At 33.1% G+C, this 59,491-nt stretch overlaps 2 protein-coding genes, 2 long non-coding RNA genes and 1 pseudogene across 4 annotated transcripts; 2 read left to right on the forward strand and 3 right to left on the reverse strand.

Annotated features, from left to right (window-relative positions):
- The first annotated feature begins 1,700 nt into the window (after window positions 1-1,700).
- On the forward strand, window positions 1,701-22,492 carry LOC110684302. Its single transcript, XR_002503755.1, has 11 exons — window positions 1,701-1,874; window positions 2,108-2,152; window positions 7,708-7,774; window positions 8,358-8,534; window positions 8,768-8,812; window positions 14,374-14,440; window positions 15,024-15,200; window positions 15,434-15,478; window positions 21,026-21,092; window positions 21,676-21,852; window positions 22,086-22,492. It is a non-coding gene; the product is annotated as an uncharacterized LOC110684302 (long non-coding RNA).
- Window positions 22,493-26,551: 4,059 nt separating this feature from the next.
- LOC110684310 lies at window positions 26,552-29,162 on the reverse strand. The gene is made up of 3 exons (XR_002503756.1): window positions 27,587-29,162; window positions 26,827-27,003; window positions 26,552-26,593 (listed from the first exon to the last, which is right to left on the reverse strand). It is a non-coding gene; the product is annotated as an uncharacterized LOC110684310 (long non-coding RNA).
- Window positions 29,163-29,184: 22 nt separating this feature from the next.
- On the forward strand, window positions 29,185-35,121 carry LOC110684175 (annotated as a pseudogene).
- Window positions 35,122-36,933: 1,812 nt separating this feature from the next.
- LOC110684317 lies at window positions 36,934-41,067 on the reverse strand. The gene is made up of 2 exons (XM_021860759.1): window positions 40,521-41,067; window positions 36,934-37,133 (listed from the first exon to the last, which is right to left on the reverse strand). The coding sequence occupies exons 1-2, from the start codon at window positions 40,844-40,846 to the stop codon at window positions 37,076-37,078; spliced, it is 384 nt and encodes a 127-aa protein (XP_021716451.1). The 5' UTR covers window positions 40,847-41,067; the 3' UTR covers window positions 36,934-37,075.
- Window positions 41,068-49,286: 8,219 nt separating this feature from the next.
- LOC110684325 (organelle RRM domain-containing protein 2, mitochondrial-like) lies at window positions 49,287-57,334 on the reverse strand. Its single transcript, XM_021860770.1, has 4 exons — window positions 57,070-57,334; window positions 51,144-51,212; window positions 50,955-51,061; window positions 49,287-49,681 (listed from the first exon to the last, which is right to left on the reverse strand). Exons 1-4 carry the CDS (start codon window positions 57,212-57,214, stop codon window positions 49,577-49,579), a joined length of 426 nt encoding a protein of 141 aa, XP_021716462.1. The 5' UTR covers window positions 57,215-57,334; the 3' UTR covers window positions 49,287-49,576.
- Between the last annotated feature and the right edge of the window lie 2,157 nt (window positions 57,335-59,491).

Genomic DNA, 59,491 nt, shown 5'->3' on the forward strand with positions numbered 1-59,491 from the left:
GCCGTTTTGGGGAGTAGGAGTGTATCAAAGAGAAAAAGGGTTGGTTGATGGGAGGAGATCATAGGTGTTGGTATGGGGATGGGGATGGAGGGGGGTTTTACTTTTTCACTGAACACTAAGTTTTAGGTATTGAGCGATGTATAAGGAACCTCAATGCACACTAAGGTGATGGGGTCCTGTTGCGCTTAATTGCACCTCATTGAAGTGAGGTGCACTATGTAATAACTCAAATAAATTTTTTGATATGAATCTCAGAGTCGTGTGTGCCTCCTAATTTAAAAAACAAAAAAACGCTCTATCCCAATTGCCTAGAGCTTTGCAAGGAATCAGTATTTAGGGGAAGGGTATGCTAGTCATAGTCTATTAGTAGTAACTTGGGGAATAAGTTAGAGGTTTGTTAGGAGGGATTTTCTATAAATAGGTCTCATTAGGAGGGAAGAGGACATGCTGAATATTGTGTGCTTTGTCATTGGGAGAGAGTGAAACTCTTGAAAGCTCATACTCAGGAGAGATTCCATCTCTCGAAAGTAAAATTATCTGATTTGCTGTAATTCTCATCTTATCAATATAATCATCATTTTCTTTTTATTTTCTGCCGCTGTTAGTGCTGTAAGCTATGTCAGTTCCTAGCACGCCTCCATGCCTTAATCGTGCTTTTCCATACACTGGTATTGAGTTTAAAAATTGGATTTGTTTAGTGTAGAGAGTGTAGTTGATGTGAAAGGTTATTGAATCTAGAATCTGATGTTGTGTAAGTATGGTTGAGGAAAGGTAATTAATGACTAATAATTAAATTGATAACTATCACTCCATCCTTTTATGATTGATGGCATAGACCAATAACAATTCAACAAAGAAAAAAGTGGGGTTAGTGGACTACATGTAATTCTTGACTAATTGGAGAGAAAATTTGTCATTTAACATGCATTTATTCCATTGCTAATATTTATTTTCATTGATTGTTTGTAGAGTAACCTTGATTCTTTTGTTGTTCAAGGTTATACTTTAATTTTAAAGGGCAAAATTGTTCTTGTTGTTGTTGGACAGGTGATGATCTATTCACCTTTGATCACTCCAATTCACGTCATAGATACAGTAATGCACATATGCTAAGGTAAACGCTTCTTTATCAGAATTTTTTTTTAAGATACGATTTTGTAATTTCTGCATAATCCTTACATTTTTGTAATTTTTGCATGATCTTTACTTGTCTATTATATGATAAGCATATAATACCAAAGTTTAGAGGTTAGGATTGTTTGGGTCCTGCTATATTGGAAGTGTTATGGGCTGTTAGTTTTTTATGTTTTCAGCGGTGAATGTGATTTAAATAAGGCTGGGTTTTAATTTATAAGTGACTGAAGAGAAGTTTGCCGGTCTTTTCATCAACTATGGGCAGGTATTTGATTTCATTGACCAATACTATCAACAATTGGCCCTATTTGCTTTGGAATTTCTTGATTAATTCTAGGAGTAATAGTTTTTCTTAGTGTTTTTTTGTTGAGTTCTATGATTAGTTCTTAAAAGTGTTGTATTCTTTATAAGGTGGATGATTGCCGTGTTTGTGGTGACCCAAATTATGTGCTTCTTTCCGCTTTTGTTGAGTTCAAATATGAGGTTAAAGCATTGATCACAACCTTAATTAAGCTTAAAATCAAGACTTGTTTTACAAATCAACTTGTTTTGTGGTGTTGCAGATGGTGCACAAGTTGCATTGGGTCTGCCAGGTACTGTGCTTGGCTTTTATCCAATCAAAGTTCTTTCTTCTGAAGACTGCAATTGAGTGTTGAGAGAAAACTGGGTTTAGCTGGTAGAGATGAAAGTCTCTACACTCCACTACTGTCAGTTCTATCAAATTCAAGCTTCTCAGAAAGGTAATTTATAGGTTTTGTAGATTTGTAATGATTGATATGATTCAATTTCTTCTTTAAACAATAAGCGTTGATTAAATTTTATTAGTTTTATGGATTTGTTTCATATAATTTCATAAATATAATGATTGATGGTATTTTGATTTTTGGGTCATGTAAATTTTGATGAATTATTTGAGTTAATGTCATTTTTGGAAATTTGAGATTCTAATTTTTCTGTGTATTTTGTATTGTAGGTATTTAGTGATTCGAACACCTTTGTTCCAAGGAAGCTTGTTCGGGTAATTTTGTCTTTTTAATTTTTATGGTTTTTTTTTTTTTTTTTTTGGTGGAATGATAATTGAATATTTCTAAAAAATTTTAGTAAATGAATCAAGGGGTCTTTTTAAAAATAATATGAAACTTTAAATTTGGGGGTTATTTTAACAATTTTAATTTTAAACCTGGGATATTATGCATTTATGCTGTCAAATAATATTATGTTCTTCTATGATAATGAAAATAATAGCTCTGTCACCCCACAATTTCTATGTTACTGCTGGAGTTATGTTATTTTGATGTTAATTTCTCACTATTTTAATTTATGTATATGTTATTTTGAAATAAGTACATGTTATTATATACTTGCATGTTGTTTTTTTTTTATCATATAACTAATATATAAAGCTAAAATTTTAGCCAGACGACGAGATAGCGACACTTGGCGTTCTAATTTTTCGCCAAGTGTCGCGCCACGTAGGATAGAGTTATATAGAATTCAATTTGTAGGATAAAAAAATTAATTTAAAATTCTACTTTCAATCACATTTGGATAGAATTTTAGGATAAAATTGTTAATTTAGAGTTTTATTTTCGATAAAATACCAATATTTCATATGTACAAATTAAATTATAATTTTATTATAAAAAATTATAACACTCATAAATTATCATATAAATTTATTTTTTGTATCATAGTATTTTTTTTTTTTGAGCGAAGGATTTAGCTCAAAATGCACCACATCCATTATTTATAGTATATTATATAATCAATTAAAACATTATACTTTACAATCTAATATAATCTAATTACTGTGCGTAGACCTGTAAATCGGGTCGGGTCACGAGTCATTTCGGGCAGGGTCATTATTTTAGGTTACGGGTCAAGAAATGTTTTACACCAATGTTATTATTATTATTAGTCATTACATGCCTACTATATAGTTTAAATCATCACAAAAACACATCAATTCCTAACTAATTTTGTATCAATGATATATTTTAAAATTTGACATATAGATTAAAAATTTATCTTAAAATTCAATAAACAACCCGGGCATCGCACGGGCACAAAACTAGTTTTATTTTTATTTTTAATCTATTTCTGCTTATCATCACTGTTTTGAGGCAAGTGTAGAGTCTGTAGACTGATGCATGGTAATTTCATAGGATTTTTCTTGGTTTTCTTCGTGAATCAATGCTTATTTTGTGATACTAGGTTTATTTTTACATCATCTTGTTGTAATTGTACAGCTGATGTTGAAATAAAATAAAAAAAGAAAAAAAAAAACACACACACACATAATCATTACATATTTGTTGTAAATTAAGCAATTTACTCAATTGAATTTTCAGAGTGTTCTGCCATACTTCAATAATTTTCAATTAAATACTAGCCATTAAATACTCTAACAACAAAATAGGAAATGATTATGCTAAGTGGGTGAACATGGCCCACATAATACTCCATTAAAACTGCTGGTAACTTCTTAGACCTAGGATACTACTTTTATTTAGGAAAATAATCTTCCACTAAGGCACTAGATAATAACGACTAACAACTAAGTCCACTGATTTTGGGGCATTAAGAAACAATACTCATACATAAACTAATGAAATAAAGAATATTAGTATCTTATATCTACTAGCATACTAGATCGACAATAGGGACACTTGTGTTTTCCGGGAAGCCATCTGAAAATGCAGTCGCGATGAAATACGTGGTTGCAACGAGACAAGCTTATTGCATTTTCCGATGACAAGTTGTCAAGACAAATGGAGCAAATAGTATCATTACCGAAATCTTTTGTATGAATCCATTCAACGGTTTGTTTTTGCTTCCTAAACACCCACGGTAATATAATCTCGGAATATTGTACATTAGCGTGGCGCATAAGCTCGGGGTAAAGACATTTAAGGATCTCAACATCATCTTGTTCAAGGCTTTGATATTCAACATTTGTAAAAGGGATTTCATCAAAACTTACATTGTTGAGTTTGGATGGAAAATAAGCATATTCGTTGTCATCGAATATTTCATCAAAATCGTGTGTAGTAATATAGGAATCCTCTTTCTTATTAGCAGTAGTAGTATACACGAACAAAGACTGCTGATCCTCTTGTTGGCAATGCCTTCCATCGATGAGAATATCAAGCACAAACAAAAGTCCGGGATAAGCATCAATATTCCTATGATAACGGAAGCAAGACTTCAAATAGTCCGAAACGTTTCGAGAAATTAACTCTTTTGATTTAGGGCCAATATAATCTTGGATTTCCGAGATTACTTGTTTTGCCAATTCAGAAAAATCACCTCTGTGAATGGCGTAAACTTTGAAATAGACGAGTTTCCTAAGCAGATTTTGATCATATGATTTGAGATTTAGGAGGAATAGCCCTTGATTATACAAGAAAGATGGAGGGAACTCATGGGGAAGGAAGACTCGAAAGAGTTTAACATTATCTAGCTTTGCTTCATGCAGCATCATGTTTATGTTTATGGAGAACCTACTAAACCAAATACAAATATCAAATATTATGATCAAGTATGATTGTTTAAAGCTATGAATAGCTAGTATATTTAATTTATTCTAAGCTAAACCTTGGGCAGTACGCTAACAACTCCTATGTTTCAGAGGATAATAGTAATAGATAGATTTAGGAATTAAAAAATATTGCCAATAAAACTTTCCATAACTTTTACTAATAATTTGTACGTGTTTAATACGGAGTAGGATAATAATGGATAGATTTGGAAAATAGGCGGAAACGATATCCTAAAAGTTACTATATTAAAAAAATCAATATTTGGAAGATTACGCTTAGTATTTCCTACACTGTATAATAATAGCATAACCAAATTAGATAGATTTATAATTCTACCATATTTAAAAAATCAATATTCACAAAGCATTTTTTTTTTTTTTTTTTTTTTTTTGGGTTTTGGATAATATTGATTTATAAATTAAAGCTTCAAAACTTTTCACTCGGCCGACCCACCCCTATTACCGAAACCACCCCTCTCCCTTCCCTACCATTTGAATCACCCTCATGTATGAGGCATTTGAGAAGGATACAGTAAAGTATCTTCAGGTGAGACTTTGTTGTCATTGTTTACATTATAGCCTATAATCTACATGTATAAGCTTCCGTTACAGTTGATATGTTTGTTGCTGCATCAAAGCTGCCCATTTATTGATCGAGTAGTCGCTTCGCTTGATGACTATCATTCTTGCCAAGAAATAACTGCTATAATTGATAATACAATCATTTTGCACGTGATATGTGAGGAGTATCCAGTTTGGCAATATCATTCGCTCTGTACTTTGCTAATTTTTTTATTTGGGAACCCTTTGGCTGACTAGATTTAGAAACTTATATATTTTATTTTCAATTGGAGCCGTCAAAGGATTTTGTAGGGAATTTAGGCTTGTTTGGTTGAGTTTCTGGCTGGTATGTGTTAAGGTTGCCCAAATCAATATATGATGTTTGCTTAACAAACTTAGATGTTGGTACCAGTGAGTCCCAATATTAGAAAGCCCATTTGATTTATAAGATTAGGAAATTGATCCAGGGAAAACTTTTGTATACACCCGGTTTTCAGTAATTTACAGTACATCGGGTACACTTTTGTCAGATTTAGTGTCACTTTTGTCAAATTTAGTGTCACTTTTGTCAAATTTATCAATGAAGCATAAATAACTTTTATATATGTCAGGGTAACTTTTGTGTGTTTTAGGTGTAACTTTTGCACATTTTATTGTCACTTTATAACGAATGTTCAGTAATTTACTGAATATCCGTTTTATTTAAAAGTTTGTCTTGATCCAGTGAGACCCACTCCTAGAAAGCCCGAGAATTTTTCTAATTATACTTTATCAAGGATGATAACAATGACTATCTCATCACCCACAACCATCAGCATTGTCGCTATTGCCTCCTCTTCTCCCCTAGTTGCCGCTTCCTCTACCCAGCATTTCCATACTTGACCCTGCTTGCTCTCTTTCTCCTGCCAATAATCGCCACTATTCATTGCAATAAGCACTACCATGACTGATGGAAAGGTGCATCAACTTTTATTCATTTCAGTCTGTATCAATAATCGTTTTCACCACAAAATATCTAGGTCTGGAACTTACGTAGGAAAAAGCCAAAGAGCAACTTTCCAGTGGTTCATGATCAGGACAAAAAGGTGATGTTAAGAGGGGGGGGGGCTGAGGGGAGGGTGATTGATTTTAAAGGAGTATAGAAGAGAAAGAAGTATTATAGAAGGAGGGTGGAAAGATATATTAATGGGGGGAAGATTTTGAGGAGAAAGGTGAGAGCGATGAAAGGTGAATTGCCCCGGGGGGGGATGAGGAGAGTGAAGATTGCTTTGGAGGTGCAATAGGAGAGAAAGAAGTGTATGAAAAGAGGAAGGTGATGGAGGAGTTGGAGGAGAAAGAGGAGAGAGATGAATGGTAGATTCTGGTAGAGAAGAGAGTGAAAAAAGAGGAAGCTAAGAGGCCACGATGAAGGTGGGGAGAGATAGGCCGTTTTGGGGAGTAGGAGTGTATCAAAGAGAAAAAGGGTTGGTTGATGGGAGGAGATCATAGGTGTTGGTATGGGGATGGGGATGGAGGGGGGTTTTACTTTTTCACTGAACACTAAGTTTTAGGTATTGAGCGATGTATAAGGAACCTCAATGCACACTAAGGTGATGGGGTCCTGTTGCGCTTAATTGCACCTCATTGAAGTGAGGTGCACTATGTAATAACTCAAATAAATTTTTTGATATGAATCTCAGAGTCGTGTGTGCCTCCTAATTTAAAAAACAAAAAAGCGCTCTATCCCAATTGCCTAGAGCTTTGCAAGGAATCAGTATTTAGGGGAAGGGTATGCTAGTCATAGTCTATTAGTAGTAACTTGGGGAATAAGTTAGAGGTTTGTTAGGAGGGATTTTCTATAAATAGGTCTCATTAGGAGGGAAGAGGACATGCTGAATATTGTGTGCTTTGTCATTGGGAGAGAGTGAAACTCTTGAAAGCTCATACTCAGGAGAGATTCCATCTCTCGAAAGTAAAATTATCTGATTTGCTGTAATTCTCATCTTATCAATATAATCATCATTTTCTTTTTATTTGCTGCCGCTGTTAGTGCTGTAAGCTATGTCAGTTCCTAGCACGCCTCCATGCCTTAATCGTGCTTTTCCATACACTGGTATTGAGTTTAAAAATTGGATTTGTTTAGTGTAGAGAGTGTAGTTGATGTGAAAGGTTATTGAATCTAGAATCTGATGTTGTGTAAGTATGGTTGAGGAAAGGTAATTAATGACTAATAATTAAATTGATAACTATCACTCCATCCTTTTATGATTGATGGCATAGACCAATAACAATTCAACAAAGAAAAAAGTGGGGTTAGTGGACTACATGTAATTCTTGACTAATTGGAGAGAAAATTTGTCATTTAACATGCATTTATTCCATTGCTAATATTTATTTTCATTGATTGTTTGTAGAGTGACCTTGATTCTTTTGTTGTTCAAGGTTATACTTTAATTTTAAAGGGCAAAATTGTTCTTGTTGTTGTTGGACAGGTGATGATCTATTCACCTTTGATCACTCCAATTCACGTCATATATACAGTAATGCACATATGCTAAGGTAAACGCTTCTTTATCAGAATTTTTTTTTAAGATTCGATTTTGTAATTTCTGCATAATCCTTACATTTTTGTAATTTTTGCATGATCTTTACTTGTCTATTATATGATAAGCATATAATACCAAAGTTTAGAGGTTAGGATTGTTTGGGTCCTGCTATATTGGAAGTGTTATGGGCTGTTAGTTTTTTATGTTTTCAGCGGTGAATGTGATTTAAATAAGGCTGGGTTTTAATTTATAAGTGACTGAAGAGAAGTTTGCCGGTCTTTTCATCAACTATGGGCAGGTATTTGATTTCATTGACCAATACTATCAACAATTGGCCCTATTTGCTTTTGAATTTGTTGATTAATTCTAGGAGTAATAGTTTTTCTTAGTGTTTTTTTGTTGAGTTCTATGATTAGTTCTTAAAAGTGTTGTATTCTTTATAAGGTGGTTGATTGCCGTGTTTGTGGTGACCCAAATTATGTGCTTCTTTCCGCTTTTGTTGAGTTCAAATATGAGGTTAAAGCATTGATCACAACCTTAATTAAGCTTAAAATCAAGACTTGTTTTACAAATCAACTTGTTTTGTGGTGTTGCAGATGGTGCACAAGTTGCATTGAGTCTGCCAGGTACTGTGCTTGGCTTTTATCCAATCAAAGTTCTTTCTTCTGAAGACTGCAATTGAGTGTTGAGAGAAAACTGGGTTTAGCTGGTAGAGATGAAAGTCTCTACACTCCACTACTGTCAGTTCTATCAAATTCAAGCTTCTCAGAAAGGTAATTTATAGGTTTTGTAGATTTGTAATGATTGATATGATTCAATTTCTTCTTTAAACAATAAGCGTTGATTAAATTTTATTAGTTTTATGGATTTGTTTCATATAATTTCATAAATATAATGATTGATGGTATTTTGATTTTTGGGTCATGTAAATTTTGATGAATTATTTGAGTTAATGTCATTTTTGGAAATTTGAGATTCTAATTTTTCTGTGTATTTTGTATTGTAGGTATTTAGTGATTCGAACACCTTTGTTCCAAGGAAGCTTGTTCGGGTAATTTTGTCTTTTTAATTTTTATGGTTTTTTTTTTTTTTTTTTTTTTTGGTGGAATGATAATTGAATATTTCTAAAAAATTTTAGTAAATGAATCAAGGGGTCTTTTTAAAAATAATTTGAAACTTTAAATTTGGGGGTTATTTTAACAATTTTAATTTTAAACCTGGGATATTATGCATTTATGCTGTCAAATAATATTATGTTCTTCTATGATACTGGAAATAATAGCTCTGTCACCCCACAATTTCTATGTTACTGCTGGAGTTATGTTATTTTGATGTTAATTTCTCACTATTTTAATTTATGTATATGTTATTTTGAAATAAGTACATGTTATTGTATACTTGCATGTTGTTTTTTTTTTATCATATAACTAATATATAAAGCTAAAATTTTAGCCAGACGACGAGATAGCGACACTTGGCGTTCTAATTTTTCGCCAAGTGTCGCGCCACGTAGGATAGAGTTATATAGAATTCAATTTGTAGGATAAAAAAATTAATTTAGAATTCTACTTTCAATCAAATTTGGATAGAATTTTAGGATAAAATTGTTAATTTAGAGTTTTATTTTCGATAAAATACCAATATTTCATATGTACAAATTAAATTATAATTTTATTAAAAAAAATTATAACACTCATAAATTATCATATAAATTTATTTTTTGTATCATAGTATTTTTTTTTTTTGAGCGAAGGATTTAGCTCAAAATGCACCACATCCATTATTTATAGTATATTATATAATCAATTAAAACATTATACTTTACAATCTAATATAATCTAATTACTGTGCGTAGACCTGTAAATCGGGTCGGGTCACGAGTCATTTCGGGCAGGGTCATTATTTTAGGTTACGGGTCAAGAAATGTTTTACACCAATGTTATTATTATTATTAGTCATTACATGCCTACTATATAGTTTAAATCATCACAAAAACACATCAATTCCTAACTAATTTTGTATCAATGATATATTTTAAAATTTGACATATAGATTAAAAATTTATCTTAAAATTCAATAAACAACCCGGGCATCGCACGGGCACAAAACTAGTTTTATTTTTATTTTTAATCTATTTCTGCTTATCATCACTGTTTTGAGGCAAGTGTAGAGTCTGTAGACTGATGCATGGTAATTTCATAGGATTTTTCTTGTTATTCTTCGTGAATCAATGCTTATTTTGTGATACTAGGTTTATTTTTACATCATCTTGTTGTAATTGTACAGCTGATGTTGAAATAAAAAAAAAAAAGAAAAAAAAAACACACACACACACATAATCATTACATATTTGTTGTAAATTAAGCAATTTACTCAATTGAATTTTCAGAGTGTTCTGCCATACTTCAATAATTTTCAATTAAATACTAGCCATTAAATACTCTAACAACAAAATAGGAAATGATTATGCTAAGTGGGTGAACATGGCCCACATAATACTCCATTAAAACTGCTGGTAACTTCTTAGACCTAGGATACTACTTTTATTTAGGAAAATAATCTTCCACTAAGGCACTAGATAATAACGACTAACAACTAAGTCCACTGATTTTGGGGCATTAAGAAACAATACTCATACATAAACTAATGAAATAAAGAATATTAGTATCTTATATCTACTAGCATACTAGATCGACAATAGGGACACTTGTGTTTTCCGGGAAGCCATCTGAAAATGCAGTCGCGATGAAATACGTGGTTGCAACGAGACAAGCTTATTGCATTTTCCGATGACAAGTTGTCAAGACAAATGGAGCAAATAGTATCATTACCGAAATCTTTTGTATGAATCCATTCAACGGTTTGTTTTTGCTTCCTAAACACCCACGGTAATATAATCTCGGAATATTGTACATTAGCGTGGCGCATAAGCTCGGGGTAAAGACATTTAAGGATCTCAACATCATCTTGTTCAAGGCTTTGATATTCAACATTTGTAAAAGGGATTTCATCAAAACTTACATTGTTGAGTTTGGATGGAAAATAAGCATATTCGTTGTCATCGAATATTTCATCAAAATCGTGTGTAGTAATATAGGAATCCTCTTGCTTATTAGCAGTAGTAGTATACACGAACAAAGACTGCTGATCCTCTTGTTGGCAATGCCTTCCATCGATGAGAATATCAAGCACAAACAAAAGTCCGGGATAAGCATCAATATTCCTATGATAACGGAAGCAAGACTTCAAATAGTCCGAAACGTTTCGAGAAATTAACTCTTTTGATTTAGGGCCAATATAATCTTGGATTTCCGAGATTACTTGTTTTGCCAATTCAGAAAAATCACCTCTGTGAATGGCGTAAACTTTGAAATAGACGAGTTTCCTAAGCAGATTTTGATCATATGATTTGAGATTTAGGAGGAATAGCCCTTGATTATACAAGAAAGATGGAGGGAACTCATGGGGAAGGAAGACTCGAAAGAGTTTAACATTATCTAGCTTTGCTTCATGCAGCATCATGTTTATGTTTATGGAGAACCTACTAAACCAAATACAAATATCAAATATTATGATCAAGTATGATTGTTTAAAGCTATGAATAGCTAGTATATTTAATTTATTCTAAGCTAAACCTTGGGCAGTACGCTAACAACTCCTATGTTTCAGAGGATAATAGTAATAGATAGATTTAGGAATTAAAAAATATTGCCAATAAAACTTTCCATAACTTTTACTAATAATTTGTACGTGTTTAATACGGAGTAGGATAATAATGGATAGATTTGGAAAATAGGCGGAAACGATATCCTAAAAGTTACTATATTAAAAAAATCAATATTTGGAAGATTACGCTTAGTATTTCCTACACTGTATAATAATAGCATAACCAAATTAGATAGATTTATAATTCTACCATATTTAAAAAATCAATATTCACAAAGCATTTTTTTTTTTTTTTTTTGGTTTTGGATAATATTGATTTATAAATTAAAGCATGTTAGTTTGAAGGTAACTTTTCACTCGGCCGACCCACCCCTATTACCGAAACCACCCCTCTCCCTTCCCTACCATTTGAATCACCCTCATGTATGAGGCATTTGAGAAGGATACAGTAAAGTATCTTCAGGTGAGACTTTGTTGTCATTGTTTACATTATAGCCTATAATCTACATGTATAAGCTTCCGTTATAGTTGATATGTTTGTTGCTGCATCAAAGCTGCCCATTTATTGATCGAGTAGTCGCTTCGCTTGATGACTATCATTCTTGCCAAGAAATAACTGCTATAATTGATAATACAATCATTTTGCACGTGATATGTGAGGAGTATCCAGTTTGGCAATATCATTCGCTCTGTACTTTGCTAATTTTTTTATTTGGGAACCCTTTGGCTGACTAGATTTAGAAACTTATATATTTTATTTTCAATTGGAGCCGTCAAAGGATTTTGTAGGGAATTTAGGCTTGTTTGGTTGAGTTTCTGGCTGGTATGTGTTAAGGTTGCCCAAATCAATATATGATGTTTGCTTAACAAACTTAGATGTTGGTACCAGTGAGTCCCAATATTAGAAAGCCCATTTGATTTATAAGATTAGGAAATTGATCCAGGGAAAACTTTTGTATACACCCGGTTTTCAGTAATTTACTGTACATCGGGTACACTTTTGTCAGATTTAGTGTCACTTTTGTCAAATTTAGTGTCACTTTTGTCAAATTTATCAATGAAGCATAAATAACTTTTATATATGTCAGGGTAACTTTTGTGCGTTTTAGGTGTAACTTTTGCACATTTTATTGTCACTTTATAACGAATGTTCAGTAATTTACTGAATATCCGTTTTATTTAAAAGTTTGTCTTGATCCAGTGAGACCCACTCCTACAAAGCCCGGGAATTTTTCTAATTATACTTTATCAAGGATGATAACAATGACTATCTCATCACCCACAACCATCAGCATTGTCGCTATTGCCTCCTCTTCTCCCCTAGTTGCCGCTTCCTCTACCCAGCATTTCCATACTTGACCCTGCTTGCTCTCTTTCTCCCGCCAATAATCGCCACTGTTCATTGCAATAAGCACTACCATGACTGATGGAAAGGTGCATCAACTTTTATTCATTTCAGTCTGTATCAATAATCGTTTTCACCACAAAATATCTAGGTCTGGAACTTACGTAGGAAAAAGCCAAAGAGCAACTTTCCAGTGGTTCATGATCAGGACAAAAAGGTGATGTTAAGAGGGGGGGGCTGAGGGGAGGGTGATTGATTTTAAAGGAGTATAGAAGAGAAAGAAGTATTATAGAAGGAGGGTGGAAAGATATATTAATGGGGGGAAGATTTTGAGGAGAAAGGTGAGAGCGATGAAAGGTGAATTGCCTCGGGGGGGGATGAGGAGAGTGAAGATTGCTTTGGAGGTGCAATAGGAGAGAAAGAAGTGTATGAAAAGAGGAAGGTGATGGAGGAGTTGGAGGAGAAAGAGGAGAGAGATGAATGGTAGATTCTGGTAGAGAAGAGAGTGAAAAAAGAGGAAGCTAAGAGGCCACGATGAAGGTGGGGAGAGATAGGCCGTTTTGGGGAGTAGGAGTGTATCAAAGAGAAAAAGGGTTGGTTGATGGGAGGAGATCATAGGTGTTGGTATGGGGATGGGGATGGAGGGGGGTTTTACTTTTTCACTGAACACTAAGTTTTAGGTATTGAGCGATGTATAAGGAACCTCAATGCGCACTAAGGTGATGGGGTCCTGTTGCGCTTAATTGCACCTCATTGAAGTGAGGTGCACTATGTAATAACTCAAATAAATTTTTTGATATGAATCTCAGAGTCGTGTGTGCCTCCTAATTTAAAAAACAAAAAAGCGCTCTATCCCAATTGCCTAGAGCTTTGCAAGGAATCAGTATTTAGGGGAAGGGTATGCTAGTCATAGTCTATTAGTAGTAACTTGGGGAATAAGTTAGAGGTTTGTTAGGAGGGATTTTCTATAAATAGGTCTCATTAGGAGGGAAGAGGACATGCTGAATATTGTGTGCTTTGTCATTGGGAGAGAGTGAAACTCTTGAAAGCTCATACTCAGGAGAGATTCCATCTCTCGAAAGTAAAATTATCTGATTTGCTGTAATTCTCATCTTATCAATATAATCATCATTTTCTTTTTATTTGCTGCCGCTGTTAGTGCTGTAAGCTATGTCAGTTCCTAGCACGCCTCCATGCCTTAATCGTGCTTTTCCATACACTGGTATTGAGTTTAAAAATTGGATTTGTTTAGTGTAGAGAGTGTAGTTGATGTGAAAGGTTATTGAATCTAGAATCTGATGTTGTGTAAGTATGGTTGAGGAAAGGTAATTAATGACTAATAATTAAATTGATAACTATCACTCCATCCTTTTATGATTGATGGCATAGACCAATAACAATTCAACAAAGAAAAAAGTGGGGTTAGTGGACTACATGTAATTCTTGACTAATTGGAGAGAAAATTTGTCATTTAACATGCATTTATTCCATTGCTAATATTTATTTTCATTGATTGTTTGTAGAGTGACCTTGATTCTTTTGTTGTTCAAGGTTATACTTTAATTTTAAAGGGCAAAATTGTTCTTGTTGTTGTTGGACAGGTGATGATCTATTCACCTTTGATCACTCCAATTCACGTCATATATACAGTAATGCACATATGCTAAGGTAAACGCTTCTTTATCAGAATTTTTTTTTAAGATTCGATTTTGTAATTTCTGCATAATCCTTACATTTTTGTAATTTTTGCATGATCTTTACTTGTCTATTATATGATAAGCATATAATACCAAAGTTTAGAGGTTAGGATTGTTTGGGTCCTGCTATATTGGAAGTGTTATGGGCTGTTAGTTTTTTATGTTTTCAGCGGTGAATGTGATTTAAATAAGGCTGGGTTTTAATTTATAAGTGACTGAAGAGAAGTTTGCCGGTCTTTTCATCAACTATGGGCAGGTATTTGATTTCATTGACCAATACTATCAACAATTGGCCCTATTTGCTTTTGAATTTGTTGATTAATTCTAGGAGTAATAGTTTTTCTTAGTGTTTTTTTGTTGAGTTCTATGATTAGTTCTTAAAAGTGTTGTATTCTTTATAAGGTGGTTGATTGCCGTGTTTGTGGTGACCCAAATTATGTGCTTCTTTCCGCTTTTGTTGAGTTCAAATATGAGGTTAAAGCATTGATCACAACCTTAATTAAGCTTAAAATCAAGACTTGTTTTACAAATCAACTTGTTTTGTGGTGTTGCAGATGGTGCACAAGTTGCATTGAGTCTGCCAGGTACTGTGCTTGGCTTTTATCCAATCAAAGTTCTTTCTTCTGAAGACTGCAATTGAGTGTTGAGAGAAAACTGGGTTTAGCTGGTAGAGATGAAAGTCTCTACACTCCACTACTGTCAGTTCTATCAAATTCAAGCTTCTCAGAAAGGTAATTTATAGGTTTTGTAGATTTGTAATGATTGATATGATTCAATTTCTTCTTTAAACAATAAGCGTTGATTAAATTTTATTAGTTTTATGGATTTGTTTCATATAATTTCATAAATATAATGATTGATGGTATTTTGATTTTTGGGTCATGTAAATTTTGATGAATTATTTGAGTTAATGTCATTTTTGGAAATTTGAGATTCTAATTTTTCTGTGTATTTTGTATTGTAGGTATTTAGTGATTCGAACACCTTTGTTCCAAGGAAGCTTGTTCGGGTAATTTTGTCTTTTTAATTTTATGGTTTTTTTTTTTTTTTTTTTTGGTGGAATGATAATTGAATATTTCTAAAAAAATTTAGTAAATGAATCAAGGGGTCTTTTTAAAAATAATTTGAAACTTTAAATTTGGGGGTTATTTTAACAATTTTAATTTTAAACCTGGGATATTATGCATTTATGCTGTCAAATAATATTATGTTCTTCTATGATACTGGAAATAATAGCTCTGTCACCCCACAATTTCTATGTTACTGCTGGAGTTATGTTATTTTGATGTTAATTTCTCACTATTTTAATTTATGTATATGTTATTTTGAAATAAGTACATGTTATTGTATACTTGCATGTTGTTTTTTTTTTATCATATAACTAATATATAAAGCTAAAATTTTAGCCAGACGACGAGATAGCGACACTTGGCGTTCTAATTTTTCGCCAAGTGTCGCGCCACGTAGGATAGAGTTATATAGAATTCAATTTGTAGGATAAAAAAATTAATTTAGAATTCTACTTTCAATCAAATTTGGATAGAATTTTAGGATAAAATTGTTAATTTAGAGTTTTATTTTCGATAAAATACCAATATTTCATATGTACAAATTAAATTATAATTTTATTAAAAAAATTATAACACTCATAAATTATCATATAAATTTATTTTTTGTATCATAGTATTTTTTTTTTTGAGCGAAGGATTTAGCTCAAAATGCACCACATCCATTATTTATAGTATATTATATAATCAATTAAAACATTATACTTTACAATCTAATATAATCTAATTACTGTGCGTAGACCTGTAAATCGGGTCGGGTCACGAGTCATTTCGGGCAGGGTCATTATTTTAGGTTACGGGTCAAGAAATGTTTTACACCAATGTTATTATTATTATTAGTCATTACATGCCTACTATATAGTTTAAATCATCACAAAAACACATCAATTCCTAACTAATTTTGTATCAATGATATATTTTAAAATTTGACATATAGATTAAAAATTTATCTTAAAATTCAATAAACAACCCGGGCATCGCACGGGCACAAAACTAGTTTTATTTTTATTTTTAATCTATTTCTGCTTATCATCACTGTTTTGAGGCAAGTGTAGAGTCTGTAGACTGATGCATGGTAATTTCATAGGATTTTTCTTGTTATTCTTCGTGAATCAATGCTTATTTTGTGATACTAGGTTTATTTTTACATCATCTTGTTGTAATTGTACAGCTGATGTTGAAATAAAAAAAAAAAGAAAAAAAAAACACACACACACATAATCATTACATATTTGTTGTAAATTAAGCAATTTACTCAATTGAATTTTCAGAGTGTTCTGCCATACTTCAATAATTTTCAATTAAATACTAGCCATTAAATACTCTAACAACAAAATAGGAAATGATTATGCTAAGTGGGTGAACATGGCCCACATAATACTCCATTAAAACTGCTGGTAACTTCTTAGACCTAGGATACTACTTTTATTTAGGAAAATAATCTTCCACTAAGGCACTAGATAATAACGACTAACAACTAAGTCCACTGATTTTGGGGCATTAAGAAACAATACTCATACATAAACTAATGAAATAAAGAATATTAGTATCTTATATCTACTAGCATACTAGATCGACAATAGGGACACTTGTGTTTTCCGGGAAGCCATCTGAAAATGCAGTCGCGATGAAATACGTGGTTGCAACGAGACAAGCTTATTGCATTTTCCGATGACAAGTTGTCAAGACAAATGGAGCAAATAGTATCATTACCGAAATCTTTTGTATGAATCCATTCAACGGTTTGTTTTTGCTTCCTAAACACCCACGGTAATATAATCTCGGAATATTGTACATTAGCGTGGCGCATAAGCTCGGGGTAAAGACATTTAAGGATCTCAACATCATCTTGTTCAAGGCTTTGATATTCAACATTTGTAAAAGGGATTTCATCAAAACTTACATTGTTGAGTTTGGATGGAAAATAAGCATATTCGTTGTCATCGAATATTTCATCAAAATCGTGTGTAGTAATATAGGAATCCTCTTGCTTATTAGCAGTAGTAGTATACACGAACAAAGACTGCTGATCCTCTTGTTGGCAATGCCTTCCATCGATGAGAATATCAAGCACAAACAAAAGTCCGGGATAAGCATCAATATTCCTATGATAACGGAAGCAAGACTTCAAATAGTCCGAAACGTTTCGAGAAATTAACTCTTTTGATTTAGGGCCAATATAATCTTGGATTTCCGAGATTACTTGTTTTGCCAATTCAGAAAAATCACCTCTGTGAATGGCGTAAACTTTGAAATAGACGAGTTTCCTAAGCAGATTTTGATCATATGATTTGAGATTTAGGAGGAATAGCCCTTGATTATACAAGAAAGATGGAGGGAACTCATGGGGAAGGAAGACTCGAAAGAGTTTAACATTATCTAGCTTTGCTTCATGCAGCATCATGTTTATGTTTATGGAGAACCTACTAAACCAAATACAAATATCAAATATTATGATCAAGTATGATTGTTTAAAGCTATGAATAGCTAGTATATTTAATTTATTCTAAGCTAAACCTTGGGCAGTACGCTAACAACTCCTATGTTTCAGAGGATAATAGTAATAGATAGATTTAGGAATTAAAAAATATTGCCAATAAAACTTTCCATAACTTTTACTAATAATTTGTACGTGTTTAATACGGAGTAGGATAATAATGGATAGATTTGGAAAATAGGCGGAAACGATATCCTAAAAGTTACTATATTAAAAAAATCAATATTTGGAAGATTACGCTTAGTATTTCCTACGCTGTATAATAATAGCATAACCAAATTAGATAGATTAATAATTCTACCATATTTAAAAAATCAATATTCACAAAGCATTTTTTTTTTTTTTTTTGGATAATATTGATTTATAAATTAAAGCATGTTAGTTTGAAGGTAACTTTTCACTCGGCCGACCCACCCCTATTACCGAAACCACCCCTCTCCCTTCCCTACCATTTGAATCACCCTCATGTATGAGGCATTTGAGAAGGATACAGTAAAGTATCTTCAGGTGAGACTTTGTTGTCATTGTTTACATTATAGCCTATAATCTACATGTATAAGCTTCCGTTATAGTTGATATGTTTGTTGCTGCATCAAAGCTGCCCATTTATTGATCGAGTAGTCGCTTCGCTTGATGACTATCATTCTTGCCAAGAAATAACTGCTATAATTGATAATACAATCATTTTGCACGTGATATGTGAGGAGTATCCAGTTTGGCAATATCATTCGCTCTGTACTTTGCTAATTTTTTTATTTGGGAACCCTTTGGCTGACTAGATTTAGAAACTTATATATTTTATTTTCAATTGGAGCCGTCAAAGGATTTTGTAGGGAATTTAGGCTTGTTTGGTTGAGTTTCTGGCTGGTATGTGTTAAGGTTGCCCAAATCAATATATGATGTTTGCTTAACAAACTTAGATGTTGGTACCAGTGAGTCCCAATATTAGAAAGCCCATTTGATTTATAAGATTAGGAAATTGATCCAGGGAAAACTTTTGTATACACCCGGTTTTCAGTAATTTACTGTACATCGGGTACACTTTTGTCAGATTTAGTGTCACTTTTGTCAAATTTAGTGTCACTTTTGTCAAATTTATCAATGAAGCATAAATAACTTTTATATATGTCAGGGTAACTTTTGTGCGTTTTAGGTGTAACTTTTGCACATTTTATTGTCACTTTATAACGAATGTTCAGTAATTTACTGAATATCCGTTTTATTTAAAAGTTTGTCTTGATCCAGTGAGACCCACTCCTACAAAGCCCGGGAATTTTTCTAATTATACTTTATCAAGGATGATAACAATGACTATCTCATCACCCACAATCATCAGCATTGTCGCTATTGCCTCCTCTTCTCCCCTAGTTGCCGCTTCCTCTACCCAGCATTTCCATACTTGACCCTGCTTGCTCTCTTTCTCCCGCCAATAATCGCCACTGTGCATTGCAATAAGCACTACCATGACTGATGGAAAGGTGCATCAACTTTTATTCATTTCAGTCTGTATCAATAATCGTTTTCACCACAAAATATCTAGGTCTGGAACTTACGTAGGAAAAAGCCAAAGAGCAACTTTCCAGTGGTTCATGATCAGGACAAAAAGGTGATGTTAAGAGGGGGGGGGCTGAGGGGAGGGTGATTGATTTTAAAGGAGTATAGAAGAGAAAGAAGTATTATAGAAGGAGGGTGGAAAGATATATTAATGGGGGGAAGATTTTGAGGAGAAAGGTGAGAGCGATGAAAGGTGAATTGCCCCGGGGGGGGATGAGGAGAGTGAAGATTGCTTTGGAGGTGCAATAGGAGAGAAAGAAGTGTATGAAAAGAGGAAGGTGATGGAGGAGTTGGAGGAGAAAGAGGAGAGAGATGAATGGTAGATTCTGGTAGAGAAGAGAGTGAAAAAAGAGGAAGCTAAGAGGCCACGATGAAGGTGGGGAGAGATAGGCCGTTTTGGGGAGTAGGAGTGTATCAAAGAGAAAAAGGGTTGGTTGATGGGAGGAGATCATAGGTGTTGGTATGGGGATGGGGATGGAGGGGGGTTTTACTTTTTCACTGAACACTAAGTTTTAGGTATTGAGCGATGTATAAGGAACCTCAATGCGCACTAAGGTGATGGGGTCCTGTTGCGCTTAATTGCACCTCATTGAAGTGAGGTGCACTATGTAATAACTCAAATAAATTTTTTGATATGAATCTCAGAGTCGTGTGTGCCTCCTAATTTAAAAAAACAAAAAAGCGCTCTATCCCAATTGCCTAGAGCTTTGCAAGGAATCAGTATTTAGGGGAAGGGTATGCTAGTCATAGTCTATTAGTAGTAACTTGGGGAATAAGTTAGAGGTTTGTTAGGAGGGATTTTCTATAAATAGGTCTCATTAGGAGGGAAGAGGACATGCTGAATATTGTGTGCTTTGTCATTGGGAGAGAGTGAAACTCTTGAAAGCTCATACTCAGGAGAGATTCCATCTCTCGAAAGTAAAATTATCTGATTTGCTGTAATTCTCATCTTATCAATATAATCATCATTTTCTTTTTATTTGCTGCCGCTGTTAGTGCTGTAAGCTATGTCAGTTCCTAGCACGCCTCCATGCCTTAATCGTGCTTTTCCATACACTGGTATTGAGTTTAAAAATTGGATTTGTTTAGTGTAGAGAGTGTAGTTGATGTGAAAGGTTATTGAATCTAGAATCTGATGTTGTGTAAGTATGGTTGAGGAAAGGTAATTAATGACTAATAATTAAATTGATAACTATCACTCCATCCTTTTATGATTGATGGCATAGACCAATAACAATTCAACAAAGAAAAAAGTGGGGTTAGTGGACTACATGTAATTCTTGACTAATTGGAGAGAAAATTTGTCATTTAACATGCATTTATTCCATTGCTAATATTTATTTTCATTGATTGTTTGTAGAGTGACCTTGATTCTTTTGTTGTTCAAGGTTATACTTTAATTTTAAAGGGCAAAATTGTTCTTGTTGTTGTTGGACAGGTGATGATCTATTCACCTTTGATCACTCCAATTCACGTCATATATACAGTAATGCACATATGCTAAGGTAAACGCTTCTTTATCAGAATTTTTTTTTAAGATTCGATTTTGTAATTTCTGCATAATCCTTACATTTTTGTAATTTTTGCATGATCTTTACTTGTCTATTATATGATAAGCATATAATACCAAAGTTTAGAGGTTAGGATTGTTTGGGTCCTCCTATATTGGAAGTGTTATGGGCTGTTAGTTTTTTATGTTTTCAGCGGTGAATGTGATTTAAATAAGGCTGGGTTTTAATTTATAAGTGACTGAAGAGAAGTTTGCCGGTCTTTTCATCAACTATGGGCAGGTATTTGATTTCATTGACCAATACTATCAACAATTGGCCCTATTTGCTTTTGAATTTGTTGATTAATTCTAGGAGTAATAGTTTTTCTTAGTGTTTTTTTGTTGAGTTCTATGATTAGTTCTTAAAAGTGTTGTATTCTTTATAAGGTGGTTGATTGCCGTGTTTGTGGTGACCCAAATTATGTGCTTCTTTCCGCTTTTGTTGAGTTCAAATATGAGGTTAAAGCATTGATCACAACCTTAATTAAGCTTAAAATCAAGACTTGTTTTACAAATCAACTTGTTTTGTGGTGTTGCAGATGGTGCACAAGTTGCATTGAGTCTGCCAGGTACTGTGCTTGGCTTTTATCCAATCAAAGTTCTTTCTTCTGAAGACTGCAATTGAGTGTTGAGAGAAAACTGGGTTTAGCTGGTAGAGATGAAAGTCTCTACACTCCACTACTGTCAGTTCTATCAAATTCAAGCTTCTCAGAAAGGTAATTTATAGGTTTTGTAGATTTGTAATGATTGATATGATTCAATTTCTTCTTTAAACAATAAGCGTTGATTAAATTTTATTAGTTTTATGGATTTGTTTCATATAATTTCATAAATATAATGATTGATGGTATTTTGATTTTTGGGTCATGTAAATTTTGATGAATTATTTGAGTTAATGTCATTTTTGGAAATTTGAGATTCTAATTTTTCTGTGTATTTTGTATTGTAGGTATTTAGTGATTCGAACACCTTTGTTCCAAGGAAGCTTGTTCGGGTAATTTTGTCTTTTTTTTTTTTTTTTTTTTTTTTTTTTTTTGGTGGAATGATAATTGAATATTTCTAAAAAATTTTAGTAAATGAATCAAGGGGTCTTTTTAAAAATAATTTGAAACTTTAAATTTGGGGGTTATTTTAACAATTTTAATTTTAAACCTGGGATATTATGCATTTATGCTGTCAAATAATATTATGTTCTTCTATGATACTGAAAATAATAGCTCTGTCACCCCACAATTTCTATGTTACTGCTGGAGTTATGTTATTTTGATGTTAATTTCTCATTATTTTAATTTATGTATATGTTATTTTGAAATAAGTACATGTTATTGTATACTTGCATGTTGTTTTTTTTATCATATAACTAATATATAAAGCTAAACTTTTAGCCAGACGACGAGATAGCGACACTTGGCGTTCTAATTTTTCGCCAAGTGTCGCGCCACGTAGGATAGAGTTATATAGAATTCAATTTGTAGGATAAAAAAATTAATTTAGAATTCTACTTTCAATCAAATTTGGATAGATTTTAGGATAAAATTGTTAATTTAGAGTTTTATTTTCGATAAAATACCAATATTTCATATGTACAAATTAAATTATAATTTTATTAAAAAAAATTATAACACTCATAAATTATCATATAAATTTATTTTTTGTATCATAGTATTTTTTTTTTTTGAGCGAAGGATTTAGCTCAAAATGCACCACATCCATTATTTATAGTATATTATATAATCAATTAAAACATTATACTTTACAATCTAATATAATCTAATTACTGTGCGTAGACCTGTAAATCGGGTCGGGTCACGAGTCATTTCGGGCAGGGTCATTATTTTAGGTTACGGGTCAAGAAATGTTTTACACCAATGTTATTATTATTATTAGTCATTACATGCCTACTATATAGTTTAAATCATCACAAAAACACATCAATTCCTAACTAATTTTGTATCAATGATATATTTTAAAATTTGACATATAGATTAAAAATTTATCTAAAAATTCAATAAACAACCCGGGCATCGCACGGGCACAAAACTAGTTTTATTTTTATTTTTAATCTATTTCTGCTTATCATCACTGTTTTGAGGCAAGTGTAGAGTCTGTAGACTGATGCATGGTAATTTCATAGGATTTTTCTTGTTATTCTTCGTGAATCAATGCTTATTTTGTGATACTAGGTTTATTTTTACATCATCTTGTTGTAATTGTACAGCTGATGTTGAAATAAAAAAAAAAAAAAAAAAAAACACACACACACACATAATCATTACATATTTGTTGTAAATTAAGCAATTTACTCAATTGAATTTTCAGAGTGTTCTGCCATACTTCAATAATTTTCAATTAAATACTAGCCATTAAATACTATAACAACAAAATAGGAAATGATTATGCTAAGTGGGTGAACATGGCCCACATAATACTCCATTAAAACTGCTGGTAACTTCTTAGACCTAGGATACTACTTTTATTTAGGAAAATAATCTTCCACTAAGGCACTAGATAATAACGACTAACAACTAAGTCCACTGATTTTGGGGCATTAAGAAACAATACTCATACATAAACTAATGAAATAAAGAATATTAGTATCTTATATCTACTAGCATACTAGATCGACAATAGGGACACTTGTGTTTTCCGGGAAGCCATCTGAAAATGCAGTCGCGATGAAATACGTGGTTGCAACGAGACAAGCTTATTGCATTTTCCGATGACAAGTTGTCAAGACAAATGGAGCAAATAGTATCATTACCGAAATCTTTTGTATGAATCCATTCAACGGTTTGTTTTTGCTTCCTAAACACCCACGGTAATATAATCTCGGAATATTGTACATTAGCGTGGCGCATAAGCTCGGGGTAAAGACATTTAAGGATCTCAACATCATCTTGTTCAAGGCTTTGATATTCAACATTTGTAAAAGGGATTTCATCAAAACTTACATTGTTGAGTTTGGATGGAAAATAAGCATATTCGTTGTCATCGAATATTTCATCAAAATCGTGTGTAGTAATATAGGAATCCTCTTGCTTATTAGCAGTAGTAGTATACACGAACAAAGACTGCTGATCCTCTTGTTGGCAATGCCTTCCATCGATGAGAATATCAAGCACAAACAAAAGTCCGGGATAAGCATCAATATTCCTATGATAACGGAAGCAAGACTTCAAATAGTCCGAAACGTTTCGAGAAATTAACTCTTTTGATTTAGGGCCAATATAATCTTGGATTTCCGAGATTACTTGTTTTGCCAATTCAGAAAAATCACCTCTGTGAATGGCGTAAACTTTGAAATAGACGAGTTTCCTAAGCAGATTTTGATCATATGATTTGAGATTTAGGAGGAATAGCCCTTGATTATACAAGAAAGATGGAGGGAACTCATGGGGAAGGAAGACTCGAAAGAGTTTAACATTATCTAGCTTTGCTTCATGCAGCATCATGTTTATGTTTATGGAGAACCTACTAAACCAAATACAAATATCAAATATTATGATCAAGTATGATTGTTTAAAGCTATGAATAGCTAGTATATTTAATTTGTTCTAAGCTAAACCTTGGGCAGTACGCTAACAACTCCTATGTTTCAGAGGATAATAGTAATAGATAGATTTAGGAATTAAAAAATATTGCCAATAAAACTTTCCATAACTTTTACTAATAATTTGTACGTGTTTAATACGGAGTAGGATAATAATGGATAGATTTGGAAAATAGGCGAAAACGATATCCTAAAAGTTACTATATTAAAAAAATCAATATTTGGAAGATTACGCTTAGTATTTCCTACGCTGTATAATATTAGCATAACCAAATTAGATAGATTAATAATTCTACCATATTTAAAAAATCAATATTCACAAAGCATTTTTTTTTTTTTTTTTTGGATAATATTGATTTATAAATTAAAGCATGTTAGTTTGAAGGTAACTTTTCACTCGGCCGACCCACCCCTATTACCGAAACCACCCCTCTCCCTTCCCTACCATTTGAATCACCCTCATGTATGAGGCATTTGAGAAGGATACAGTAAAGTATCTTCAGGTGAGACTTTGTTGTCATTGTTTACATTATAGCCTATAATCTACATGTATAAGCTTCCGTTATAGTTGATATGTTTGTTGCTGCATCAAAGCTGCCCATTTATTGATCGAGTAGTCGCTTCGCTTGATGACTATCATTCTTGCCAAGAAATAACTGCTATAATTGATAATACAATCATTTTGCACGTGATATGTGAGGAGTATCCAGTTTGGCAATATCATTCGCTCTGTACTTTGCTAATTTTTTTATTTGGGAACCCTTTGGCTGACTAGATTTAGAAACTTATATATTTTATTTTCAATTGGAGCCGTCAAAGGATTTTGTAGGGAATTTAGGCTTGTTTGGTTGAGTTTCTGGCTGGTATGTGTTAAGGTTGCCCAAATCAATATATGATGTTTGCTTAACAAACTTAGATGTTGGTACCAGTGAGTCCCAATATTAGAAAGCCCATTTGATTTATAAGATTAGGAAATTGATCCAGGGAAAACTTTTGTATACACCCGGTTTTCAGTAATTTACTGTATATCGGGTACACTTTTGTCAGATTTAGTGTCACTTTTGTCAAATTTAGTGTCACTTTTGTCAAATTTATCAATGAAACATAAATAACTTTTATATATGTCAGGGTAACTTTTGTGCGTTTTAGGTGTAACTTTTGCACATTTTATTGTCACTTTATAACGAATGTTCAGTAGTTACTGAATATCCGTTTTATTTAAAAGTTTGTCTTGATCCAGTGAGACCCACTCCTACAAAGCCCGGGAATTTTTCTAATTATACTTTATCAAGGATGATAACAATGACTATCTCATCACCCACATTCATCAGCATTGTCGCTATTGCCTCCTCTTCTCCCCTAGTTGCCGCTTCCTGTACCCAGCATTTCCATACTTGACCCTGCTTGCTCTCTTTCTCCCGCCAATAATCGCCACTGTGCATTGCAATAAGAACTACCATGATTGATGGAAAGGTGCATAAACTTTTATTCATTTCAGTCTGTATCAATAATCGTTTTCACCACAAAATATCTAGGTCTGGAACTTACGTAGGAAAAAGCCAAAGAGCAACTTACCAGTGGTTCATGATCAGGACAAAAAGGTGATGTTAAGAGGGGGAGGGGGGCTGAGGGGAGGGTGATTGATTTTAAAGGAGTATAGAAGAGAAAGAAGTATTATAGAAGGAGGGTGGAAAGATATATTAATGGGGGGAAGATTTTGAGGAGAAAGGTGAGAGCGATGAAAGGTGAATTGCCCCGGGGGGGGGGATGAGGAGAGTGAAGATTGCTTTGGAGGTGCAATAGGAGAGAAAGAAGTGTATGAAAAGAGGAAGGTGATGGAGGAGTTGGAGGAGAAAGAGGAGAGAAACAAGCTTCCTTGGAACAAAGGTGTTCGAATCACTAAATACCTACAATACAAAATACACAGAAAAATTAGAATCTCAAATTTCCAAAAATGACATTAACTCAAATAATTCATCAAAATTTACATGACCCAAAAATCAAAATACCATCAATCATTATATTTATGAAATTATATGAAACAAATCCATAAAACTAATAAAATTTAATCAACGCTTATTGTTTAAAGAAGAAATTGAATCATATCAATCATTACAAATCTACAAAACCTATAAATTACCTTTCTGAGAAGCTTGAATTTGATAGAACTGACAGTAGTGGAGTGTAGAGACTTTCATCTCTACCAGCTAAACCCACTTTTCTCTCAACACTCAATTGCAGTCTTCAGAAGAAAGAACTTTGATTGGATAAAAGCCAAGCACAGTACCTGGCAGACTCAATGCAACTTGTGCACCATCTGCAACACCACAAAACAAGTTGATTTGTAAAACAAGTCTTGATTTTAAGCTTAATTAAGGTTGTGATCAATGCTTTAACCTCATATTTGAACTCAACAAAAGCGGAAAGAAGCACATAATTTGGGTCACCACAAACACGACAATCAACCACCTTATAAAGAATACAACACTTTTAAGAACTAATCATAGAACTCAACAAAAAAACACTAAGAAAAACTATTACTCCTAGAATTAATCAACAAATTCAAAAGCAAATAGGGCCAATTGTTGATAGTATTGGTCAATGAAATCAAATACCTGCCCATAGTTGATGAAAAGACCGGCAAACTTCTCTTCAGTCACTTATAAATTAAAACCCAGCCTTATTTAAATCACATTCACCGCTGAAAACATAAAAAACTAACAGCCCATAACACTTCCAATATAGCAGGACCCAAACAATCCTAACCTCTAAACTTTGGTATTATATGCTTATCATATAATAGACAAGTAAAGATCATGCAAAAATTACAAAAATGTAAGGATTATGCAGAAATTATAAAATCGAATCTTAAAAAAAAATTCTGATAAAGAAGCGTTTACCTTAGCATATGTGCATTACTGTATATATGACGTGAATTGGAGTGATCAAAGGTGAATAGATCATCACCTGTCCAACAACAACAAGAACAATTTTGCCCTTTAAAATTAAAGTATAACCTTGAACAACAAAAGAATCAAGGTCACTCTACAAACAATCAATGAAAATAAATATTAGCAATGGAATAAATGCATGTTAAATGACAAATTTTCTCTCCAATTAGTCAAGAATTACATGTAGTCCACTAACCCCACTTTTTTCTTTGTTGAATTGTTATTGGTCTATGCCATCAATCATAAAAGGATGGAGTGATAGTTATCAATTTAATTATTAGTCATTAATTACCTTTCCTCAACCATACTTACACAACATCAGATTCTAGATTCAATAACCTTTCACATCAACTACACTCTCTACACTAAACAAATCCAATTTTTAAACTCAATACCAGTGTATGGAAAAGCACGATTAAGGCATGGAGGCGTGCTAGGAACTGACATAGCTTACAGCACTAACAGCGGCAGCAAATAAAAAGAAAATGATGATTATATTGATAAGATGAGAATTACAGCAAATCAGATAATTTTACTTTCGAGAGATGGAATCTCTCCTGAGTATGAGCTTTCAAGAGTTTCACTCTCTCTCAATGACAAAGCACACAATATTCAGCATGTCCTCTTCCCTCCTAATGAGACCTATTTATAGAAAATCCCTCCTAACAAACCTCTAACTTATTCCCCAAGTTACTACTAATAGACTATGACTAGCATACCCTTCCCCTAAATACTGATTCCTTGCAAAGCTCTAGGCAATTGGGATAGAGCGCTTTTTTGTTTTTTAAATTAGGAGGCACACACGACTCTGAGATTCATATCAAAAAATTTATTTGAGTTATTACATAGTGCACCTCACTTCAATGAGGTGCAATTAAGCGCAACAGGACCCCATCACCTTAGTGTGCATTGAGGTTCCTTATACATCGCTCAATACCTAAAACTTAGTGTTCAGTGAAAAAGTAAAACCCCCCTCCATCCCCATCCCCATACCAACACCTATGATCTCCTCCCATCAACCAACCCTTTTTCTCTTTGATACACTCCTACTCCCCAAAACGGCCTATCTCTCCCCACCTTCATCGTGGCCTCTTAGCTTCCTCTTTTTTCACTCTCTTCTCTACTAGAATCTACCATTCATCTCTCTCCTCTTTCTCCTCCAACTCCTCCATCACCTTCCTCTTTTCATGCACTTCTTTCTCTCCTATTGCACCTCCAAAGCAATCTTCACTCTCCTCATCCCCCCCCCCGGGGCAATTCACCTTTCATCGCTCTCACCTTTCTCCTCAAAATCTTCCCCCCATTAATATATCTTTCCACCCTCCTTCTATAATACTTCTTTCTCTTCTATACTCCTTTAAAATCAATCACCCTCCCCTCAGCCCCCCTCCCCCTCTTAACATCACCTTTTTGTCCTGATCATGAACCACTGGTAAGTTGCTCTTTGGCTTTTTCCTACGTAAGTTCCAGACCTAGATATTTTGTGGTGAAAACGATTATTGATACAGACTGAAATGAATAAAAGTTTATGCACCTTTCCATCAATCATGGTAGTGCTTATTGCAATGCACAGTGGCGATTATTGGCGGGAGAAAGAGAGCAAGCAAGGTCAAGCATGGAAATGCTGGGTAGAGGAAGCGGCAACTAGGGGAGAAGAGGAGGCAATAGCGACAATGCTGATGGTTGTGGGTGATGAGATAGTCATTGTTATCATCCTTGATAAAGTATAATTAGAAAAATTCCCGGGCTTTGTAGGAGTGGGTCTCACTGGATCAAGACAAACTTTTAAATAAAACGGATATTCAGTAAATTACTGAACATTCGTTATAAAGTGACAATAAAATGTGCAAAAGTTACACCTAAAACGCACAAAAGTTACCCTGACATATATAAAAGTTATTTATGCTTCATTGATAAATTTGACAAAAGTGACACTAAATTTGACAAAAGTGACACTAAATCTGACAAAAGTGTACCCGATGTACAGTAAATTACTGAAAACCGGGTGTATACAAAAGTTTTCCCTGGATCAATTTCCTAATCTTATAAATCAAATGGGCTTTCTAATATTGGGACTCACTGGTACCAACATCTAAGTTTGTTAAGCAAACATCATATATTGATTTGGGCAACCTTAACACATACCAGCCAGAAACTCAACCAAACAAGCCTAAATTCCCTACAAAATCCTTTGACGGCTCCAATTGAAAATAAAATATATAAGTTTCTAAATCTAGTCAGCCAAAGGGTTCCCAAATAAAAAAATTAGCAAAGTACAGAGCGAATGATATTGCCAAACTGGATACTCCTCACATATCACGTGCAAAATGATTGTATTATCAATTATAGCAGTTATTTCTTGGCAAGAATGATAGTCATCAAGCGAAGCGACTACTCGATCAATAAATGGGCAGCTTTGATGCAGCAACAAACATATCAACTATAACGGAAGCTTATACATGTAGATTATAGGCTATAATGTAAACAATGACAACAAAGTCTCACCTGAAGATACTTTACTGTATCCTTCTCAAATGCCTCATACATGAGGGTGATTCAAATGGTAGGGAAGGGAGAGGGGTGGTTTCGGTAATAGGGGTGGGTCGGCCGAGTGAAAAGTTTTGAAGCTTTAATTTATAAATCAATATTATCCAAAACCCAAAAAAAAAAAAAAAAAAAAAAAAATGATTTGTGGATATTGATTTTTTAAATATGGTAGAATTATAAATCTATCTAATTTGGTTATGCTATTATTATACAGTGTAGGAAATACTAAGCGTAATCTTCCAAATATTGATTTTTTTAATATAGTAACTTTTAGGATATCGTTTCCGCCTATTTTCCAAATCTATCCATTATTATCCTACTCCGTATTAAACACGTACAAATTATTAGTAAAAGTTATGGAAAGTTTTATTGGCAATATTTTTTAATTCCTAAATCTATCTATTACTATTATCCTCTGAAACATAGGAGTTGTTAGCGTACTGCCCAAGGTTTAGCTTAGAATAAATTAAATATACTAGCTATTCATAGCTTTAAACAATCATACTTGATCATAATATTTGATATTTGTATTTGGTTTAGTAGGTTCTCCATAAACATAAACATGATGCTGCATGAAGCAAAGCTAGATAATGTTAAACTCTTTCGAGTCTTCCTTCCCCATGAGTTCCCTCCATCTTTCTTGTATAATCAAGGGCTATTCCTCCTAAATCTCAAATCATATGATCAAAATCTGCTTAGGAAACTCGTCTATTTCAAAGTTTACGCCATTCACAGAGGTGATTTTTCTGAATTGGCAAAACAAGTAATCTCGGAAATCCAAGATTATATTGGCCCTAAATCAAAAGAGTTAATTTCTCGAAACGTTTCGGACTATTTGAAGTCTTGCTTCCGTTATCATAGGAATATTGATGCTTATCCCGGACTTTTGTTTGTGCTTGATATTCTCATCGATGGAAGGCATTGCCAACAAGAGGATCAGCAGTCTTTGTTCGTGTATACTACTACTGCTAATAAGCAAGAGGATTCCTATATTACTACACACGATTTTGATGAAATATTCGATGACAACGAATATGCTTATTTTCCATCCAAACTCAACAATGTAAGTTTTGATGAAATCCCTTTTACAAATGTTGAATATCAAAGCCTTGAACAAGATGATGTTGAGATCCTTAAATGTCTTTACCCCGAGCTTATGCGCCACGCTAATGTACAATATTCCGAGATTATATTACCGTGGGTGTTTAGGAAGCAAAAACAAACCGTTGAATGGATTCATACAAAAGATTTCGGTAATGATACTATTTGCTCCATTTGTCTTGACAACTTGTCATCGGAAAATGCAATAAGCTTGTCTCGTTGCAACCACGTATTTCATCGCGACTGCATTTTCAGATGGCTTCCCGGAAAACACAAGTGTCCCTATTGTCGATCTAGTATGCTAGTAGATATAAGATACTAATATTCTTTATTTCATTAGTTTATGTATGAGTATTGTTTCTTAATGCCCCAAAATCAGTGGACTTAGTTGTTAGTCGTTATTATCTAGTGCCTTAGTGGAAGATTATTTTCCTAAATAAAAGTAGTATCCTAGGTCTAAGAAGTTACCAGCAGTTTTAATGGAGTATTATGTGGGCCATGTTCACCCACTTAGCATAATCATTTCCTATTTTGTTGTTATAGTATTTAATGGCTAGTATTTAATTGAAAATTATTGAAGTATGGCAGAACACTCTGAAAATTCAATTGAGTAAATTGCTTAATTTACAACAAATATGTAATGATTATGTGTGTGTGTGTTTTTTTTTTCTTTTTTTATTTTATTTCAACATCAGCTGTACAATTACAACAAGATGATGTAAAAATAAACCTAGTATCACAAAATAAGCATTGATTCACGAAGAATAACAAGAAAAATCCTATGAAATTACCATGCATCAGTCTACAGACTCTACACTTGCCTCAAAACAGTGATGATAAGCAGAAATAGATTAAAATAAAAATAAAACTAGTTTTGTGCCCGTGCGATGCCCGAGTTGTTTATTGAATTTTAAGATAAATTTTTAATCTATATGTCAAATTTTAAAATATATCATTGATACAAAATTAGTTAGGAATTGATGTGTTTTTGTGATGATTTAAACTATATAGTAGGCATGTAATGACTAATAATAATAATAACATTGGTGTAAAACATTTCTTGACCCGTAACCTAAAATAATGACCCTGCCCGAAATGACTCGTGACCCGACCCGATTTACAGGTCTACGCACAGTAATTAGATTATATTAGATTGTAAAGTATAATGTTTTAATTGATTATATAATATACTATAAATAATGGATGTGGTGCATTTTGAGCTAAATCCTTCGCTCAAAAAAAAAAATACTATGATACAAAAAATAAATTTATATGATAATTTATGAGTGTTATAATTTTTTTTAATAAAATTATAATTTAATTTGTACATATGAAATATTGGTATTTTATCGAAAATAAAACTCTAAATTAACAATTTTATCCTAAAATTCTATCCAAATTTGATTGAAAGTAGAATTCTAAATTAATTTTTTTATCCTACAAATTGAATTCTATATAACTCTATCCTACGTGGCGCGACACTTGGCGAAAAATTAGAACGCCAAGTGTCACTATCTCGTCGTCTGGCTAAAAGTTTAGCTTTATATATTAGTTATATGATAAAAAAAAAACAACATGCAAGTATACAATAACATGTACTTATTTCATAATAACATATACATAAATTAAAATAGTGAGAAATTAACATCAAAATAACATAACTCCAGCAGTAACATAGAAATTGTGGGGTGACAGAGCTATTATTTTCAGTATCATAGAAGAACATAATATTATTTGACAGCATAAATGCATAATATCCCAGGTTTAAAATTAAAATTGTTAAAATAACCCCCAAATTTAAAGTTTCAAATTATTTTTAAAAAGACCCCTTGATTCATTTACTAAATTTTTTTAGAAATATTCAATTATCATTCCACCAAAAAAAAAAAAAAAAAAAAAAAAACCATAAAAATTATTTTTAGTAAATATAATATTTAGTTTTCCAATAAACTCCATTTAAATAATAGGAATATTTAACAAATTATATTCATTCAAGTCCAACAATGCGTTAATGTATGTGTTGCACGTTAAAAAAATAATAAAAAGAAATATGCACACAAATTCCCAAAATCTAACTAGATTGTTTTGTATAAGTGAAGCATACAAAATTTTACTTTAATTTATTTTCTTATTTGTTTTATATCTCTCGCATTTGTTATAATAGTAACAATTTTAATTAGGGTCTGTTCTCATAGACTGAACTCAGCTGAACTGAAATGAAATGAAATAAAATGAATATTTTATAAGAGAAGAAAATTAGGAGGTGAATTGAAAATAAACATATGAGAACAGGCCCTTAGTCTACACCAACAATTTTGTTTAAATAAAATAAGTTTGGAGAAAATAAGTCAAATTATTAATGTTTAAGGCTTTGAGACTTTGAGTGAATGGATTAGGATAGGTGCTAGTTGGGCCGATAGAGGGAAATAAAAGCACATTTATTTTGTGGCGTGCTGACTTCCGTAAAATGGGCCGGCCTTTACAAATTTGGGCCTTTACAAATTTAGTAACTACTTGTATTTTATGCACTATTTCACCCTTCTAAGATTTTTTTTACTAAGATGCTTATGAAGTAGCAATAATAGCAAGCAACTAAGCATACACTTTCATTCTAATGGCAACTTTAATCAATTTCAGGAGCAGGAATATTTGGCCATCTCTCAGATTCATCACTAGGAAGAAAAGGCTCATTAACCATTATATGTCTATTAAATGGAATCCTCGGTTGCTTGACCGCCTTCTCTCCAAATTACGCCTTCTACACCCTCCTCCGCTTCCTAAGTGGCCTAGGCACGGGTGGTGTAGGCATGTGTGCCTTTGTCCTCGCCACTGAACCCATTGGACCAACTAAACGCGGTGTTGCTGGTATGTCTACCTTCTATTTCTTCTCCGCAGGCATTGCACTTCTCTCAGGAATCGCCTATGTATTCCAATCTTGGCGATCTCTACTACATTGCATCGTCGATACCTTCAATAGTCTTCATAGCAATCGTTGTTCCTTTCCTCTCGGAATCACCTAGGTGGTACCTTGTACGTGGTAAGACAAAGGATGCAATGAATGTCATGCGACATATGGCATTGTCTAACGGTAGGATAATACCACAAAACGTCGAGCTTATCCTAGATGATGATGCTAATAACAATAGCAACAAAGACGACGACACATTACTTGATGAAGAAGAAGCAAAAGAGGTAATAACAAAGGGCTCTTTACTAGACGTCCTTAAGTTACCAACCACAAGAGTACGCCTTTTATTAGCTATTATGATCAATTTTTGTTGTGCAATTGTATATTATGGACTTAGTCTAAATGTTGTCAATCTAGACACCAACCTCTACATCAACGTACTACTAAACGCAATTTTTGAACTACCTTCTTACACAATAACCGCGATAATGGCTGATAAGTTCGGAAGGAAGCCAGTAACAATAAGTACAATGTGGTTTAGTGGGGTGTTTTGTTTGTTAGGGAGCATAATAAAGAGCTACGGAATATGGAAGAATTTACAAATGTTATGTGGAATATTGGGAATTTTCGGTATGGCCGGAACTTATAATCTAATGTTTGTTTATACGATGGAGATGTTCCCTACGGTGGTTAGGAATACGGCCTTAGGATGTACAACACAAGCGTCTCAAACCGGAGCGATTTTAGCACCACTTGTGGTGATGATGGGAAGTACATTGCCCTTTGCCGTGTTCTCTGTATGTGGAATTGTTGGTGGTTTACTTGTGTTTTGTTTGCCTGAAACTTTGAATCGGCCTTTGTATGATACAATGGCTGGTTTGGAGGAAGGTGAAGCTATTTTGAGCTATACATAAAAGAGTTTTAGTCCCTTTATTTGTTTCCTCTTCTTTAGTTCAATGTCACCTTTTTATTTTGGGTAATGGTAGATTTATATACTTATCAATACATTATAACAATACAATATATTTAACGCAATAGAAGTATATAATAGTATAATGCAACTCATATATATGCATGATTAAATCACACACTAATTAGTGTTTTAACCTTTATTTTATCTTAGAATAATAACTTCTATCTTCTTATATGCAGTTCTAAGAGTTGTATGTATCATTTTCCTTATAATTTTTGTGGGACTGATTTGGTCAATCGGTGATATGCCTAAGAGGAGTAGAAATGTAGAATAGAATCCTTAATATCTACTTGTTGACAATGTCAATCATAGCGTTTCAATTTTCAAAGTTGCAAGTTGCAATTTGATTAATTTGTGTATGTACTCAATTCTAGTCCATACTTGATAATTGTAGATTGCTTCATAATAAATTGACTGACAGAGTACGAGTAGTTCATTGCTTGTTTATTGGATTTTGTTTATGTGCCATTGATTTTCCTTTCATTTTCAAGGTAAATTGAAGGATGAATATTTAAACTCATTAAATGCAATTACGGAGTAGTTTATAGAAGTTATCATTCAAATGAAGTTTAACTTGGCGATAAGTCAATATTTTGCGTTTTCTAAAAAAAATTCAATATTTTGGTCTTAATTGGATCAATTCTCAATTAATTAATATGATTTACTCAAATTTTGAGTTATTTTTGGCTTATGCAGTCATTACATATTTACATTTATATAACTATGTGTTGTATGCTCCTTCAAAAAAAAAAAAAAAAAAAAAAAAAAAAAAAAAAAAAAAAAAAAAAAAACTATGTGTTGTATCTTGTATGACTAGTATCCAAAATTCTGTACAAATTTGATCAAGAATCATGCAATTTGTAAATTTCTAGCCCCATTAATTATTCTAATTAAAAGCAACCATCATAATTCCATTAAAGTTGTAGTTTAGGGATTTATAACAAAATAATAATGGGAAAGATGGAATTATGACTACAATCTCCACAAAAAAAAAAAAAAAAAAAAATTATAGGACGTCATAAAACAAAATTCAACTCCACCAATCACCAATTCACCATACACTTTCTTTGGGACCAAATCTCTATATAACTACACTATTTACATGGCCCTCCTAAAGATTCGGTTCCAATTATTCACAAGGAGCAAAATCATCACTCTTTTTCTATCGTTTTCAAGCTACTCTTCCATGTTCCAACTATGTCCTTTATATATAAAAAGTCAATCACAAGTTTTTAACCCTAAATCACTCATTAATAAAGTATCACACAAAGAATGGGGAGGCCATATTTAAGTTGAGATTTGTTAGGGTGCAAATTGCCACATCCAATCACTCTCAAGTTAGGTTTGAATTCAGGATTTACTTTTTTTATTTGAATTTGAAATTTTTGTTGATTTACTATTACTATTATTATTTATCGGTGATGAATAATTGAGAGCAATTTGATTTGGAATACAATCATCATTGAAGTAAATTAGCAAAATTTGGAATACATTTTGAATCTTGGACAAATTATCCTTTTTTTTTTTTTAATAATAACTTTGTTGGTGTTAATATTACTCTTTTTTCCTTCTTCAATATTATACTCGTCTTTAAATTTTAAACTTGCCAAAGAGCAAATTTAATTTGTGAAGCAATGGCTAGTAAGAGCAACACCAATGTGTCCATATATGAGCAAATTGGGCAACCGATTGTACCTTATAACTTTATAAGATATAACCGGTTGTGTTGACATATACGGAGTATATAATTTTCAACACACCGTGGGATAATTAACTTTCCTCAAATAAGCAAAGAAAACTGCTTGACATATTCACAAATGGAAGGAGAACAGTAGCTGCTATTCATCCAGCAAATTCACTTAATTACAGATCTCACAAGGTAATTAAAATACAAAGCGGATGATTACGATCAAAACATGAAAGGAGCTGCAGAGAAGGCTGGGAACACCATCGGAAGAGGTTCTCGGCTGTTAAACATGCAATAAATGAAATACGTTAGATGAAAATAATATCCACGATACCAAAATACAAAGTACGGAGTACTATTTAACTTAGCTTGTACTCGCTCTGTTCCTAATGATAGTGAGTAGACAACACTATTATATTATAAGTTATTTCAAATAAATATTAGACTCGTTACTTTCAATAGAATTACGTAGCATAATGTATCATATAGTCATATTACATCAAGTGATACCTTTCATCATCATTTAGAAATAAGAAAACACTAGTATGGTTATATGGTACAAGGTATATAAAATTAGTGCTCGTTATTAGGAGATTAATTAGTAGCATTACTTTATTTTAACCTTCATATATCCGTCTTTATCATTCTAGACATTTTCTTATACATAACAAAGTTAAGGCTGCTAATAATTTATTGGTGCAATTATTTGATTAGATAAGGATAAAAAAAAATTACTAAATTCTATTGTTTTGCTACTAAATTCAATTGCTTTGCTAACCTACCTTGTTTGACTAATTAGACATCCCAACTTTCCCTTTGTATAGTACTAAAGCATATATGTCAATGATTTCAAGGTGTTGCAGTTTTGAGAAAAGAAGAACCAAATATTTTCGTTTATCCATGTAACTTAAAAAAATATCTACAAGTATGATATAAACTTTAATGGACAACTTGATGGACCTTTTAACAATCTTTATCACTTAAAAAATGGAAATAAAATTTGCATAAAAAAAAAAAAAAAAAAAAAAATCAATCCCATGCTGCATGATTTAATACTTTATTATTTATGTTTACAAACTTTATCACTAATTATATGTTAAAAAAAATCATCAATCTCATGATGCATGATTTGATACTTTATTATTTATATTTGATGCTGAATCTTGTGACATGTAAGTGTTATGTATGAAGTATATGAACTGGCAACAAGAAAAAGTCTACTAAATTAAATTACAAATTTTAATCAATAATTAACTCCTTTGTGAACATCAAAGACGGATTATTGCTTGCAAATATGTCAACATCAAAAGTTTGGTTACGTGAAAAGGAGATTAGAATTACATGAGAAGAAACAAGTCAACAAATCAAAGCGAGGTATTTTTTTAATGTCAACAAAATACATTGAATTATTGTTGAATCATATGCAATAGGTGTATATTTATGATTTTAACATGATGACTCAATGCCTTTGATTTATCCTTTATTATATTTCCATCCAATTATTTGGATCATACTCCTTATTAATTAGTGAGTATGAATGATTTTATTCTTGGAGAATTTAAATCATTATTTTGACTAGTTCAAATGACAAAATGGCATTGAGTCATTTTCTAGACTAGAGAAGTATATAATCTATCTAATCTTTAACTCTATATATAGAAGTATATAAATTCTAGTCTAGAGCAAAAGGTTGGAATCAAGAGTAGATTATAGTTTCAAGGGCTTTAATCACACCATAAATCCGTAATATAAGTATTTAAATAATTAAAAAAAAAAAGGCTATTTATAAAAAGATTTGTTGAAAATATTACAACATACGGAGTATTGGTTGAGTGAAAGGGTGAAGGTTTACCAATTGGTTGTTGGTGTAGTGGTGATTGGGATTACACTTGGTAGGGAAGACTTGTGTTCAATTCCCCGCATCATTAATTGGGAGGGGAATGAAACCTAACTATCCATAATTGATCCTCAAATCCGAATTGGCTCAAAGGGTAAATTGGGCGGAAAAAAAAATAGTGAAGGTTTAAATCTTAATCACACTGTTCCTTATTTTTATCAACGACCAAATGTGTATCAAATCATAAATATTGTGACATGTCAATGTAATCTGATCCACATATGAATGACAAACTAACTAGAATTTGCATATCCAAACAGCTGATTGAATCCAACTGTCATACCATATCCAATACAAGGAGTATCTACACAAATTTCCATTATTAGCATTAAAAACAAACAAGTATTTGGAATTACCACCCCAAGGTCAAACCTTCTCCACTTACTTCCAAAATGTATCCACCAAAAAGCTAACAAAGGCGCACTATATAAAAGTTGATAGATTCTATTTTCAGGACTATTTTTTTCCACATTTTAATCGTGCTAAAATAAACCTAGCAAGAATACTAGTTTTTGGACATAATAAGTGATGTAACACAAAATTTGAGCTCTTATTTTGATTCACAATAAAAGGAGATTAAGATTTTAAGAGATTTTTAGTCTTTGATACATGGTTATAGCTTGTGACTTAATATTAAGAAATTAATATAATATGTATTATATAAGAAAAGTCTCATACTAATATATACTCGTATGATAATGCATAAAGCCAGTTTGTGCATAACTGGTAACATATGTGGTTTTCTATGAAATCATATACGGAGTACATATATCTATTATCATTACTTACACTTACGGAGTATTTTTTTATTTGCACAAACCAAACATATAAGAGTACTTCTTAATTTTTTGAAAGAATTTTTTATTCTTTTTAAAAACCTTGAAATGACATGAACATCACCAATAATTTAATTGATTAGTACATAATTGTTTTCATATTAATGTTGCCTCGTGATAAGTGGTTTGCCTATCTTCTCTCACTATAGTAGTTTTCTTAACTTATAGTTCTTGTATTATTAGAAGTTATCGTTTTTTCCAACTTGGCGATAGATGGAGAAATAATTCAATTATGATGTGAGAGGTTCTTAATTTCAACAACAATACGACAAAGTGATTAGGTAGTAAGTTTTTAACTACAAATATATGTACACATACACAATTAGGTACTAAATTGAGTAGCTACATACCTTTTTTACAAAAAGATAGTTAACACTCACAATTTTTATGAACCAAATAACTTCCGCAATTTATGTTGATCATGGATTTATGTATGTGATCAAAGTACACTTCGTGTGTTACCACTTACCATTATAGGTCACATGTAATGTAATCCAATTTTTAACAACAATTTGTTGAAATAGAACTCGTTCTAACCCTTATGACACAAAAATGATGCAACAATTTGAGAACAGAAAGCGATTTATTAACTTATAACATGCATATATTTTGTCCGTTAGCATTGACCATATTTGCTAACTCCTAAGATCAGATAAAATTTCAATTCAAAATCAAGTGAACTTCAACGAATTAAAATATTTAATTTAAAATTAAATGAGAACACTAGTAAAAGAATAGGTTTAAAAAACTTATTCATTTTACTCCAAGTAAAGACATACAAATGTAAATATTAATTACAGTTATTATTTATTTAGTTTTTTAAAATTTGTGACGATAAAAATATTTTTTTTTTCATTACAAAAATAATTAAAAATTTTAAAATTATTACTAATAATAATTTTTTTTTTTAAAGGAAGGGGTTAAGGATCCATACCCAAAATTATCATAGGAGCGAGAACGAGCATTGACCTCGACCGAGGACGAACCACACCGCTTGGAAGTCCTCGGAGACGCCGGTTTCCGGTTAACCGGCTTTTGCAAAGTCACCGAGACGGCGGATTCCTCCGATATAGGAAAAAGGGATGGCTTCCAATCGGCCGAGGAGCTCCTAGTAGGGGCTCGTTTACGACGTCGGTTAACAAGGGAGCGTGTCTCCTCCGTCCTCGGGGTCGGAGGAGACGTAGGCTCCTCTTCATCATTAGAAGAAGAAGAAGGGTTTATCATGGTGCAACAAGTTACACATTCAAAGAGAAACCTCATCTTCTTTTTTAGTCTTTTTTTGTGTTTGTTTAGTTGAAGAGGAGGAAAAAAAATGAAGCGGTGGATGAAGTTATATATTGTGAATGTTTAGGAAGATTTCATTAATGTTGGTAAATCTTGGTGATCACCTTGATTATGAAGTTATGATTGTATGAAAGATTGTGAATTTTTTGAGGATTTTTGATTTGCTTTAATAATAGATCAGATTTTTATTTTTTTAAGTGGATATTACTTTTCTTTTCTTTTATTTTTTACAAATAAAAGAAATGTAAAGTGTGTGTTGTAGGATTGGTTCCAATTTGCTATCAAGAAAATGACGTGTTATAATATTAAATGATATAGGGCCTGCTTGGAAAAAAAATTTAAAACTAATTTTCTTGATGGAGCAAACTTAATTATTGGGACAAATTTTTAATAAAACAAATTTGACAATTTAGATTATGATAAATAGTGTTCATTAGATACAAAGATACCTTCAAAAAATCCCCTCAAAAAAAAAAAAAAAAAAAAAAAAAAAAAAATTTACCTTAAAACAACCAAAGTAATGGTGATATTCCGTTTAAATTAAAAGTGTCATATTTTTATAAAATAATGTGACATAGCTCTCATGATAATAGAAATGTACGTTTCATCCATTTTTTATTTAATTAGCTGTAACGTGTTAAATTTCACCCTTGTTAGACCATTGCATAGTTCCAACCTTTTTTATATTTCTAAAATTGTAGATAAGTAAAAAGTATAAAAGAAATTAAAAGAAAAAAACAAATAATATTATGAAAATACTTCATTTAAAGTGAGATGAATGTAACAAAACCTCACATGATTATATTTTGTCTAACACGTAATTTTACAAAGGTGGTCAATAGAAAAATAATGTAAATAGTTTTAATATCTATATGTTGCAGGTAAAAGAGAACGAACTAAGAATGTTTATATTATAAAGGTGATCGTGTAATACTCTTTATCATTATTATCCCCTTATATATAATCTCTTAATTTACAATCTAAAAATCATAATGTACCATAATTTAATCAAGCTTTAGCTACCTCATATTTGGTTAATAGTTAGATTAGTTACTTATTTATTTGTTTGTTTTTGCTAAGCCTTTGAGTTGAATTGGTTACTTGCTTAGCGTTGATTCAAGTCTCTTAGGATTCAATCGACCCTTAGGGCCTGTTCTCATTGACTGAACTCAGCTGAACTAAAATGAACTGAACTGAACTGAATTGAGTTGAACTGAACTGAACTGAATTGAGTTGAACTGAACTGAACTGAACTGAAATGAATATTTTATAAGAGAAGGAAATTAGGAGCTGAACTAACTGAACTGAACTGAGCTGAACTAAACTGAACTAAACTGAACTGAGCTGAACTGAGCTGAACTGAACTGAACTGAACTAAATTTCAACGTAAGAGAATAGACCCTTTACTTACCCGACTACATAGTAGTAATTGTTAAGTACTCCTTATCAATCTTTAGTATACCCGGTATAATAAATGCTAAAGTGTTTGGAATATTGGTAAATTTTAAATTTATCATTAAACTTAATTAAGGATTTATCTTAAAATTTGAGTATATTCCTTGTATGACTAAGGGCCTGTTTTCATTGACTGAACTCAACTGAACTTAACTGAACTGATCTGAATTGAGCTGAACTGAACTGAGCTGAACTGAGCTGAACTGAACTGAATATTTTATAAGAGAAGAAAATTAGGAGCTGAACTGAACTGAACTGAACTGAGCTAAACTGAGCTGAACTGAAATGAATTTCAACGTAAGAGAACAGGCCCTAAGTCAAAACATGATAAAATGAAATAGTACGGAGGTTATAGAGTAACTTGGAGGATATGGCAATGCTTTGGAAGAAAGCTGTTTTACTTGGAATTAGTTGTTAGTTTGTTACTTGTTAGGTGTTGTAGAAATGCGGACAGGATGGAATCATGGAATCTCTGGCCTATTGACAATAATAATTGTGGTATTGGTTATATGAAATTAACAACTAACTTCATGCTATTATTGTTATATTAGTAAGTTCCGTATTTATCTAATATTGTTATTTGTTACATACTTCTTCGTTGCAAATTAGGTAACACCTTTCATTTAGGCATGTTTTACAACGTCGTACAATTGAACCGATTGGAGCTGAACTGAACTGAGTAGAACTTAAATGAATATTTTATGAGTGAAGGAAAATAGGAACTGAACTGAACTGAACTAATTGGAGCTTAATTGAACTGAAATTAAGCTGCGGTGAACAGGCCCTAAATACTAAATTTTTAATTATGTATAAGCAAAAATTATAAACATTTGATGTGATATTTTAAAAATAGATGCTAAGACGAATTGAATCTAATAAGACCTCACCCCACATATTTATTTTATACCGCTAAATTACAAAATCAAGTCAAAGTAAGTTATGTGAATAATGCACAAAGTCAAAATGTATTGAATTAAAAGAAACGAAAGAAGTACAAAATAATTTTATCTCATGTAAGTGATCGTTTTATTATATTTCGTAATATAGTCATTCGGCTATATTCTAAAGAACGCGTATATAAATTATCTTTAAATCTTCAAATGGTATACATACTCTTTAATATATTTAGGATGAAAGACAATATTATGTATTAATTAGTAAGAGACGAAAAATATGTTGAGACTAATCCAATGGCATATTAAACAAAAATACTTGATTTTATATAATTGTTAAAAAAAAAATGATGTCAAAGTTGATTCGCCACATTAATATGACTTGATTCGTCACGTCGATTTACAAATTGCTAACTCATATAACAAATACTTATTGTTAGAAATATATAATTGAAACCAACATTAAATAGGCGTTGTTAAGTAGATTTATCAGTCACCTAGCTAAATAGTTGTAATGCCTTCATAACAAGGGAACAATAACGAATTTTCTTTTGATTTGTTTTTTTGGTTGATTGTTGCATTTAACCTTCAAAATTAATAAAAGTAAATGATATTTAATTTAACATGAACGTGAAATGCTACATGTGAATAGTTCTTTAGTTCCATTCAAGATATTATTTGTGGACAACAAGAATACCATATTCACTAGGTTATAAATTGGACAAGAAAATGCCGTGTTAAATAGGGAAATAAATGGGTGTAATTACTCTCCAGAACAATAGTATCCAGGTTTTATGTCAACTTAAATTAGCTTGATTCCTATTGTGTTTGTTCTTTTGAAAGTGACTTGAATGAATTTCTACTAATTAACGAATTAATTAAATTCTTTGTTTTCATGTCCCTCCAGGTGTGGATGATCGATGGAGCATTCACAAACATGTGCGAGCTCACACATTGCACACATTGCATACTCCTAGCTAGATACAATCGGGTGCACCTACGACTTTTATAGTTCTATGTGCGATTAAATTTATGTGCAACACGTTGTGTCAGTTCTGTGTCGTTTAGGTTTCTACTTTCTAGCCTTCTCTTTCTCATATAGTAATTGTATGTAGATAAGTTCACTTCAAGGATTATAAGCTCATATGGGTTGTGTTTGATTCAACTTGTATTAACATATAAGCTCATAGTATATTTGATAAAATTAAGTTGAGGTGAATAAAATTAAGTTTAGAGTTTAATTCATGTATTAAGTGCAAACAAAAATAACTTAAATTAAACAAAGTATTGTATGAGGAGATATGGGCACAGGGCCGACAGCGTATGAAAGCAGGCCCGACCCTTAGGATGTGCAGGGTGAGTAACTGCACAGGGCCCAAAAGTTAATAGGGCCTCATATCAATTTAAGAATATAAAAAATAAGCTAGCATTATTATTGAGAATCTCTTGTAGGTAGCTCAATGGTCAGATGCTGGAGAATATTTACAAGTGGTTCAAGATTCGATGACTCTTGTGAGCTTCACTCTTTATTTTAATTTTTTTGGGTGACAAAATTATAAATTAGATGGGGGCCCATTTATTTTTAATCGCACAGGGCCTCCGTATACTTTGGGACGGCCCTATATGAAAGATCGATATGTTATCTGGATACGGATCCCCAATAACTAGCAAACATGTCAGCAGACATCCACAAAGCAGATATGTCGGCTTATCAGTGATCGACATGTGGCAGCAGCGATTTGACATGTGGCGCAAGGTACTTTGCATGTCATGCAGCCGTTTGTCATCTGGAAGGGTTATTAATAATCAAGCTTAATCTCATAATCAAGGTAGTATTTATTACACTATCTCTCTCTCTCTCTCACACACACACACACACTTTCTCTCTCTTCTTATATTCTTAAACACTTTATGACTTTGTCATCGGAATGGTTACCTCCGGATCTACCCCGGGGTTAGTTAATCTATGTTCTTTGTGTAGGTTCTCATCTGGACGATAGGGGCCTAACGGATTTCAGGTTCGGGCTTTGGATCTCAGAATCGGGTTATTGAATCCTGACAGAAACAAGTATAAAGCTAAAGATTATCTAATACTTGTATAAGCTTTGGTATAATTATTATATACTCGCATTCTCTTAAAAGAGATCTTGTTAATTACTCCGTATACAACAGTGTGTCTTCGACCTATCTTTTCACTACTCCTTCCGTCCCTAAATTACATTCCTCTTTGAAAATTTACACGGGAATTAAGGAGGAAAGAATAAGACAAATAACAATAATTAGATAATGCAATGGGAAGTACAAAGATAGATTAGTTATTACTCATGGCATGTCATCAACCCTTTGCAAAAAATAAAGGACCAATCACATGCTCTTAATTGAAAATTTTTAACCAATCATATTCATTGTAATTTGGCACAAGGATTATGAGTGAGATTAGGTAAGAATGAGTGAGAAAGCATTAAATATAAAACAGAAAAAGAGAGTTGATTTACTAAAAAAAACTTATCAAAAATAGTAAGGAGGAATGTAATTTTGGAATACCAAAAATAGAAAGGAGGAATGTAATTTAGGGACGGAGGGAGTAGTTAATAAAAGAGTAGATGTTATTATTCTAAAAATCGTACACATGCCCAATTTGGTTAATACTAAAAATAGTAATACGTAGTACATGAAGTAACATGTTTGTCAAATACATTTTAATAGTGCATGTTTATTTATCTTACACGAATGGAAGGCCAGCACAAAGATAGGAGCAACGTGGTACACACTCACCTAAGCCTAACTGTCACTTTAACCTCTCATTCATATTTTTGATAGTTTAGCGATACATAATTGCCTTCCCGACAAGGCAGCAACAGAAAATAATTAGCTATATATGCAAGTACCTAAAACTGTTAGATATTTTGGAGGACTAGTCGACTGTCGACAGGACTAATCGACATGGAGTACTACCTCCATTTTATATTATGTGTAACAAACGTCTTCATACAGACTTCTATATAAAATTTGTTCAGTTCCTTACTCTAACAAGTAAGCAAATTGACATTACCTTCTTTTCTTACTAACAGGGCAAGGGCATTCGATGCATCTGATTCAATTCCCGGTCCGCCCGCTCTTTCACAACCGAGGAGTACACATCGATGAGCTTAAGTAAGCGTTTTTGACTACGTTGATGCAACGAACTCTTTCTATTCCACGAGCAGACACCGGTCGAGACTAGTCTCCTACGTCAGTGGGAGATCGGATATCGGACCCGCTTCCAATCCGGAATCTCGGTAAGTGTTAAATACATAAAAGAAAGATAGAAATGCTTGTGATGAGGATATATATAGAGAGAGAAATGACACTTAAATTAAAAAGGAAATACATGTTGCATGTAATGTGTAGCGTACTAGCATCCGATTCTTTGTAAATGTTACACATAATATGAAAAGGATGTAGTATATTTATGACAAATTTGTAAATAGTTACACAAACCAGTTACATGATTATAATATCTATCAAGATATTATACAATTTATGTTTGCTTGTCTGATCCGTATTCAAATATAGGGGTGTCCATTCGAACTTTGGATTGGACTAAAGCCTAGTCCAATCCAATCCGAAATATATTTGGACTCTCATTTTATAGTCCAAATCCAAATCCAAAGTTTTCAAAATCCAATCCGATCCAATCCAAATTAAAATTTCATAGTCCGAATCCAGTCCGATCCAATCGGAATTAATAATAAAAAAAAAATTTCTAAGAAATGATTTAGGGTTTCTAGTATATAGTAATGAGGGGATTTGGCAGATTTGGGCTATTGGGTTTGGGCTTACTAATTTTATATGGATTGAAGTTTATTATTATTTTTTTTAATTTTATATATATATATATATATATATATATATATATATATATATATATATTCGGACTATTTGGACTGGATTGGACTTTTTGAACTTAAAAAATTTGAGTCCAAATCCAATCCGAATTTCAAAATTTTTGAGTCCAAATCCAATCCAAATTTAAAAAAGTCCAATCCAAATAGCTTATTTGGATTGGATTGGATTGGATTTTGGACTGGAGTCCGAATAATGGACACCCCTATTCAAATATATATACTTCCTTTGTTTCAAATAATTGACACTAGTTTTTAAGGCACACAAATCAAGGTACATATTTAACCATTAATACGTAGTATATGATATACCAAGTAATCTAATATAATATATATATATATAAAGGGGAGTTTTTTCCCGAGTTGTTAGAGAGTCACGTAAGATCTAATTTTCTCAGCGCGCCATGTAGGATTATAAATCTTAGTAGTAGCCAATTAAATAAGAGATTATTAATTTCTTTTAGAATTAAATAATTTAAATGTCATGTAAGCAAAATTGACGAAGAGGTTTTTAAGTTTAAATTAATTAAATATTATATATTATCTTTTAATATTAGGAATTTTATCTAAATATATAACAAATTTTAGGCTCATAAATACAAAAAAAAAAACATTATTTAAAAAAAATCAAACAAATCGTGCATCGCACGGGCTTCATCTAGTCTAATATATATGGGAGTTTTTTCCCGAATTTTTAAAGAGCTTTAATTTTCTTAACGCGCCACATAGGATTATAAATATTAATTGTACCTAATAAAATAAGAGATTATTAATTTATTTTAAAATTAAATAATCCAAATGACGTATAAGAAAAATTATCGAATGAGATTTTTTTTTAGTTTAAATTAATTAAATATAAAATATTATCTTTTAATATTATGAATTTTATGTAAATATATAACAAATTTTAGCACATACATAGAAAAAATATTATATATATATTTTTTAAAAAATTCAATCAAACCGTGCATCGCACGAGCTTCATTTAGTACTTTAATATTTTTCAATTTAAAAAAAAAAAAGGTAATACAATAATAAGAAAACAAAATTTTGATATTATAAGGATTGTTAACATTGTACTAATTTTTTTTTTTTGACGCAACATTCTACTAATTTAGCATACTTTACATGATATCATTGATATTTTATTTTTTTATTAGTGTGTATATATATATAGGTGGTCACAACACATATATAAGGCAGGCTGTATATATAATCACTAGAATGATCACATAGATTTTAGATTGCTATCTTTGATAATGAGGACATTTTCGATCCTTTATCATTCTAGGGTGGATATTGTGTATTTATTGTAAACCCCTTATCTATTTATACGTAACTACACGTATCATATATGCACAAGCAAATAAGTGATGGTGGGATACTTGGGATTCAATAACTCATGCTTCTGTTCCATCAAAAAAATTGATTTCTCGAGGAGGTGTGTAGAAGAACCCTTAAATAGTTGATAGCTACAATTCTCAACTTATTTGTCCATAATCCATATAATCTTAGTCCTCCTTTCTATAAGTAGAACCTATGGAGGGTTGGAATTACACCCTTTGTACCTATTTGTTTGTCTCATTGGCGTCACACCAATTTTGATTTTTGTAGTTACATCCTTTTTTATTTATGTAATGCAAAATTTTGTGTATTATTAATATGTGATTAAGATTGGTTAATACTTCTTCCGTTCTCTTTTACTTGCAACACGGCTTCATATTACGCAATTTAAGTAAGACATTTAATAATGTAAAGAACAAATTAATCAAAATACTTTATCACACACTACCTAACCTTTTCCAATTTCCGTTGTTAAAAAATACTTTATCACCTACTACAAAAAGTGTCTTAAAACTGTGATGGAAGTAAAAGAAAACGGATGAAATAATAAGTAAACAAAAATTAAAAGTTCTAACCTATTTTACCCAAGAGATTTCAAATCTGTTCTTCTTATCTGATTGTGACAAGAGTCTCATTATAAGCTGTGTCTGAGGGGACTGTGTTACGAGGGAGTGTCTGTGGAAAGGCTGCTCATTGGGTATGTCTCTTGTATTATTACAGAGATTATATGCTAACTTATGTGCATCAATCACATCAAATTGAATAAGGCAGTGCCAGTGCCGGTTTTTGTACAAGAAAGATCATCTTAGCAAACCTAGTACATAAGGATGATCATATCAGTGAATCGACAAACGAAAACTCTAACCTCAGTTTGTATACTTCAATTCTCAAAAGGCAAGTTTCAGCTATTTTACATTCACTCCTTGATTACATTTCAGTTCAAGAAGTCTATACTTGGTTCAATATCAGTGATCCAACACAGAAAGCCGGATTTGGATTTAATACTAAAGTTCATTAACTAAAGTTCTCATAATGAGTACAAAAATAGATCAAGAATATACTATGACCATGATAACTGATAAGAATGAACCACACTTCCACATCAAAATGATAAAAAAGAGCAAGTATTTTTATCGTTGAAAATTTGAACCGAATGGAGGGTTTCCAAATTGCTGTTGTGTTGGGGGAGGTCGTGGTTTTGCATACTCAGCAAAAATCACCCATCCGTCTAAGAACTGCAGTAACAATTAAAAAACAAATTATTAAACCACAAATTCAGAATATTGCACATCAGCTTCTGCTAACTATAATAAGGAACTTCTGTAATTCCAGAGATATACAGTATTGAGTTGGGAGCGACTAACTGAAAGACTATCATCAAATAACCAGCATCATCAACAGGCACCAAAAGGTACTAAAAGGGACTCTATTTAATTATCTTACTGAACTTGTACTCATTGAGTCGTTGGGAATATCAGCATCCAACATTCCAACAGTCAGCATGAAGTAGCAGCAATTACTCAAGTTTCCCAGTAAAATCATTAACACTGAATAATCTACTCACTTCCAGTGTGCTTTCCTCCATATTCTTAGGGCTTACGCCGTTTGGGGGTACAACTCAATGAGGAAAATATCCTAGTTCAGATCCAAGATATAAAAATCAAAATCCGGACTCAATTTACATAATCTAGCCCAAATTGAGGTGGATCAGCGAGTTTGGCAAATCTGCTAGTTTTGTTTCAGACATACCAGATTTGCTCCACAAGGGTGCAAAGACATGAGATTCCTTTTTTTTTTTTTTGTGAGGCTGATTTGAAGGGTGTAGCGGCTGCTGACAACTAGTTCTTGCTCCTTTCTTCTAGCTGTATGGAATTGTCTTTTGGGTCTTAGTAGCACAAGGACTTCTGTTTAGTTTGGTTAGTTAGTTTCGGCTGTAATCTTGACCACGTTGTTGGCCTTATTTCACTTTGCATCAAATTTTCTCTTGTAAAATTTGTGATGCTTAATGTAATTAAACTATGGCTTTTAGCCTTTTAATCTAAGTCTACTCTTTTATGTTAAAAGAGAGTGTGGGAAGCAAAAATCATGTCCATGTTTGGGTCCCTATCTAGGCAACTTGTAAATGCAGCTTCTACTAATGAAGTAGTCAGTAGTGATACCTCATTACCGTTTGACTAGCTCACACCATATTTCAATAACCTATGCTTATTGAAATTAGACTTGCTCACACCAGAATATATCTGATCAAACCAGACCATAACTTAACCAAGTACAGTTATGGTCAAAATTGAGTCTAACCAGACCAGATAAACCCCATGAGAAATATTAAGACCAGACCACACCAGAAAAATTCAAACCAAGCAAATCAGATACGAACTTATAAAACCACACGAAGACCTTATTTTATAGTCTAAATTTAGCAACTAGTAGCAAACTAGTAAATAGAGTTGTTCATAAACTTCATAGGTTAAATTATTAAGAAAATAAGGATAGAAATTGCTCACGCACGTTGCCATCCATGCCTGCCTTTCCTGCGCTAGCCTCTTCTGTAGTAGCATATCTCACAAAACCAAACCCTTTAGAATATCCTGAGACGCGATCAGTCACCACTTTGGCTGCAATAATGTAACCTTGTCAGCAATATCCCAAGCACCCAGGGAAAATAAATTCAAAAATAAAAACTTTGCATAAATGTACCATGAACCACTTCGCCAAACTTTGAAAAGGCTTCTCGTAATCCGTCTGTAGTAGTACGTTTGCTAAGACCTACACACAAGACATTATCTATGTATCAGCAATATTAAGTAAAGACAACTTCTTCAAATATATAGGCAGCAGCATATTATTCTCCAAGAAGACAACACTAAAGTCAGTGGAAGTACAAAATCCACATCATTTTGCATACACTAGTGGATTAAAAGGAAGAGGATTAATGCATCACATTTAAAAACAGTGGCAGAAATCGCAGCAAAAATGAAAATCTAGTACGTTGGTAATGAAAGTAAGAGTGGCTAAGTGCTTAGCCTAATAGGCATATAAACTTTTAAAAGCATATAGAAAAAAGACCCTAGGGAAACATGCGGGCACGTACATGCATTGCATACTCACAATAGAAGAATTAAAAGGCAACTTGTCCCCACACATAACCAATCACTGGCTCATTTATGATAAACGAGTCTTCTCAGACACATTTTACAGGCCATGAAATTGCTTCACCGAAGAAATTCCCCTTTTCATCACAAAATTCACCTATCATAGCCCAAGAGCCAAAACCCATTCTACACAAAATATATGCCACATTAGTATTTCTGAAAAAATTGATTTATTCACTTCCATATTTGAAAATTGTATCATTAATAGCAACACTATCACCACCAATTCAAACAAAAGCATCCAACCTTTGTTGCATGGGAAAAACATTGCTCTACAGAGGCTTCTAGAGGGTAGAATAGTTTGATGGAACAAAGCTGCTGCTTCAAAGCTGCAATGGACCTTTATTAATAGAAAAAGATGCTCTTTGGGTTAAGCGGGTGAATAGCTATTATGTAAAGAATTTTGATGAGTTTGCTATTCCAGAAATTGTAATGGGTGGTGGATGGGACAAAGTTAAGAAAAATCAGAAACCATTGGTGGTATCAATTCCTTAGGGAGAACTATCTGCAACGCCAGGCTACCCCTTTTCTTTAACACATTATCTACAAGGCTACCACTAACAGTCTAGTCACTGGTAAATTCAATGCAATGTGATGTATTCTTTGTGCAATGACCATGATTCTGTAAATACCTTCTTCAAATGAGATTAGTCTGCTGATGTTTGGATTAAGGTTATGGTTGAAGTTCAATAGAAAGCTTGCAGAGCTGGAAGTAGAAATTCCTAAAGCCATATAAACTAGCAAGAGGCTATGAATCGATTGTATCTGAAAACAAATATTTTTATCTCTAGAATTAAGTCTCTTAATGCAGATCATTTACATAGTCTGCTGTAGGTGTAATGATAATTCTCACTCTAGCTTCCACTTATGTAGCTTAGGCTCTGTTCAGCAGTTCCTCTCTGTCTACATGAAGAGTTTTGATCTTCAACCCTTCCTAGAAAGTGGGGAGACAGTAATTCTGATGCAATTTTCTCAGGTTTGGGTTTATTTTTATTTTCAAAATAATATTGAGTTAATTCTGGTGCTTAATAATAAGTTTTACTATTAAAACAAATTATCTTCTGCCCTTTTCCTGAAAACAATTCTATGGGAAAATGATCAAGATCAACATATAGGCATGCTTTAAAAACAGGTATAGAAATAACAACTAGGGTAATGCTAGCAGAAGAAGAAAAAAAATCAATCCAGCCAATGCATCCATCTGATGCCAATACCTAAAATTCAGACCGCTCACTTTAAGTGAGCCTTGCTTCAATATCTTTTCATCTAATGATAAGATCAGATCAGCAGTTTGGTTACTTTCGCTCAGCTTTTTGAGCATATTTCAGGGTATAAACTATTTCCTTAGCGGTAAATCTACTCAAAAAAAGGTCACAATATTGAGGAGCTAGTAAAACAAACTAGCCTACAACTTATTGGAATTTGCAATCACAAGAACTCCACTTTTGGGATTTAGCATTAGTGTTGTAGGCAAGATCTTGAGGATGGTGACAATTTGTATTTGCTCAAATTAGATATGGGCTTAGGCAAGAGGAAGATTTGAGTCTATGGAAACTTACAGTCAAAAGCATTTCTTTATTGCAATTTAAGATTTGTCGGCTAGCACAACCAATGTATAAATAGGCCCAAGGCGATAAGGATTGCCTCAAATCGCCTTACGAGTGCCACAATGCACCTTAGTGCATCTCATTAAAGCATGGTGCAAATAAATATAAATAAGGGGTTTTCTACATTATGACCCTCTAATTTTCTGTTTTCTAAGATGTCCCCCCCCCCCCTTGAGAAATCCACACTATAACCACAAAAATACATTTAGTTTCTGTACGGTAACGGTAACCTTGTCGTTATCCCGCCATTAACAAATTCCGTTAGTGGGGCCCACTCTCCACTCAATAATATTTTTTTATCGATTTGTGTGTTGGAAATTGTTCAGTTAAAGGTTTTACGGGCTATGTTGTCCCTTAAGCATCCAAATTGAGCTCAGATTTGGCAAAAAAAAAATAACGTAAATTTCTCGTTTTGCGGTATTAAATGTGTAAGCTCACAAATCGAGATATTTCTTAAAACGCAAAAAGAGGCGTTTACGTGTTTTTGTCCAAAATTTGAGCTCAATTTGGTCCCTTTAGCACCAAAATAGCCCCCAAAACCTTTAATGGAACAATTTCCAACACAAAAATCGATAAAAATTATTATTATGTGGAGACTGGACCCCAATAACAAAATTTGTTAACGACGAGATAACGGCAAGGTTACCGTATGGAAACTAAATGTTTTATGGGGTTATATTGTGGATTTCTCAAAAAGGGGGGCACATCGTAGAAAACAGAAAGTTAAAGGGTAAACCCAATAAAAAAATTGTGCACCTCAACCTTTAGTGTGTCTTTTGGTGTGTCAAAGCACAGCTTAGTGAAATCAACCCGCCTAAACCAAAAAGGCACATGGTTCATGTCACCTTGGACCTAAGCGCACCTTTTTATACGCTAAGCATAGCCATAAAGGAGGACTTTTGAACTAGATCTACCCAGCCAGGTACATGTATAAATATTGGGGTAAAAAGAAGGTGAGCACATTTCCCAAACTTCTCCAAGATCAACGAAAAGGAGGAGAAATTCCATCAATATAAACAATCATAGGCTCCATTCCTAGCCAAAATTTTAATGTCTTAGTAAACATCCAAATCCCCAAACCTAGCCTACCTACCTATGAACCATATCTGAAGCAAAACAATGCAAGCCATACGTGAAACAACACTTTGCAGCTACGGTCAAGGCCTTTGTTGCTACAAAAGAAACTCCAACTAACATAACTTTGGGCAATATTTGACAACAAACTATCATCAATTAGTCAACCTATCAACCCATTAATATTTAACCTTCAATTTTATTTCTCCAGGCCAAAAGCTTACATCCCAGTATCCCACTAAAGAGATAAGAGAGGTAAATCCGAGATCTAATTTAACTCACTCAAGACCCATTTTTCCAACCCAATTCACCTTTTAATACAGCCCATTCACTTTCGAAATTAAAAACCCCCAAGTATGTTTTCATCTCACAAACACACAACACCAAAACTAGCCTCCACTGATTGACATCTTAACAGGACAGCTTCAAGGTACCTTTCAAACATGACGAACTGTGGCCTAAAATCATTGTCAGGGGCAGATGAACCTGAATACTACATACCTTGAACACAAGTTGGAAAGTTGAGCAGCCGGTAATATAATAGATGGGCCTAGTGGGCAGGGATGGGTAGGGTAATATTGGTATTACAATGTTAGTTATTAGTATTTGGTTGGAGAGGAAGGCAGAGAGTTGGTTAGAGGAAAGAGAGGGAAAGAAAGAAAAACATCTATAAATGAGAAAGAGTAGGAGAAAGGAGGCAGAAAGAAAATTGATAAGTCTAGTTTTGGGAGTGCCAATTACTATAAAAACTAGGCTAGGGTTGCAATTACCCTTAGTGATTATTTAATTGTATTGCAGAAACACTTTCAGTGTTCACCCAACATCTCTCCTTAAATCCAACAATTACAAAACATATCAAGATACAACCATTTATCAGTTATCTTCCAATTTTTCTCTTTGTCTAAGTCATCATCTTCAAGATTCTGATCTATTACACTATCTCAGAATCCAGCATAAAGTCCATAGCCTTATATCTTATGTATCATTCACAACCTCATTATTTGGTAAATTGCATCTGCATCGATAACCCAAAAATACAATTTTTCTGAAGAACAGTATTCGTATTCTGGAGAGGAGCACTTGAACTCTACTACTCTAAATCTTGGATGGCTTGATCCCTCTTATGTGGACTACAGTAATTAAAAAATAAATTAATTAAGAGAGAGGGGGTCATTTATACTCTTATCAAGACCCCCCCCCCCCCCGCGGTTCTTCAGAATAATCACAAAAGACATTAACAAATCATCCCAACACTCCTAAGCCCCACATAGAGTAAAACTTAAATCATTACAACCTATAGCTTCAAAGTCTCTACAACAACAATTTCATCACTAGATTCCTTTTTCTAAACACCCCTCCCACTTTTCACAACTAAATCGTCATCTAACCCACACCAAACAATACTTCAACACAAATTCAAGGAGAAAAGACTAAAAGCACCCAAAAGCCAGTCTCAAGAAACTAGAAATCTTCATGCAAATTCTAATTATACAAGTCTCTTCTTCTACCATAAAGCATGCACCAGCGTTTGCCATATTCCTATCTCATATGAAACACTCATAGCTGTCGCCACCTACTCCCCTTTTTAATCTCTTCATAGAATCATACCCCAACTCTCCTTTGACGCCTCTCCCTTGTCATTATTAAAATTTTTGTACAAAAAGAACATTGGTAGTAAAATTTTGCCTATCATTCCATATATGGAATTGTGGTGGCCAAATACAACCCTCCTAGATGTTTGTGTGGGTAATAATGGAACTTTTCAATGGTCATACACTCTTTGTATCAAAAGAGGCGGTGTTAATGATTGTGGTCCTGGAGGTAGTATATGTAGTGTAGTGATCCAAGTAGACAACTAGTATGGAAGTACAATGTTTTTTTAAATTTTAGTTCAAGAGATAGGAGCCGGGAGGAAATCAAACCCAACCCAAAGCCCGAGAAACCCCTACCTTGGTGTTCATATGGGTTCTGGGCTCCACGCACATATGATGAACTTTTACTATTGCATCATCCAAATGCAAATAAATCACACCACCCCCAACTCTTTGAAATCTCCCCTATCACAACACAACTATCAAATTGAATGCACAGAGGTTTATGATAAATGTGGCAATGCCCTAGCAAAGAGACAGCTATAAATAGAATCAAAGACCTAAACTTTACTATTAGCCTAAATACTTAAACTATTAACAGGCTCTAACTTTGAAGACCCCAATTAAAAACGCTATTATGCAACTTCAATTTGCTAATACACCCTCATAAACAAACAAGAAAATTAAAAATATTATTAGAAAAGCCCGAAAAAGCATTATAAACAGATTTTAAACAACTATCAATTCAAATGCTCAACAACGATGCCACCAAAACCAAACATATAAACATTCCCATAAAAGCAATCCAAAATCGGCAAAACACCATCAATTTTCCTTTATCATGTTTCAATTTAATTCCTAACACAATATTTTATCACATAGTGACCAACGCCAATCTCTCTTCATTTCTTCAAAAAGATATGAGCTTCATCTAATTCTTAATGAATTAGACTGATTAACACAAATAAATCTCATACAAATGAACTTGAATTTGTTATATACACTCGGGTGTACCGTACACTCAATTAATCTAACGTTAATTTTTGCACTTCATATTATCAAAATCAGAAAAAATACTCGTGGGTGTACAATAGTACCGTACAGTCGGATGTATATAACAACCTCTTCAAATTAACAAAAATAAAAAATTGAAATAAAATGATAGAATAAGAGGAAAATTAAAGAGAGAAAGAGATACCGGAGACGAAGAGGTTGGGAGAGGGATCAGCCTCAGGCTCTTTCTGAGGGGAAGGCGGAGGTGTGAAGTTGAATGCGGAGGTTGCGAAAAGACGATTTAGCCCTCGAGGAGCCACCGCCGCCATTACAGCTGCTCTCATCGCCATTGCCGAGTTTGGAGGAGGGTTTAAGCTTTTACTTTTTGTGGTTTTTCTGTGGCAATTGGCAGATGAGAGACAAAAAGAGGCGACAGTGTTCGAGTTTGGAACCCTCGCTCTATAACAGTTTGCACTCGATTATATACGGAGTACTGGCGTTGGTAAATGGTAACACAAACAACGCACCACGAACCGAACACAAAAAATTAGGTTAATGTTAAGAGTTATTTGTCAAAATTAGGCATTGCCAATGGGGTAATTCCCACTTTCTCTTCTTGATAAACATAGAGCGTTTCTCATGGGGGTAATTTGGTCCGTTTTTGCTGGGATATGAGGGTATAACTAACATTTTCATCTAACTGCATATTTTCATTGACTAAAGCCGTTTAGTCTCAATTTTGACGGAATATCAAGGGTTTTAACTTGTAATTTTTAACTTGAACAACCCAAAGCGGTGCCGTTTGCGGCGGTGATGCAGACTTCGTATGTAGGAGCTTCAATGGAGGACGGAAAGCTCAGAAGCATCTAACACCTATCCTTAAAGGGTTAGACATATCTTTACACTGTGTTTGGATAAAGAAAGGGGAAGGAAAAGAAGGGGAGGGAGGAGAAGAGGAGGGGAGGGAAAGGAAGGGGAGGGAAGAATTATAAGTTTTCCTTCCAAATCTCTCCATTGTTGGAGAGATCAATTTCCTACCAGTTAATCCCTCCAATTCTCTCCCCCTCCAATTCCCTTCCTCCCTCAGTTGTTATCCAAATGAAAGATATCTCATCTCTCCATTTTCCTTCCCTTCCTTTCCCTCTATTTCCTTCAATCCAAACACACCGTTAATTTCAATATTTTCTTTAAAGTTTTTCGTTAAATTCCGGCAGCGAAACCGCCATTCAATGGAGGAATTCGAGCTTTAGCGGTGAAGCTTCAATGGAGGACAGTCACTCTTACCCTTTGGGTTGACCATGCCATAAATTTTACCCTTCCTTATAGGGTCTTTAATTTGATTTTGGCAGCGACGCCGCCCATGTTCGCCGCCGATGATGGTGGTTGTCGTTGGTGGAGACGATTTAGACAAAAGAGGAAGAAGATGGTGTTGGTGTTTGTTGTCGGTGGAGGTGAAAGACAAAAGAAGAAGGTGATGGTGTTGTCGGTGGAGGTGAAAGACGAAAGAGGAAGGTGATGGTGTTGTCGGTGGAGGTGAAAGAGTGGTTTGCTCCGGTGACATTGAGAAATAACCTTGAATAGTTGAATATGAATGATGAAATTTCTATTTTCTACTGTGGGGTTTAAATAACTTTGACAAATGTTGAACAAACGTTGTTAATTTTACCGTCTAATGTTGTCTACAATGGTCCACCTCACCAGATTATAATACTAGTATTTGTTTACAATTCCCAAAGCGTTTTTATTATACTGTTGCTACTAGAGAAGCTCTTCTTGTTTCTTAAGAAGAGCAACTGTCCTGGGGTGCCCCTTGCAAATGTGCCAAGTCAATATGATAATCTATAATATATAGATAGTGTAAAAAAAGTTTGTGGTATAAGAAAAATGAGAGACTTGAACTTTTATCCTGTGAGGAATTATTTTATGACATTTGTAATACACAATCCCGTGAGGAAATTGTATAAAATATAGATAGTCTTAAATATAAATTGTGTAAAAAAGTTTAAGGTAGAAGAAAAAAGTTTGTTAGGGAGTATAAAATAATTCTTCAAATCACCTTATTATCTCTTATGAAGTTATGAAGATTTGAACTTTCGTTCTTAAAGGTTCGAACAAACATACCTGTGAGTTGTAACAACTTGATATTAACATTATTTTTCTGTTTTGACAGCACATAATTGTAAGATAAGAAAGATATTAACACTTTCCTAAAAAAAAAAAAAAGATATTAACACAATTGATATTGATTAGCTTGTTGGATGAGTCAGACAAACCTCATCTAATCATTTTGAAGGTTAGGATCACGATTTATAAACATACAAATTCTTAAATGGACCTAGTTCACACTAATTTATTGTGGACCACTAACATTAGAGAAAGTATGGTTGTTTTATTTATAAAAAAAAAAGGGTCACTATAATTAAAAAAAAGGTCACTATGTTGAAATAAAAATCATTTTGGTTGTAGTAGTATTTCAAGTTCACAATATTATTAAACGTTGTAGTAGTTTTAATAAAGGTTACTATGTTAAAAATAATGGTCACTATGTTCAATATAATGTCAGTTGCGTGTGTATAGACCTCGAGTCCACAAGAATATTATTGTGGACCAGGTCCACGCAAGTCTTT

The sequence above is a fragment of the Chenopodium quinoa genome, unplaced genomic scaffold, assembly GCF_001683475.1.
Source record: "Chenopodium quinoa cultivar QQ74 unplaced genomic scaffold, ASM168347v1, whole genome shotgun sequence".
NCBI lineage: Eukaryota > Viridiplantae > Streptophyta > Magnoliopsida > Caryophyllales > Amaranthaceae > Chenopodium > Chenopodium quinoa.

Bases quoted from the DNA above. Each gene is read 5' to 3' on its own strand.
- LOC110684317 (XM_021860759.1), bottom strand. From the start codon at position 40,846: ATGAGGTTTCTCTTTGAATGTGTAACTTGTTGCACCATGATAAACCCT. The intron at 37,134-40,520 runs GTATGGATCCTT...CATGTTTAACAG, and splicing joins CGCTCCTATGATAATTTTGG to CCGAGAACCTCTTCCGATGG.
- LOC110684325 (XM_021860770.1), bottom strand. From the start codon at position 57,214: ATGGCGATGAGAGCAGCTGTAATGGCGGCGGTGGCTCCTCGAGGGCTA. The intron at 51,062-51,143 runs GTACATTTATGC...ACATTATTGCAG, and splicing joins GTTTGGCGAAGTGGTTCATG to CCAAAGTGGTGACTGATCGC. The intron at 49,682-50,954 runs GTGCGTGAGCAA...TTGTTACTGCAG, and splicing joins AGGCAGGCATGGATGGCAAC to TTCTTAGACGGATGGGTGAT.